At 38.8% G+C, this 72,089-nt stretch overlaps 1 protein-coding gene across 1 annotated transcript; it reads left to right on the top strand.

The window, feature by feature from the left end:
- Positions 1-29,284: 29,284 nt before the first annotated feature.
- Positions 29,285-71,550, top strand: LOC141904905 (protein madd-4-like). Its single transcript, XM_074793515.1, has 15 exons — positions 29,285-29,808; positions 46,294-46,449; positions 46,934-47,167; positions 47,711-47,855; positions 49,032-49,161; positions 49,391-49,592; positions 49,700-49,932; positions 51,822-51,952; positions 56,173-56,325; positions 56,526-56,655; positions 58,124-58,334; positions 59,362-60,234; positions 62,461-62,640; positions 64,047-64,194; positions 66,342-71,550. The coding sequence occupies exons 1-15, from the start codon at positions 29,767-29,769 to the stop codon at positions 66,437-66,439; spliced, it is 3,066 nt and encodes a 1,021-aa protein (XP_074649616.1). The 5' UTR covers positions 29,285-29,766; the 3' UTR covers positions 66,440-71,550.
- Positions 71,551-72,089: the final 539 nt, after the last annotated feature.

The raw sequence follows: 72,089 nt of genomic DNA, 5'->3' as shown, positions 1-72,089 counted from the left end.
TGCAATTTCACGTCTTTGGGATAAGGCGGCGAATAGATTTCTAGAATACAAGTCCCAATTAACTGACGCACCAAAATCAAACCCAGTGCCAACAATTTTAGCTTCAGTGGAAAACTCGATACCAGGCAAAATTGGTAGTATCTCGGTAACGATCCTAATATATAGTGGTAGCGACATCACTGCGATAAGTTAATCTTGATACAATAGGTGTCAATATTTGAAAAGCATGAAGCAACATTCGGCGATAAACAACAACGTGCATTCTGCCAATGGATCTACTTTCAATATACTGGGCACTGTTTCTTTTGACATTACAATTGGTCAGTGTCAATATCACATAACGTCACAAATAGCTGAACACCTGTCTTATGACATTATTTTGGGCATGGATTTCTTGGTACCAAATAGTTTGATCAAGGATTTAGGCAATGAAACTGTGGAACTAAACTGCTCAGAGCCACTGACGCTGCAGAAGCAATTTGATTTGACTGGTTATGCCCGTCGCTGTGTACATGAACAGACCGTTTTGCCACCATTTAGCGAAACGGTGATTCCAGCGAAGATCTGTCGACAAAATCCTGATGGGACCGAATGTCTCGTTGAACCCTCCACCAGGCTAATCAAGTCCAATATTATTGGTGTTAAACTAGTGGCCCTCATCAACAATAAACTACACTTCCGGCTCTGAAATCCAACCGCTAAACCTATTAAAATGCACAAAAACACGTTTCTCGGTTCGATCTCACTCAACGCGTTCGACGTGATGGAGGAAGGTCTCGATGAGGATCAATATGATGGCTGGAATTGTTCGAAATTGAATCCGGCACCCAATATTTGTAATTTGTCAGCGAGGAACGATTGTTCTCGTGAACCACCATATGTGGACTTATCAAATTCTAACTTAGAACCACACCGAAAAGCGCAACTAGCAGATATACTTTCAAAGTATAGGGACTGTTTCGCAAATGACGACAGTGAGTTAGGACACATGACACTAGTCAAACATATCATAGACGTTTAGGGCCATCCTCCGATTCGACAGCGACCATATCGACGTAACCCGGAGGTGCGACAGGTGGAAGAGCAAGAAGTTGATAAAATGGTTACATCCGGTATTATCAGGGACTCTGACTCCCCTTGGAGTAGCCGGTCGTTCTCGTTAAGAAGAATGATGGTAAAACCAGATTTTGCGTGGATTAACGCAAAGTAAATGCGGTTTCGCGCAAAGACTCATATCCTATGCCCCGATGTGACCGACATCATCGACATCTTAGGAGATTCGCAACCTAAGTACTTTTCATCCTTAGACCTTGGGTCTGCCTATTGGCAAGTAGAGGTTGAAGAGGCCTCCAAGCTGATCACAGCTTTTTCCTGTAGCCGTGGTCTTTTCGAATTCAACCGTCTTCCGTTTGGTCTCTGCAATAGTCCAAGCACTTTTGAACGAATCATTAAAAAATGTGTTAAGGGGTCTCTCGTGGGAAATTTGTCTCATCTATTTGGATGAGATAGTGGGTTTTTTTCAAGCACGTTCGAAGAACATCTACGACATCTCGAACAAATATTCATACGCTTGAGAGAGGCAGGTTTTACCCTGAAGCTACAAAAGTGTAAATTTTCTATGGAAAGTGTCATACATCTGGGTCACATACTTAGTACTGACGGTGTAAGACCGAATCCAGAGAAATGTTGGGCCGTACTTGAATACCCAGCGCCTGATAATATAAAGACCCTTCGTTCTTTTATCGGCCTGGCTACTTATTACCGCCGTTTTGTCCCAGGTTTTAGCGAGATATGTACCCCACTATATGCTCTTACAAAGAAAGACACCGAATGCGTTTGGACACCGGAGTGTCAAAACGCGTTTGAAATTCTGAAGAAGAGGCTGACAAGCCCACCAAATTTGGCATTCCCGAACTTCAACCTGCCTTTTGAGCTCCACACCGATGCGAGCGCAACGGCGATTGGGTTAGTCTTATGCCAGAAGATTGAGGGTAAAGAACGTGTCATTGCGTGCGGTGGTAGGAATCTTCTGCCGCGAGAACGCAACTGGAGAGCGACTGAACGCGAAATGGCCGCTGTCATGGAAGGTGTCAGACGGTATAAACCCTACCTCCACGGTTGAAAGTTCCGTGTTCACGGACCATAACGCCCTCCGCTGGCTGATGTCCCTGAAAGAGCCCCGATGTCGTTTATGCCGTTGGGACCTTACGTTGCAAGATATGGAGATTATCCATCGCGCCGGTCGGATCCACATTGAGGCCGATGCGCTCTCGCGCAGGCCGTATGTTAACGCAATAACCGACAGTCCAGGCACTTCGGTTCTGAGTTCTGAGACCCCCCAGTATAATCCTTTGCTGATCATATCCCTTTCCTACACCAGGCCCAGAGAAATTACCCATACTCCCTTGATCTGATCAGTTATCTCAGTCGTAGAACTTAACCCGATAAAAGGAAGTCGGCTAGAGAAATTATATCCCTCACTGAATTCTATAGCCTGCAACATAATGGCTTGCTCTGGCAGCAATCTAGTTAGTTACCTAATCGTTGGTGTTAAGCTTTTCATAATCGGATGGGCTTATACCAACGTTAGGGATGACAAGGACCAAAACACGGTTGAAAAAAGTAACACTTCAAAGATATACTTTCTATCCACTTCAGTCCACAATTAATGGCTTAATTCACAAACTAACACAGGTACCTTTCGAAATAATCAAATTTTATGCATGTTTTGAGTGATTAATCAACATTATTACTTATCGCTTATGACGTCTTGGCTGGTCATTTTGGGTTTGACAAAACCTACGACAAAATACGCGCTAAATATTACTGGCAAGGCATGTACGTGGATGTAGCACACTGGGTCAAATCTTGTGTAATGTGCAATGGAAAGAAATTCCCTAAACACAAAGTTACGGCCCCCCAGATTCCAATACCTGCAGTAGATGCCCCATTTGACAAAATTGCTATAGATTATGTTGGTCCTATACACCGTACGAGAAGGGGAACCAGTATAGTGTAGTTATTACCGATTATCTTACGCGAGGGCTGGAAAACGCTGGGAAACGAAAAATATCTCCGCGACCATGATAGCGCGGATTTTATCTGACGAGATATTATGTACCCACGGTGCGCCGCGCGCAATTTTGAGTGATAGGGGAGCTAACTTCTTATCATCCCCTTGTAAATGAACTTTGCACTTTATTTGACACTTCCCAAATCCGTACCTCGGCGTACCATCCATGCACAGATGGGCTTACCGAGAAATAGAATGGCACTTTGATATAGGGTTTGATCATGTTTTGTGACACCAAACAGACCAATTGGGATGAATTTATCAAACCACTCCTTCACGCCTATAGGACCACGACCGTCAAAAGCACAGGCTACACCATATTACCTGATGCACGGGCGTGAAGCCAGGAACCGAATTGATACCTCACTTTTACCCCCCCCCCCCACGGGCGTGAAGCCAGGAACCGAATTGATACCTCACTTTTACCCCCCCCCCCCCCCGAGCATGAATTTCACTCTGCTGACGAATACGTCCAGGAATTCAGCCGTAAGCTCGAGGAAGCGAGAGTTTGGGCAAAATCTAATTTGGAAAAGTCGCAAGATATAACAAAGTCAAAACACGATAAAAGACCCAAGGTCACAGATCCTGTGTACCAGGAAGGGGATTTAGTTTGGCTACGTAGTCAACGTACAATCAAGGGTTTATCAAAAAAGGTTCTTCACCCTCTTCACCATTCGTCATAGTGAAGTAAATATCACCCGTCAATTACCTACTGACGACGAACGCAGACCGAACTCTGAAATCCCCGGTTCATGCCAATCGCTTAAAAAGCTATACCGACCCAAATGCCCGCAAGATTGGTACTGGTAAATTAAATCGAAATGTACATAAGGATCTAGATCATCCAGATAAACCTACAAATTTGACACAAACACAGCCAAGGGTTACTGAGATTAAAACAACACCTGTCTCAAACGATCCATCACCACTATCCCAACAGCAAACTGACAGCGTGGTTCCAACAACAGCTTCCCCCGTGCCCAAGCCTAACGCTAAAATGCCGTCCACGGATACGTCTTATCCGGTAGAATGCCTGCTCGCCTCGCGAAAAAACAAGGGACGCCGTCAATATCTAGTTAAATGGGTTGGAGATTTTCCTCCATCGTGGGAACCATCTCGAAATGTATCAAAGGATTTAATCGATGCATTTAAAGAAATCAAAATGAATTTTGTTAATCAAGCTTGTCCCTTCTCACGGAATTGCTAAAACTTTGAGTTCGATTGAGGATCTCTTATCTACGGACTATCCAGGATTTACGTTATCGTATTCAACTCCTGGTCACTACTACCAGATCCGTAATGTTCTATAAACAAGGACGGATAAAGCGATATACATTAATGTCAAGTTCCCGATCACGAAGATAAGTAGCATTTTTGACGTGTTCTCTGTATCGGTCATGCTGCTACCTGTGACTGCTTCTTCTCATAACTGCACGCTAATCAAAGACCTCCCTGATTATATAGGCGTAACACAAACCGGTGACTATTATACGCAGTTCGAAGCGAAGCATTTTCTACAATGTGCGGGTAAAGGTGTAAAAGTTTGCCCCACTGCACGGTCCCTTCGATCTCGGTCCGTTCCACCATGCGCCAGCGCCGTTTTTTTCAATAATCATGAAAATATCATGAAGTTTTGCGATATCAGATATCAAGAATTTGGATCATTCGAGGGAGCTCTCGATCTTGGCTCAGGATCATACCTGGTGAGTGGCTGGGAGGTGTTTATGACTTGTCCAGGCAAACCTGCGCAGGCGATCAGCTCGTGCACTATATGCCAAATTAAACTACCGTGCGGATGTGGTATTACATCCTCTGCATTCAAAATCCCGCCCAAGATTAGTACCTCTCATCAATCCAGTACGACACCCATTCACACCCGGTGAACCTGCCGGTTATTTTATCTTTTTTCAAACACATGTCTATGAACGAGAAAAGGGATTTTCTCGACCCTTCATTTCACTCATCCAAAATCCATCAGGTGATACTGCCACACATAACAATTAAGACGGACAAATGGGACAAGGTGGCTGACGCTGAGCAGAAGTTCACTACCTGCTTCCGTAAAGTCAGCAGAGGGGCAATGCCATTGTGTCGCCTTGGCGGGCAACCTCATCTAACCTATTTCTGGGCGTGTCCCAATCCAACCTTATTAGCTATATATCACTGGCGTTTAGCCTAGTAGCTCTTGCGATCTCCTTTTACCTGTATCGCAGTAACCGCAGGGGACTCACCTAGTAGCGAGATCAATTGCCCCTACAGCCACAAACTGTGTGAATTCCTCCTTAGAACGGCTGCATATCAGCATTTGAATAACTCGAACAGCAAAACTTTTTACGTAACAGAATTTACAAAGTATTATATTGACAAAGAGTAATCGATCAGAACGGCGACGAGCATTCCATAGATGATCCAATCGGGTTTCGGAACTGTACTAATACACTCGTGACAACAGTGACAACAGTCGCGACACAAACGTTGTCCCGAACGCGAAAGGATTTAAGATTACTGTAAATGAATCCATGATCTTCGTGCCAACCACCTCAGTAAGAATATTGACCGACGGTCCTACCCATACTGGCAATGTCTTGGAGCGTATCCACGCAAATGCTCGCGCATTGCTACTGGTCGTTATTTTGTACTTCCTCGTCCGGGCTTGTCTATTTATCTCGAGGTATTTAACCAATTTTTGCAAACGTCAATGCAGAGGTTGCACAGTGGTGTTATCCCCTTCCTCTTTGGATGATGCCTTAAATATTGAAATCTGCGATTTACCCGACTGCCCACACTCATATTATATAAACAAAGCCCCCATATGGCATCCTCACAATGGTATAATCGGGATGGCTCCCTTACCTGCTAATTGAATGGCGAAATTATCACCTGCTGTCGACGAGGACAGGCAGTACCCCAAAAGTCATTGAATTGAGCCAGACTGTAACGATCGTGTGGGGTCTACGTAACCCGAGATATCATGCAGAGAACGTAACACGAGATATCATGCAGAGCACGTAACCATGATACCAGCATACCAGCTATCGTTCTTCAAGTTACGTATTCACGCATTACGTAGTATACGCTTCTTGGTAAATTTCCTGTTATGTTGTGTAAACTCAATTCATTTTGTATATTAATATCACTGTCTTGTAAACTTTGTCTTGGGGATCTCTAAATGGGAAGAGAGTCACTCGGACCCTCGTGACAATGGTCTCAGCGGTAGGATCTCCAAGCTCCAATTTACAGTGATTCTACAGTGATTATGTTCTTAATTCCATATGTTAAATAATAATTAATAGTTCTATTAAGTATAACGAACAAGTTATAAAACATTTTAAATGTGCTAATACTACAAGATATTTCTGTCTACGTAAGACTCAGTCAGCGGAGGCATATACAAAGCTATTTACTCATGAATTGTGGAGCACTGCAATGGTGGGTATGTCCAATTCTATCGTGTGGCTCCATCCTATTGAGTCCAATAAGTTGATTAAGTTTCATCCTCGTATAGTTTTGAGATGTGCTACTATAGCCCATTGTCGTGTCATATTGTTATTCGTGTTTGTAATGGCGTTTTTCGGGTTTCCTCTGTATCATACCCGTATTAGTGAAAGTAATTCGAATTATGGATACGTGTAGAAAAAATATATTATATTAAGGAAAGTAAGGAAGTATGCGTGACCACCATGTGTAGGTATCAATCGAGAGTTCTTTTGGCTGGCGTCAGATATGAATATATATATTATACTATAGTTGTGTGTTTAGTCTTCCCCTATGGACACCGTGTCAATTTTCATGTATTTACTTGGGCCCGATTATGATATTCGGGTGTGATATAATATGTAGATTTATTTGTTATTGTAATTGAAGGTTGTGATAACATTCAGGGGACACTGTATGGTGTGCCTATCATGTCACTTTCGTGTGGCTACTTCTATAATTCTGACAGACTGTATGTTTTATCCGCGTTTAGTTTCTATTTTAGCGCATTCGTCCCCTCTGGTCGCCCTGGATTGCTCGCAACCTATTTGACGTGTTGGCTGGGTTCAAGTAATATCGGCCATGTGGAATTTTTTCTTTTTGAATATTTTTGTATGCCTGTTACTGTATATATGATGACTAAGAGCGTTGAACTCTCTCTCTTCCTCAGTTGCTCTCTCATCTAAAACCTTGAATAAACCGGGCGTATTTTCAATTTGACTCGCTGCATTTATTCCAATCAATTTACATACATCTGAGCTGGAACCCGGTATCAGAAGAACGACCCATTTAACGATACCGTAATAGTTGGAAATCGGTTTAAAATTCTCCGACACGATGATCGGATGTCCGATCGGATAACTGCATTGTTTATTGACGAATGGTTACAACGAACAAATGTCTATATATCTTATACGCTCGTCGTTTATGAAGTTTAATAGCGTTCGTACGACCCCCGAAAAATGCATCTCGGTGGTCGATTCCGTCCACGATGTCGGTATTGCCGGCAGCAAACTCTCCGAACCCGACGTCGTTGACCAGCATATCGCTATACTCCTGCTCCCACAACGTTACGGCTGTGTAGCCTCGAAATCGAAGAAATTCAGCTTTTTGATTGGTAGCTTGATAAAGTTCTTCCATGGATCGTCCGCAAACCGGGTTGACGGTTTCCGAACGCATCCATGGTAAAAACAACCGTTGAATTCATAGACTGTCTTCGTCAGTCGGTCGAAACCGTCGCATTTGTACGGACCTATCCGTACTTCGCCGCCGTTCAAGGCGTGGTCCAATCGTACGTTCTCCGTTTCGGTGATGAAATTCAGCCAACGGGCGGCCATCTTCGACGTCTTATCCCCGCGCCGGTATCCACCGATGGGGATTAGACTTACTTTGTTCGGTTGAAGGAATGACCACCGTTACGCTTCGTTGCACACGGACGCGATCGTCGCGCAGTTTTCGTAGGGGCCGACGTTATATAAGTGCCATCGATATACGGATAAAATCACGAGGGTTCACGTCGAGTCGGTTACCGATATCGTCGAGAAGGTTTTCGAATGTGCGATGTATCATGCGCAGCGCGTCGACGGATTCGTTAGATTTATTTCGTTAGATGATCTAAAATCATAAACGAAAATGCTGTATGAAAAAATAGAGTCTTAAATACGTTATCCCCGTGTTTTTGCGTTAGAAAAAATAATGGTTGTTTTAGTACTAACTTCGCGAAAGCGTACGTTTTGTACGGTAAACTCCGACGATTGTCGCGGTTGCTCGCGGGACAAACGCGACGCGAACAACGGATCGCGAGAAGGTCCCGGTTGCAGCACATCCTCCCGCTCATTCTCCGCGTACGATGATCTTCGAGATTGGAGTTGTGACGAGTACCCTGGTTCGCGAGAAGGGCCTGGTTGCGGTGCTCCTCCAGCGCCGTCGTAAACGTCTCCATCTAGGGCTTTCAAAATCTCGTCAATCGCGTCGGGATCGATTTCGACGAGATCCGAGGGTTCTGCTGACGGCTGGGTCGGGAAGATATCGCGACCTCCCGCATACTACATTCGGGACATAAGAAACTTTTACCTAGAAGTAAACAAAAATATTCGACGATATTAAACGTAGTCAATAAAACGCGTAATGTAATACCGTTATAGAAGTTGATAGTATAACGAATCGACGCGTCAAGATACGAATCGGCTATGACTGAATACGACGGACTGTTACGGCCAGAAAAGCCAAACTACGTACAAACACAACTCGGAAGACTGCCATCTACAAATTCAACCAGCTGCTTTATCAAACAGAACTAACTGAACTGCCGTATAGCACAGTACGGAAATTTATATACTCAACAGCAATGAAAGAATACACAAGGGCTATAACAGAGATTAAAGCTTACTACAACATTGACAATGAAAGATCACCAACATACGACGATAAGGAATACGTAAATCAGTGATGCTTGACAAACATCGAATACGTAACAAGGACCGACAAAGTTTAAACATTCTTTAACAATAGCCGCGATCACACGGAGAAGATTTGGCCCGGGCCAAATCGGCACCGATCAGGGTCTGCCCAAATTTGGCCCGTGCCTAATTAGAGAGCGCGTTCACACGCAAACCATTCACTCGATACTCAACAATGCTCAAACAAAGCGAAGTGGATCATTTCCGATGCCAGTTGCAATTCAAACGCAATCATTTGTCCGGTGCTAAAATTAGGCTCGGGGCTGGTACGACGTTTTTGGCACGGGCCAAATTTCGCTCGGGCCCATTTGGCACCCGTGTGAACAGGTTGTTCCGGACCAAATTTGGACCGGGCCAAAAATGCTCGTGTGATCGCGGCTAATGTTAGTATCCGGACCTACAGGTTCGGGAAAGTCTCAGTTCGTAAAACGCGTTTTTCTAGAAAATATGATCGCTTAAAAACCCGACAAAATTTACTGGTTTTGCGGCGCCTATCACGCGCACGCGCAGAACTCGTGTGAATTCCTCTGGAGGAAATATCACGATGAAATTATATCAACAAAGCGCGATATATCGCGATTGATCGATAAAATTAAATCGATATAACGCGTTGATTATCGCGATATCGCGATAATTCATCACGATATATCGTGATACGGATCATTACTTTTTTTCAATTTTGATATCTACGGAAGCGATAAGGGGCCTCGAGATGTCGCGTTCCAACTCGACAAGTCGCCATATTTATGTCGACATATCGCGATATATCGCGTCACGTCGACATGAATATGTCGATATATCGTGACGTTTTCACGACAAATTTCGCTTTTTCGCCAATTTTCCACGGGACAAGCCGTCATTTGAAGACACGTCTAAATGTAAGACGAGGACGCCAGTAATATGACGACTTGTCGCGAAGAAAGTGGTCGAGAAAACGAAATATGTCGTCAAAACGTCACGATATGTCGACATATTCATGTCGACTTGATGCGATATATCGCGATATATCGACATAAATATGACGACTTGTCGAGCTGGAACGCGACATCTCGAGGCCCCTTATCTACGGAAGTACGGAAGCGATAAAGGGCCTCGAGATGTCGCGTTCCAACTCGACAAGTCGCCATATTTATGTCGATATATCGCGTCAAGTCGACATGAATATGTCGACATATTGTGACGTTTTCACGACAAATTGCTTTTTCGCCGATTTTCCACGGGACAAGCCGTCATCTGAAGACTAAATGTAAGATGAGGACGCCAGTGATATGACGACTGAGTTTCAAGACGTCATGAATATGTCGACTTGTGAGGAAAATGGTCGTGAAAACGAAAAATTTCGTCAAAACGTTATGATATGTCGACAGTACAGAAGCGATAAAGGGCCTCGAGTTGTCGCGTTCAAACTGGACAAGTCGCCATATTTATTTTGGTATATCGCAATATATCGCGTCAATTCGACATGAATATGTCGACATATCGTAACGTTTTGACGACATATTTCGTTTTCTCGACCATCTTCCTCGCGACAAGTCGACATATTCATGACGACTTGAAACTCAGCCGTCATATTACTGGCGTTCTTATCTTACATTTAGACGTGTCTTCAAATGACGGCTTGCCCCGTGGAAAATGGGCGAAAAGGCGAAATTTGTCGTGAAATCGTCACGATATGTCGACATATTCATGTCGACTTGACGCGATATGTCGACATAGATATGGCGACTTGTCGAGTTGGAACGCGACAACTCGAGGCCCTTTATCGCTTCCGTACTTATCGCTTCCGTAGATATCTGTATCGCGACATTACCGTACCGTCGACATACGTATTACGACTTTTCTTCTAATGTCGTGATACGTATGTCGATTTTTTGAGACGATATCGCGAGATGTCGACATCAATATCACAACATTTCAGATAGAGTCTAATTAGTTCCAAATACGTTTCCGTACCTTTATTACCGGTACCTTGAGAAGTTTTATCCAGAATTTGAATGCATAATATCATATCGATATATAAGAGGAATCGCCCGAGCTCACCATAGACCATTGCTGGTGACATAAACATCCTCGTGGATAAGCCAGCCGACCCATTCGTCATTACCTTTCAAAGACTTTTGGACTCTTTTGATTTGAAGCCATTTGTACGGGAGCCCACGCACATTAAAGGGAACATGATTGATCTCGTGCTCTCTCGATCCGCAAGGAATTGATTTATCAAAATTAGTGGGGTCAAAATTAGTGGTTCCTTCTGATCATTTTGCTATCTCTGCTACATGGAACATTAGTAAGCCGGAGGAAGCCAAACGGTGTGTCACATACAAAAAGATCAAGAACATCGATTGTGACGCCTTCTGTAGGGACATTGAAAAATTAGTTCTCAATCCTTGTGTAGAATTAGTTCTCAATCTTTGTGTAGAGTGGATGCCTTAGTTGAACAATACAACTCTGTTCTATCTACCATTCTTGACAATCATGCACCTGAAATCAGCAGGACTGTTACAGCTAGACCTACCTCTCCGTGGTTTTTCAAGGAGGTGAGAGTGGCTCGGTTGGCCCGTCGCAAGTTTGAACGTATAGATGAAAGAAAGTGCGTACCGATATCAGCCGTCAATTGTACCGTGCTCTAGTCAGATAGTTTGTAACCACATGAACACAGCAAAGCTGTCTTATCATCGGCAAAGAATAGAAGGTGGAAATAGCAAGGAGTTGTTCGCTATGGTCAATGAGCTTCTTGGCAAGCAGACTGGTTCACCACTTCCGGAACATGCCAATTCTATATGTAACCGGTAGTTACTGTGTTTATTATTATTTAAGGGGTCACGCAGTCAGGGTGTCTTAAGCTAAGCATACATCGACAAAGCGACTGGAGACAACTAGTTGCTGGTGAGCGAGTACCCCGCTCAGATCGAAAATTTAATGAAAACCAGCAACTGCGTGGCTCATGCCGGTCGCTAGGTCCATAGCGCACACATCGTGTCGTGCCTTGGCGACTGGCAACGATCTAGACTAACTACAGCGAACGTTTCAAACACATTATTTATTATGTATTCATGGTTTGTTACAAAGAATAAACAAACAAACATTACAGCAACAATAATTATGCTCATTTTACATCATGTACCACAAATTATAGCATTTGAAATAATTGATACATGTATAATCATATTTAAAGACCGGCTACTCACAATTTCATGTTCACTATGCGACATGTAGAGCTGACACTGAATACACAGATTTCTGATCAAACATTATATAAGCCAAAAGTTACTGAGCCGTTAAGGCATGATATAAGGCATTCGCCTACACAGAAATGCACAACTCATAAATCTATAATCCATATCAAAACTTGCAGAGTGTAAAAAACACAAAGAAAGTATGAAATTACAAATCATAACAAATACAAAAACCATAGCTCTAATGAATAATTTCTTATACGACAAAACGATTTACTAATCTAATTATAAATTAAAGCTAATTTCTAACATAGCACCTCCTTGGCAACAATACAAATGTTGGCAAAATTTAACAACGCTTAGTCACTCGTGTGACAGCACATGTACCCATGATACGGTTATTATCTAATAATAATTTTGATGATAATTCAATCAGCGATTTTCCTCTAATACACAAATTTTAGATACAGGTCGTATGTACTCAGAACCTCTTGTTTTGACCTTAAGGGCTCTTACTCGTCCATCCTTACCGGGCATAGTATTTGTTACCCTACCTAACGACCATTGTCCCCTTGGGATATTCTTATCAACGATAATTACTAAATCTCCAATTTTTACATTAGAGGTTTCATCAGTCCACTTACCTCTTACAGTGAGGGAAGGCAAGTATTCAATGATCCATCGTCTCCACACATGGTCCGCCAGAACCTGACACTGCCGCCACCTTTTACGGCTATTGATCTCTTTGTTTTCAAACTTACCAAATGAGACTATTGAAGATGCTCCATCATGGAGAAAATGATTAGGGGTTATTGTTGTTAGATCGTTCGGGTCTGAGCTGTTATATGTTTGGGGTCTACTGTTAATGGCACCTGTTGTCTACTGTTATGTACTAACTCATACTATGGTCAAGTTTCAGGTTCGCGCTTCATGCACAACGTATTCCTGGCTTCTTTTATTCCAGATTTCCGGTTTGTAACTGTTTCTGTGTATGGGTATTGTCCCTATTGTAGTTACCTCTCTATATAATCGCATAACATTTAGTTTTCTGGGCATTTGCCATTTGAGTTTAGACCATGTGAATTTAGCCGGATAAAGAGCTGTAAGTTGTATGCAATGTATTACTTCAAATTTTGCCTGAAATTCTGAAATTCTTATTTATTGAATATGTATTAAGCTGTTATTCTATTTTTTGTAGTTAACTCGTTATCGTTTTTCGCTACCGCTCTGCCGGTCATTAAACAGTTTGGCGTTAAAGCGTTGTCCGTTGTTAGTCCTTTTGTCGCTCAGTCTCCGACAAAAGTTAAAGCTCTTTCTTGACGTCACCTGAAAACAGTAACGCCGTCGAATGATGTCCACCGAAAACATGGAATACACAGACCAGAGTCGCGAGAAGCTATTCAATTCTCGGAAGTCATTAGCGGGTTGGTTGACCCGAAATATTGAAAAGGGTCAAAGCAAATTCGAAATTCTCAAGAGCCAGAGTGCTCTCAGTTTAGTGAAGGAAACCGTTTTAAAATCGTTTGAAAGTCTGAAAACGGTACACACTCAGATTATCTCTCTGCCCGACGAGGATGTTCTCGATGCTGAGTTGTGGTTCGAACCGTACTCCGAGAAGGTTCTGGACATCGTCGATAAAATAGACTGTAAAATCAGGTCTCTAAATCTCATGGATTCCGACGCAGGTTCAGTCAGGTCGCGTAAGTCTGATACGCGACGTAAACACGTGGGTATGGCTGAAACCACTGTCGAAGAATTACCAGCCGAGCAACCGGGCAGTCGCACTGACGACACGAAACGCTGGGTGTATCAGCAACCTATCGTACCGCCGCTGAACCGAGATGAAGCCATCGATGCTTGGATTGACCAGCTGATTCCTGGCCGTGAGACAGCACCCAGAGGTGAAACGGGCGGAGAAGCTAATTTCACACGTGCGTTGGAGCGTCTGAGCGTCGATCGAGATTTGCCACCAGTAGAGTTCCCGATGTTCGATGGGTCAGCATTTGCTTGGCCTAAATTCGTTGAACAGTTTCACGTTCAAGTCCATCAGCGCGTTGGTATAACTCAAACCGATTTGAGTAAATCGTCGACATAGAAATCGTTTAATATTGTAGTTGGAGCTTGAAGGAGCTGTTCTTGGCATGAAACTTGCTTACACTTTGAAGGACGAGCTACCAGAGTTGAAATTTCTTCGCGTTTTCTACTGGTCGGATGCTGTTACGGTCCTCAGGTACATCAACAACAGTTCAACCAGGTTCACGACGTTCGTCGCTAATAGATTAAGTAAGATATTACGTCATACTTCGACAGAGCAGTGGATGTATGTTCCATCTAATGTTAACCCGGCAGACATCTGTACACGTGGCTTGCCAGCTGCCGAAATTCACACCAGTTCACGATGGCTCCGTGGACCTGATTTCTTGTATTCAGCGAATGAGGTTGATGAGTGGCCTGATCAGTCAATAGTTCATGGACCCCTGACCGATCGCGAAAATATTAAAAGGTGTACATACGCTAGTTCCGTTGTAAATAAAAACTTTGATTCTGTATTTGATAATGTGTTTCAGTTGGTGAATATTGATAGGTTCTCATCATGGTATGAGTTACGTTGCCATGTAGCTAGGGTAATTAGGGCCGTGAAGAAATTTTCATCATTGGTCCCTCGGTTAAATGTTGATAGTGGCAAGGGTGGTCGAAACTTATTGCCGTCTGAGCTTAGCGAAGCGCAACACTTTCTCATTAGACACGCGCAGCGTGAGGGTTACGGAGATGAGATTAGATCTCTACAGTCTAAGGGCACTTTATCAAGGAAAAGTCCCATAGTACCTTTACGTCCAACCTTTGGTGACGGAGTATTGAAAGTAGGCGGCAGACTGGCGAAAGCTGACATACCATTAGAAGCCCGTCATCAAGTAATATTACCGTTTGGGCATCATGTTTCTCGTTTGATTATTGCCGAGACTCATGAAGCGTTACTACATGCCGGTCCCGAGCACGTCTTGGCCGAGGTTCGACAGAAATTTTGGCCTGTCAAAGGTCGTAGCTTAGTCAGAAGTGTCATACAAAACTGCGTGATTTGTCGACGTGATAGGGTTAAACCTTTGATACCGATCATGGGTAATGTACCTGCTGCGCGTATAACTGCTTAAACTCGCCCGTTTACATTTACGGGAGTTGATTACTTCGGCCCTATTTACGTCAAATTAGGCAGAAGTACTGTGAAACGGTGGGGTTGTTTGTTCACATGTCTAGTTACTCGGGCGATTCACCTAGAGGTTGCAGATTCTCTGGAAACCGATTCATTTATTCTAGTGTTGCGCAATTTTATAGGGCGCAGGGGTCCTCCGTCTGAGATATACTCTGATAATGGAACAAATTTCGTAGGTGCAGAAAAGGAACTCAGGGATGGTATTCAGCGATTTAACCAAGTTCAAATACATAGTTTTTTACTGCAGCGTGATGTTACTTGGAAATTCTCACCTCCTTTGGCTCCCCATTTTGGTGGTGCTTGGGAAAGGCTTGTCAAATCCACCAAAAAGGCGCTCAAACAAATACTTAAGTTACAGTTAGTTACAGACTCTGTTTTGCGTACGGCCCTCATTGAAACAGAGGCAGTTATCAATAGCCGCCCCTTAACGTACAATAGCTCCGATCCTTTGGATTTCAGCGCAATTACGCCTAATCATTTCTTACATGGAGGTTCAACTAGTTATAAACCTCCTGATGTATTTCACGATCAGGAAATAAGTAGTAGGAAGCGCTGGAGACAAAGTCAAGTCATTGCCGACCATCTTTGGAAAAGATGGTTAAAGGAATATCTTCCGATGCTAACAGTGCGAGGTAAATGGGCTGAGGATAATTGTCCTATAAATACCGGTGATCTGGTTCTATTAGTGAACACTGATGTGCCTAGGGGGCAGTGGAGTCTGGCTAGGGTCGCTGAGGTTTATCCCGGCGATGATGGGAAAATTCGAGGAGTTAAATTAAAAACTGGTACTGGTGCTGAGTTCATAAGACCGGTTGCCAAAATCGCTAGATTGGATGAAGCTATCCCATAACTTATAGAATTTATACAATGTCTTCAACTTTCAGGATTGACTTGCATGTTTTTTTTTGTTTGATTTGTTTTTTGGTTTTCTTTTTTAACTATCAGACGTTAAGGGCGGGGGATGTTGTCTAATGTTATGTACTAACTCATACTATGGTCAAGTTTCAGGTTCGCGCTTCATGCACAACGTATTCCTGGCTTCTTTTATTCCAGATTTCCGGTTTGTAACTGTTTCTGTGTATGGGTATTGTCCCTATTGTAGTTACCTCTCTATATAATCGCATAACATTTAGTTTTCTGGGCATTTGCCATTTGAGTTTAGACCATGTGAATTTTACCGGATAAAGAGCTGTAAGTTGTATGCAATGTATTACTTCAAATTTTGCCTGAAATTCTGAAATTCTTATTTATTGAATATGTATTTAGCTGTTATTCTATTTTTTGTAGTTAACTCGTTATCGTTTTTCGCTACCGCTCTGCCGGTCATTAAACTGTTTGACGTTAAAGCGTTGTCCGTTGTTAGTCCTTTTGTCGATCAGTCTCCGACAGCACCCTCCACCTCTATAAGGGTAGTACGTAATACAGTTTCACAGACACATTGCTCCCCACGTACTGACTTCAAAGCTCTCTTAACCGACCTTACTAAACGTTCCCATACGCCACCGAAGTGAGGCGCGTTGGGCGGCATGAAAATCCACTTCGTGCCTTTTTCTACTAAAAAATTTGATAGGAATGACTGATTCCATTCTGAAAGACAAGACTTTAATTCCCGTTCAGCACCAATGAAATTGGTTCCATTGTCACTATACAACTCCCTAGGCGTACCACGTCTACTAATAAAACTACGTAGAACCAACATGAAACTATCGGTTTCGAGGGAATCTGCTAATTCAAGGTGAACTGACCGAGTCACAAGGCAAGTGAATAGACAAACCCATCGTTTAATAACAGAACGACCTCTTTTTACCAACAGAGGTCCAAGGTAATCAACTCCTGTATATTCAAATGGGCGAGAATACGCAGTTAAACGAAAGTCCGGTAAATCAGACATAAAAGGTATCTTAGGCATTGCCGTTCGTCGCCAACAAGTAAAACATTTGCGAATGACTGATTTCGCCACAATTCGAGCCTTGATAGGCCAATACTTTTGTCGTACAGACGCTATGACATGTTCAGGCCCAGAATGCAATGACAATAAATGTTCACGTTTCACGATTAGATTCGTAATATGGTGACCAAATGGGAGTAACAATTGATGCTTTGCTTCATTTGGAATATAGGGTGCGTTACGTATCCTACCCCCGACTCTTATACAGGGACCATCTATGAATGGATCGAGACAACGTAACCTACTCTTATTAGCTACTATGCCTTGATGCAGCGAATTATACTCGCTCGGGTACGATTCCCGTTACGCATTTACAATTAAACACATCTCTGCATCATTTAATTCCTCTGGTAAAAGATATTTGGATTTTATAGCTGTCATACCCAGCCTGGGAATTTTAGCAGCAAAATTTCTTACTGCTCGCAAAATCCATGCAGTTTTGCGTTTTAGCAACATCAATGATGAAATATCTTGAGGTGTAATTAGACCCTCAAGGTCTAAACTAAGAAGTAATGAACTGTCGTAAACAGCAGTGTTGTTCACATATTTGAACCTTTGAACGTTATCATCGTTTTCACTAACGGAACCTAAGACCGGCTGATCCGGCCATTTTTCAGGCGTCTGAAAAAGAAACTCTGGCCCTCGTAACCATCTTTGTTCAATAGTTAAACTTCCAGCTGGAAGACCACGAGTACAGTCATCTGCTGGGTTTAAATTACTAGGGACATATTTCCATTAGGATTTGTAGATTCACGAATCTCCGTAACTCTATTAGCTACAAACATCTTGAATCGCTTCGATTCGTTGCTTATGTACCTCAATACAGTGGCTGAATCAGACCAAAGAAATAGTTTATCAAATGAAATTCCTAATTCAGCCTTTAACGTCTCTGATAAACGTGCGGACATAACTGCACCTTGTAGTTCCAATTTTGGCGCCGTTAATCTCTGTTTAATTGGAGCTAAATGAGTTTTCGATGCAGCTATTGAACAATGAATAGAATTATCAAAAGTATAACGCAGGTACGCAACAGAACCAAAGCCACGTTCTGAAGCATCCGAGAACAGATGTAACTCAATATGTTTTGCGTTAGAAGAGAAACCTAAGTGGTGGCGAGGGATACTAACATTTGCAAGAAAAGGTAACTCATCTTGCCACGCGCGCCATCTAACAAGCAAATTATCGGTCAATTCATCATCCCAGTCTAAATTGCACCTCCATAAATCCTGTATTAAACATTTCGCTTTAAACGTAAATGGAGCGAGATATCCACAGGGATCAAAAATTGAAAAACAGTACTAAGAACACTGCGTTTAGTAGGAGAAATTTCCTTAATGTCAGGCCTAAACAGAAAAACGTCATTTTCAGGATTCCACTTAATACCCAAGACCCTCTCGACTGGCAGTTCATTGAACTCTAAATCTAACGTGGGATCATTACGATCGATATCAGGTATATGCGCCAAAACGTTTTTACTTGAAGACATGAATTTGGTTAAATGAAACCCGCCTTTACCGACAATTTCACTAACTTCCCCTGACAAATTAATTGCGAATGCTTCAGTTTCAATGGATTTGATTAAATCATCTACATAACAGTCCCTGACAACTGTATCTACAGCGACTTTACTATATGACGCCGAATTGTCGGTTGCTGATCGCTTCAACGCATAATTGGCACAACTAGGGGAATCCTTGGCACCAAATATATGTACATTCATTTTATATACTTCAGGTAATCCGGGTTTATAGACATCCTCCTTCCAAATAAACCGTAAAAAATCAGAATCTGCCTCAGACACTCTCACTTGGTGGAACATCGCCTTTATGTCGGCAACTAATGCCACCTCATAAAGCCTAAAACGTTGAAGAATACCAAACAAGCTGTTTAACAAATCTGGCCCAGTCACAAGTTTGTCATTTAATGAAATTCCTTCATATTTTGAAGCCGCGTCGAATACGACTCTGAATTTACCAGGCTTGTTTGCATTCAACACGCAATGATGTGGTATGAACCATGTTCTGGGACTAACGACTGAAGCTTCCTCAGACGTTAACTTGCGTGCATAACCATCGGCGATGTAACCGTTCAATGTATCAGAATACCCTTTTTACATGTTTGGATCTTTTTACAAGCGACTAGCCAAAATTCCAAACCTCCTTTCAGCAACAGATTTATTAAAAGGAAGCGTACTACTCTTATCCCTCCAAAGCATCCCAACTTCATAGTGCCCCTCAACGATTTTTGTAGTATTTTCTAAGATAGACAAGGCCCTTTGATCCTCAATTGACCCTGTCTGACCTTGACAGGCTACACCAAAAGACTCAGTGGACCAAAAACGTTCAACCTGTTTATTTAAATCCTTATCCCCTGCGATTATACAATTAACCTGAGCTTGGACATCAGCTAAAGATTCTACATATGAAGGACCAAAGAGACACCAACCCAGGCAAGTCTTTATAGCAAAAGGCTCCCCTGCAGCGCCTTCTTTTTACGTCAATTTGGAGGTGAGCCTTTGGCACATCCGCTCCTATTAATACCCTAATCTGATCGGGAGATACGTCACAAATCTCCAAACCATTCAAATGTTGCATATCAGAAAAACGTGCTTCAAGAATTTGAGATGAACAATAAGCCTTTTTACAGTTTCCAGGCGCCATTTTTTTGGGTACCCGCCGGGTCCGCATTGTAGAATTTTTTGTCCCTATTTTTTCCCCGTTTAATATTTTTATTTCGTTCATATCTCTGGATTGGATAAAGATAGAAACAAAGTGAAAATATTGATTGACTCAGCTGATAACTAATTAGTTTTTTTACTATATTACTCAATCATAAAGTTAATGCAACAATGCGCGCTGGTGAGGTTATAAGCATTGATATCGTTTTCCCGATAATTCAACTTGAATTATTGCTCATCGCATTCAAAAGTTCGTAATTCTTACAAATTTTAATCTACATTTTTGAAATTTTCAGGATCAATAGCCATCTATATGTGGTATTACATACTTTTTACCGTTTTCAATTATCTTTATTTGTTTTTAAGTAATTGCGAGTCAAACTTCCAAAACACGTTCTCCCGGGTCCCCTGGGTGCATCTTTATATCAGGAAATTTCACAATTTCACCGGTTCCTACTTTGTTGAAAATCAATTGATTAAGTAACCATGGAAATAAGGGCACCTAGGTTTTTGAAAAATGGTTATTAAAGATATATATTCTCTAGGTTCACAACAGATCATTTTGTCCAACGTGTTTCATTCGATTCCAAAACTGCACGTTCGGGTATACGATTGCAAATGTGAAAGTCAGACATTATGTGGCACATGTATGAGGACCACAGTCTCAATGCTGCGTTGCATAATTGCCGTCGCAAATTTGCATGGCTACTTACGTGAAGTGGGCTAATACAGACCTTGTATGATCAAAACTGACTTAGAATTCGTGCCAAATCTCAAAACAACTATCAAACACACGAGATCAATTTTGACAGAAAGTAAACGAATGTTATGTTCCTCAATATATACTAATATATTCCAAAGTTCCAATCTTTCCAACACAATCGACTAAGCCTAATATATTCAAATTCAATTTGAAACACCTTCCAGCTCGTGTCACGATCAGTAATAAAAATCGAACATCGAACGTTCTCAAAAAAGCAAACCCGATCCAACGGTTTGCAAGCGTCAAGTTTGACACAGCCGTGGCTGCCTCCATTTGCGTGGAGCTGCTGCTGAAAATTCAAAAATGTAAATCGGGTACCGGTATTTAACTGAAGACCGAGCGCTCGCCATTACACCATGGTATTTCTGATGGTTAACTTTTGAGCAACTGGCTCCAGAATCACCTGCCAACGGCCATATTTCATTGATGCAATATACTGTGAAACGATATAATATAGACGGGAGATCAATGAAACTTAAATGCCTGACACTAAGACTTATTTCGACTTTTTTGACTATCTTAGAAGATTGGGAGAAAGGTCCAAAAATAAGGACATTTTCCGTAGATTAAGGCTGTGAGTAGGGTGTCCCTCGGGGTTGAAACAAATACATCCAAAACAATTTAATTTGCAAGAGGATGAATGTTAGATTTGTAAGTTTTATGCGATCACTGTCTTGACAAAGATGGTAATCTTAATGGGAAGGAGCAGGGGTCCGGACTACCGACCCTCCAAACCCGTAGTCTGTCCCTGTGATGTGTTACTAGAAATATATCTCTATTTACCATTTTTTTCAAATAACTAGGTGCCCTTGTTTCCATAGTTACTGAAAATTTTGATTTTAACAATGTAGGACCGGTTAAATTGGCAAATTTCTTGATATAAATATGCACACATGGTACTCTAGAAAACGTGTTTTGGAAGTTTGACTCGCAATTACTTAAAAACTAATATAGATAATTGAAAACGGTAAAAGGTATATAAGACCACATATAGATGGCTATTGATCCTGAAAATTTCAAAAATGTAGATTAATATTTGTAAGAATTACGAACTTTTGAATGAGATGAGCAATAATTCAAGTTGAATTATCGGGAAGACGATATCAATGTTTATAACTTCACCAGCGCACATTGTTGCATTAACTTTATAAATGAGTGATATCATAAAAAAGTTTATTATCAGCCGAGTTCATCGATATTTCTACTTTGTTTCTATCTTAATCAAATCCAGAGATATGAACGAAATAAAAAAATTAAACCGGAGAAAAATAGGGACAAAAAATTCAACAATGCGGACCCGGCGGGTACCCAAAAAATGGCGCCTGGAAACTGTAAAAAGGCTTATTGAAGTTGCCGTAATTTGTCCATGCATTTTTGACAGTAATAACATCACTATAGAGGTCCGACTGAGAACGCATTGAAAACGAAACGCACTGAGAATGATGCGAAGTACTAGTATGGAGGGTGTTAACCGTTAGCAAGCGTCTCTTACCATGCAAACCAAGATCATTCGCTAGTTCATTGTTAATTAAGGTGACATCACTGGCAGAATCCAGCAGAGCATATGTGGACACGCGGCGACCGTTGCTTCCCAGCACTGTAATCGGCACTATCTGAAAATAAACTTGCAGAGTATTACAACTTGAATTAACAACCGTACAGTTACTAGATGTTTAAACATTATTAACAGTACTTTTATCATTACGTGGCCGATGAATAGAAGTTTCTTTCCGCATCCCAATTCCTTACAGACGCCACTGGATGGACATGAATTAAGGAAATGACCAGGATATAAGCAATTAAGACATAAACGATTGTTTCTAATCAACTGATATCTATCATTAATTGATTTATCGATATAATATTTACACCTAGATAGATGATGGTTTTCTGAACAAATAACGCATTGTTTATCGTTACCGTTATTACATTGAGACGTACTAAGAGTTGTATGCCTTACACGAGGAACTAAAGTTCCAGAATTACTTATCTGACTATCACTACGTTTGTACTTGCTAGGAACGGAATATGGACCAAAGTCCGCATCAATGCAGTCTTTGAGCCAATGCTGCAAGTCGATTAACGTTGGTTCTCTAACTCGAGATATTCTACGGACATAGTCGTTCCACTTTGATCTTTTTTCTTGAGGGATGCGACGTGATGCTTTAAATAACAAGTCGCTACTACCTAACTCATATACATAGTTCATTTGCTTAAGAGTCATAACACAATCTCTAACGGAGATGTAAAAGTTAAGTAAACCAACAGAATCATATTCACTAACAGAAGGTCCTTTAGCAATAGAGTCAATGTAGGCACGTGCCACATGAACCCGATTGCCAAATGCAAACTTAAGCTCTTTTAAAGCCAAAACATAATTTGTAGCACTAAACCCGAGACCCTGAATGAGTTTTCTAGCCTCACCTGACACATGGGATTGAAGCAAGTCCATTCGACGAATGTCTCTCAGTGTTGATTTAGAGTGGACTTGTACGAAAAACTGCTCGATAAATCTTGGCCAATTCAACGAAGCTCCATCGAAGACCGGAAGTACGATTTTTGGCAGATCACGATCGGTTTCGAGTCTCGCAAAGACTTCCTCTAATGGTGGTGACTCAGTTGATGATAGTTGACTTGATGTTTCTACACCCTCGACAAGAGCGTCGATCCAAGCATCCACGGATTCAAACATTTGATCTGGAGAAATATCGTCGTTCTCGGTGTGCGGCTCAAATGGCGTTGCTTCAGGACTTAAAATGCTCGATGATGACGGACTCTTAGTTAATTCGTCTAATCTAAGGAGACATTGAGTGGCTTTCTGAAAGTAGGTATCAAGCCATTCCTCCGCCTTTATGATGTCAGATTCTTCTGCGAGTGACGAAACGTGACGATTATGTGCCGACTGTAAAGAATTCATACAGCCTGTTATTCGTTCCTTCAACGGCTGAATCTGCGAAGACTGTGCTGTTAAGGAATCCGCCTGATTCAGTGCTCGAGACAACCAACCCGCAAGACTGGAGGATGTTTTCTTGAGCGAACTCGACTTCGGATCCATTGCCGTCATAGCTAGCGATAGCAACACAGCAGATTTGTAGACATTCAAACTATGTCGTGCCTTAGCTGACAGGCGACTGGCAACGATCTAGACTAACTACAGCGAACGTTTCAAACACATTATTTATTATGTATTCATGGTTTGCTACAAAGAATAAACAAACAAACATTACAGCAACAATAATTATGCTCATTTTACATCATGTACCACAAATTATAGCATTTGAAATAATTGATACATGTATAATCATATTTAAAGACGTGCTACTCAATTTCATGTTCACTGTGCGACATGTAGAGCTGACACTGAATACACAGATTTCTGATCAAACATTATATAAGCCAAAAGTTACTGAGCCGTTAAGGCATGATATAAGGCATTCGCCTACACAGAAATGCACAACTCATAAATCTATAATCCATATCAAAACTTGCAGAGTGTAAAAAACACAAAGAAAGTATGAAATTACAAATCATAACAAATACAAAAACCATAGCTCTAATGAATAATTTCTTATACGACAAAACCATTTACTAATCTAATTATAAATTAAAGCTAATTTCTAACACATCGACAGCAACTGAGATGTGTTTTAGCAAATATTCTTGAGGGCATGACAAGTCACGTGACAAATAGCTTTGTTTTAGTCAGTTACAACATTGTGTTGTTGATTATGGAGCGCTCACATCGACGGATATGAGAGCAACTGAGTACAACTAGTTGCTCAAAAGTAGAACATGAGAAACTGGGTAGAACTGGAGATGGACGCTAACCAGTCGTAAGCTCGCTCACATCGACAAATTCGAGCAACTGATTTTATCCAGCCAGTTGCTCTCATGCGCCGAAGACTGCCCGGCAACTAGTTGTCTCCAATCGCAGTGTCGATGTAGGCTAGGCTTTAGAGCTGGTCTGCAACCGCAGTTTGCACTGAAGTTCCGGTGAACTATCCTTTCACCGAAAAGGAAATACTTGCAGGACTCAGTGATCCATCATTTTCATTTGACACATTCCTAGAAAAATTCAAAACTTTACGTTGGCTGTATGGGGGTAAACTTGAGTGATCAGCAGTGAATTGGAATTATTTAATCATTTAATTTAATTTTCGAGTTAAGTCTTTTGAGTTATTTCATGGGAATCTTTCTAAAATTCTAATTATAATTTATACCATAATTTTGAGCCATTTTTCACTGCTGAGACATCTCAAGTTAGGTTTTACTTTTTATTTTGTGGTTAGTCATAAGACATCCCGCAGGGAATCCCTGTAGGACGTCTAAGCTCCACGACTTGTGTTCCATTATTCAACCATGTTCTGGTGACATTCCTAAGCTCGACCGATTCGTTGCAACGTGCGAGGACAAAGTAAAAGAACTTTTTTCAGCTCTGCCACCCAAGGGATGCTCTCTTGATCCAATACCAACATCGCTTCTAAAAAGCTGTTTTGATGTGCTAGTTCCTTTCTTGGTTACGATTATCAATATGTTCTATTCAAAGTGAACAATTTCCCGCACTGTTCAAACACGCAGTCGTTAAACCACTTCTTAAAAAAAATCGTCTTTGGAGAAGGAAATGTTTAGCAACTATAGACCCGTTTCAAACTTATGCTTTCTGTCAAAGTTAGTAGAGCGGATCGTTGCTCGATTCAAAATGATCTGTATGACCCAAGTCAGTACGGATTTCGCTGAAGACTGCTTCTTAAGATAACTGATCACCTTGTTTATTGCGTTTGGCTAGATACAATGTTAATGGATACTCATGTAAGGAAATGTGTAAATCCGCTTAACCTGGTCTTTACAAAATTGGACGTTTTAGGAAATACTTGGATAAGACCGGTACAGATTAGTTCACGCGTTGGTCATGTCTCGTCTTGACTTAAGCAACCGTATTCTTTACGGACTACCAGCTTAATCTCTAGCGCCACTTCCGCGTGTCCAAAACGTGGCTGCTCGTTTAATTTGTAGACACCGTAAATATGACAGGATTACTCCAATTCTCAAGCAGCTTCACCGGCTACCCTATCAAAGCCAGGATTGATTTCAAGATCCCGTGTAATGTATACGGAGCATCAATGGATCGGGTCCTTTAAACTTACTGCATGTCACTGCGAACTTACTGCATGTCACTGAAGGACGTACCAGATCGTGTTCTTCAAATTTACTGCACCCCGTACAAAATATGGCGATCGTGCCTTCTTTTCGGCTGGACCACGACTGTAGAACAGTCTTCCCCAAAAATTCAAGTCGAAACCAGAAAGTTCTTTCTGAACTGGACCTAAAACATTTTGTTTAAAAAGCACTATCAATAGACCGCGCTTTGAGTATGGAATCACCATGGAAAGGGGCCCTCAATAAGAAAGCTTATCATTATCATTATCATTGTCATTGTCATTGTCATTGCCATTGCCATTGCCATTGCCATTGCCGAAATCGTGATCGTAATCGTTATCGCTATTGCTATAATTATCATTATCACTGCACACCCGGTATTTCAATTGTATTGATATTTTCGAGTTATATAATACGACGGATTTAACCAATCAATCGGATACATCAATTTTTACGCTAGGTGTTAAAAGACTTGCATTATACATTTATTTTTTCATTGCCAATATAGCTCGCCTACCCTTATCTGCTAGATTTTTAACCGTGCGTTTGAAGCCTCCATTGCTCTGAATGATCAAACCTAGATATAATAAAAACAGTCTGAAAGGGAGACCATAATATTCAAATTCTAAAGGTTGTGTGCGTTCAAAAGGATACTTCACTCTCATTGTTTTTTTTAAATCTCTATTTTCATGTAAACGCATCCTAGTACAGTATTCTTGAAGAACATTGAGTGCATGTTGAAGATTTTCTGGGGATTTGGCTAAAATAACCCGCGTATCGTCTACATATAGCAAAATAGAAAGCTTAGATAAATCAAACGTTACCTATAAGGTTAAGAGTTGTATACTGAAAGAAAAGTATCAACCAAGAATCTAACGTGTAATAATTAGGTATAAACTAATTAGCAACGAAACTCGCATGGTGGAAACGCTTGTCAGACAGTATTCGTTAAGTTTTTCACAACCCATTACTCGACCTTATTCCTAGTATTATGCCACGAAAACTTGAAAGTTTGTTGACGCCTTGAAGAAACGTAGTACAAATATTTCCTGATATTATCGAACATGAATAATATAAGATAAGGCGCTTTTTAATTACTTGGATTTCGGGATTTTGGGAGGAAATCTTTGGTCGGGTAAAGGGAAAATAAATAAAAAGAACTTGTTCTTTATTCAGAGGTGGTGTACACTTTTACAGGGTGTACGGGAAAAAAAATTTTAAAAAACTTCTTTTTTTACCTTTTTTCTGAAGGCAGAATTCAAAGGAATCCACAAAATAGGACATTTTTCAGTTAAGAATCTAAGATGTCAAAGTAATTGAGTTGATTTATGAATCGCTTGGATTTCAGATTGATCGTCGAGAATCCAGTCATTTAAGAATTCCAGTTTCATCTCAAGTATATTGGCTACATAACAGCTCTCTTTTAATCTACAGAGTCAAGTAAAACCCTTAAATTGAACGGAGATGTATCGCAACTGCTCTGTGTCGGACTATTTCGGACTGGAACTTTCACTAGACAGTTCATAAATCCACAAAGAATAGAATAAAATTGACACACTGATGAGATTTCTAGCTGCACATGTATTTTAGTTTCACTTCCCCCGCGTTACAAGTCCTTTAATACTGATACATAATTTACAAACAGTTCGCACGGTAAGAAATCTTGGTCTTTTTATCGTATATTCGCTTTTCGTTAGGACGGGTAGCGGACATAAAAAAAACTTTTCTTATTCAAGATCATTCAAGAAAACCGGGCAGCGGATCCGAAATCCATGCAATTAATAAAAGCGCCTAACATTAAGGACCAATAAAGCTATTTTGAATTCGAATTATATCGACTGAATATATTCAATTAAATAATGAAGGCCAAAATTCATGTTGTATAAGTCATTTTGAAACGCCAATGGTAATAACGTATTGCACATCGAATCACACAGAATCACACACACACACACACACTTATTCAGAATGATTTTTTTCAACTTACAGTTATTGTTGGTTGAAATGTGAAGAATAGGCGGTTGGAAATTGATTAGAAATTAAACGTCTGGTTGGAAATTGTCCGCGTGACACTCTTTTTTGTGATTGCGTTTAAGTTCACCGGTGAGGCGTCAATATACGTAGGTGCAAAACTTTATACCATTTGAATGTTTAATACGGTGCTATACTCTTTATAATGTCAGTCAAACATAATGATAGTTTAACATGGAGCTTTTAATGTATTTATTCGTCTACGTATACAGTGCCATGTTCTGCACTAAAGGGTCAATTATGACAAGTTGTAGAACAAACGTATCTTAAACATGCAACCCACCGTAAATATCAAATATATATTACTTAAAAGTCACATTATGAATCGTCATTGTGACCTCAGGACGGTGGTTAACTTAACTTCAATACGGCTTTCAATTTTACAATGTCAAGTCAATCACAAATATCTGCAGCGCACCATTGCAGGAGAACGTATGCTCTTGAAAAAAATATATCACTATTATTGTAATTATTGTAAATATCAATTCCTATAGATATTCACTGTATCTAAATTTAGCAACAATGTCCATGAACACATTGTCCATGAACTTAAGTACTCTTCTACACCTGTTTAAACTAGTTTAAGGATTCTCGTCGGTAAATTAACCATAACTATTTGGAGAAGTTCAGCACGCGGGACCGTATGACTTGCTAGTCCCGCGTGCTGAACTTTTCCATTATATATTGCCTGGGCTTTGTGTCCTCCAAGAATGGGTGAAATCTACCAGATAGCACGCGGTATGGAAATACAAATAACAAATTAGTTCCTCTTTGTTGGTAGATTAGGGTTTGTCCCTATTTGTTTTTTAGATAGAGATTCGATTTGTTTTGATTTGATTTGGCTTCCTGGGACTTAAGAAAGGTCAACGTTATACTCGCATAGACGGGCATTGAATATGGAGTGGCAATCACAGTGACCTTAGCTCGTAACATTACGTAATATGCACTTTCTCTATTAATTGGAACTGATTCATGTAGTTTTGTATCATTCAACACAAAGACGTAACTGAAATAGATTCAACTTGGTATTGTACTTGTGGTCGGGTCATCGGATGCGTAGGACGTGATGAGAATGTGCGGTGAGCAACTCAGTCGCCTAAATTATTAGACCTTCTAAATAGTTTCCGTTTGCATTGCGACTATTGAACATTTTTCCGGCTGAAATTCATCTTCTCATTTCCGTCAGTGTCTGGATTGGAGTTACCAGTCCAATCTTAGCGTGTGTGACCGATGTGTCGGTTCATGCTGCCGCGTCAGTGAGAGTTTGTTTCAGTCAGTAATTGTGCGTTGGATAAAATGCCGCAGCACACGCGTACGTCATTAGTATAGTTTTCGTTTTATTCACCCTCGATGAACGACCAGCGGCGGTTACGTCACATCGAGCTGTGTGTGTGTATATTCACTTACATCGAAGTGTTAAATATTTCATAGCTGTAACACAATAACTATGGATATACCAGTCTGAGCGTGATCGTCGATGTGGCTAATTTGATCGTTATTTACGTAGATCTCGAAATTGCGTGATGGGCATATGATGATAGGAAAAAAGAATCTTCTCGACTCAGCCGCCTGGCTCACTTGTGATTGTAAAAGCAAATCGAAAAATAACTAGTTCGGCTGTATTCTCACACACTACAAATTGATGGATAGGACATACTGGACAAATGCCTAAATACTTGTGAAACGAGCGGGAAGTATTTTGCTACGAGTTAAAACATATTCAAACCAGAATATTTGGTGAGCGCCAGGAATTTCAACTGTGATCCTTCAATGTCGTCCTAACGATTGTTTAGTTTAAGTATGAAGATGTCTCGAATTTTTCGGTGTTTCCTTTTGTTTGAGGTAAGCCAAATCCATTAGAAAGTACATTTAATTAAAAAAAATATATATATATATATATATATATATATATATATATATATATATATATATATATATATATATATACATATATATATTTACATACGCATTGCTGGGTATGTTTTCTATGGTTTGTTCCAGCAAACAGCCGAAGAATTTCAGTCGGCTGATAAAATATAAATATTTGGAAAACTTAGTTGATGGTAAAGAGGTACGAGCTTATTAAGTTTAAGTTGACATGAGATGAACCGACACCTTGATATGTATTTGTATTCGGATGGGTAACTTTTTTACAATGAAGGGGCAGACCTCTTACTTTTAAAAAAGGAGGTTAAATCAGTAAATTCAGAATGAAAACATAAACCTTCACCGTTTAAAAACATATCACGATCATTCGCAGAATACGCACTATTTTTAACAGACATCGGGGATATAAATGATTCAAACTGAGGTTTTAGAAAATTGTTAACACGCTTAGTCATTTCCTTGTTACATGAAATAAAACATGGTAGTGCGCTTGTTCGGATGTCGGAAAAACGTACGTCTTTTCATTTACAATTCAGAGAAAAAACGGATTCGGGTAGTATAGACGATAAGAATTTTTTCCGTCCTTAAACACTTTTCATTTGCATGAACGTACACCCATTTTCTGTTTTGATTTTTTTTAAAGAATATATTGTCTCTGTGCTGTGAAATCTAGGTACATATTGTATAGTTATTATAACCAATGGCTCGTCGGTTCTGTTTAGAGAAAAAACTAGCTCCAATTTGCCAGGAATTTTACCCGTGTTCATTCTAAAGTTATTGCTCCATAAAAATGTTGATGTATGTATGATTGCCGTTATATCACTGAATTAATGTAGGGTAGTTTATAATTGAATGACTACAACATGTGTGTTCCTGTCTAAAACTCATTCAGCAATCTTAAACAACATTTAGATCATTCTTAGAATAAGTTTGACCATATGTATTGACCCTTGCTGGACGGCACTTTGTTTGGATATGTTTGAGTGATGGACATGGTAGCCGGGTGATTCCAACGGAAAAAAGTGTGTTACTTAAGTTTCACTACAGCGTTGGCCTAAACTCCGTGGGCCCGGTTCCAAAGTTCGTTGATTTTGTACATTTACATTTATTCTTTATTGCTCCAAATTGTACATAATTTTTCGAGCACAAAAACAGCATTTATATACGTAGAAATAAAAGTTTACATACTTCTTCATAATATTTTAACATAAACTGCAAGTTTTCTTATCACATTTCTATCATTTGTATTGAATAATTTCCTAAATTTGTAGGTAGTTGGGTTTACTGTGAAAAATTTGGGTATATACGCATTTCGCAAGTTCAAAAAATAATTACATTCCAAAACATAATGGAATTCGTCACCAATTTTGTTTAGGTTACATTTGGTACATAAGCGATCGCCCCTTGGTATGTTTTGGTATCTACCAGTTTCAATAGGTAGCGGGTGATTAGAGCATCTAAATCGGATAAGAGCCGAACGTAAATCCATTGGTAGGTTAAGTAAAAATTGCTCTGTTCCCCATTCTAATTTAATGCTACGATAAGTGTCTAGTTTTAAATAATATTCGAGAGATTGATGCCAATTTTGTTTAAAACCATCCTGTAGTCGTTGTTTGACTAACTCCGTTAGATATCGAATGTTTGGGAAGGACTGCTCGTACCAAATGTAACCTAGGCCACAATTTTCTAACGTTGATTTTACGCATGATATCCATTTACTATTATTGCCATTAACATGATTGTAACAGTGGTAGTTTCGATTTACGCCAGTTCTGGAGCTACGTTGAACCAGGTATGGGTCTAGTGAAATGTTGAAGACAACTGCAAAGCCACTTAGCAAAAACGCCGTGATAATTAAATATATCAAGTGCTATTTGGATAACTATGAAAACATTCATTCTATTATGTGTTCGACCGATTCACTATGGTTGTATTCGATTTTTGAACCACGGCCGTTAAAGCGCACTCAAAATCTTTCAGGACATTAGACATATTTTAGAATATAAAAATGCCTGTAGATAAAAATGTCACTGAGAAATTTTTGTCGTCTTGCAAATTGCAATGGCCTTATCGACTCATTTCTATTCACGAGAATGTTCATAAATCTGTTGTTTGAGTATTAACGACAACGAAGTACATGTATTTACATTTATCTGATTTATCGTGACTGGAAGACATTGTAAGTAAAACTAGAATATTGTAACCTCGGCAAAAATGCTATATTCCGAGCGCTGTCACGAATCAGACAAAAAGCGATCATTGAGGGTTCCGAATTTTTATATATTATGTCTTTTGTTCTAAACGAACTCGTGAATATTTCATTCAGAATTTCCGGGAAAGTTAGGTGGCAATAAATATGCGAAATAGCATTTTCTAAAAAACGATCCATGTTCCCATAGCATTTCTACCAATTTTTAGATTAGATACCCTGCTTAATGACCAATCTTGGTTGTTTATGTGACGTTCTACATAAGCAGGTACACGATGTAGAAATATTTGAAGTTGATTATTATCATCTGAGTCGCGTTCACGAAAGGAAAACCTTTCGATGCACACACGTGCGCCGACGAGTGTTATCAGGTTTTAAATGTCTCGTGGGTAAGAAGAATATCTCTCATAGTCGACAGTTTGTTTGCTTAAAACAAATTTTATATCTACAAAATGATTTATTTCCCTTTGACAAAGCAATTTTGTCTTTTTGCGTTTTGTTATATGTACTGCTCAACACACACGCACACGCGCATGCGCACGCACAGCGCACCCACACGCACTCATATAGTAGGTGAATGAAAAATGATTATTTGGTAGACTTCAGTCAACTCCCGATTATCCGCCCTCCGTATATCGTCAACTTCCGGCTTCCGCCAAGTATAAGCTTAAGACCGAATTAATTAATAAAGTAAATTAATACCTTCAGCTTCTTTTTTTGCCAAATTATCGCCATCCGCCATACGATGTTCTGAACAAACGTTATAATAAGAGTTCAATTTTGTTTGATTACTTGCCATAAAGAATATTTAATATTTAGTTAAGTACGAATTTACTTATTGGCAACAATAGGTCTACGTTTTGATATTCAGGGGCCAGTTGTTTAAAGTAAGTTAGAGTTAACCATTGGAAAGTTGATAAAGTTATAATTAAAAGTTCATTGTTACTATCGTATTTATCGTATTTTTGAGCAAATGTACTTTTGTGAGCAATATAATTATATTCGATCCTATCCATGTTAACATCTATGGTAGACTACAGGGATTACCAGTTTTAAACTCTCGTCAGAGTACAATTGATGAATATCTTAAATGATAGAAAAAACTTCTCGCTACTTCTTATTAAAGGCAGAGTCCAATGAAACAGTTCAACACGTGTTTATAGAAAACGGCTTAAATAAATATGGTTTTAGGTAATTTCGGGGGTCTTGAAGATAATGTAAATTTAAGCCGCGATTACACGGAGACGAGTTGGCCTGGACCATATTGGCACGGATCAGACTCGAGTCAAATTTCGAATTGTGTGACTTATATCGGGGTGACACTGGTGCCAACAGTTGGTCCGGCCAAAAACGCTCGTGTGATCGCGGCTTTATTCTTCACTGGCTAATTAGAAACTCGGCCCTCACAGTGACTGACACTAGGAAGGTGGCCTCCCTGGTGACACCAAACCTAATTATCTTTCGCCATCTTCTGTTCAGCTGTCGACCCGGATGTTTTCTGAATAACTGATGAATTAATTATTCATAAGATATCTGCCGGAACCAACATAACGTGGGACATCCTAGATTTGGTACATGTAGTAGTATTCTGAGATCATATAATATCTATTCCCATTACTGTGATCCTAGGTCAACTCAGGGTCACAGGAATAGGAAAACGCATGATAATAATTCCACGGTTGAACAGTTTTATTGACAGGTATACATATATATGTTGAAAGTAACGGTATAAGGTATAAATTTTGAGTGAATCCATTTTTAAAACTTTTACTTTTAGCCTCAAAACTTATAGCCTCAGAATTGTAACTCGTGACTCGAACTATGATTTTGAGTTTCAACCAGGGTCCTGAATATTGAAATGTCAGATTGTCAAGCATTTCACCAATTGGGCATGGTTTCCCTGGAACCCTTGTTTCCGCATATAATGATTATTCTGTATTAAAAAAGAGGTTTTGTTCATTCATCACAAACTGTGAATATCTGTGAATTTAAATATGTGATTGGTACACACGGAGAAAGGCCATATCCTTACTATACATTTTAGCCAATTTCTACATGACAGGCCATTTTTGAAAAAAATATTTATAATTTTCAAAAATATTTAAACAACCATAAGGCCCTGGGGCGTTACATGCTGAATAAAAAGACAATTTACGGTTATCTTCTACTATACATTTCTCCACTGAATAACTTTATTCCATTCAGACTTATTTTTTACGGAAGAAGTCGGAATATTTAACCTTTTTTCAGATAAAATGTGGATGATATGGTTATTTCCATAGTACAATCGATATACCAGAATCTATATACATTTATGTTATATTTACGTGGTAAAAGAAAAGAATTCCGCGGATTCCGCCTCTGATCTATTTTTTTATCTACAGATTATATCCACATAGTCATTTATCCCTATCTTTCTTCGTCAAGAAAATCTTGAATATATAATATATACTATAATATATACACGGATAAGTGGTTATTTTCGGAACAAGATCAACATACATTGCCATCATTTCTCGACGTCTTTGTTCACTTATTTAAAGCATGATAGATATTTTTACCATTGTTCCCCGGTGGACAAAATGAGCAATGTACGTACATATAGCCATCGAGTCTACACAGTGCCTGGATGCAACCAATATATCCTGTTTCAGGATTGATTGTTCGTTGTGAATATCGAAGTATTGATTTACCATGATGACTTTATCCCCCCTTGAAGATCTCGCGGAATGAAATTAGATGAGTAAATTGGCATCCCTTTGGAAAGTCGATCGATCGTGAATGCACGCAGTTATGGCAATACCCGTTCTGTCCCGGTTCAGGGCAAATAGTTGAGTTTGTTTTCTATGCGAAGAAGCATTGTTGAACATGCAACGAAATGTCCCCGATTTTGGGTTAATGTAAATAGCAAAAAAGATATGTATATCTATGTCTAGATTTACGAATTCCAAGTGAGCTGATTTTTCCAGGAATAAAGTACAATTGCAAATCCTTCTACTTAAATTTTCGGACAATCGGCTGTTTGGAATTAGAATTCGCAATGCGATGGAATTCGTAGTGCAATAACTTTCAACGAGTCCATGGTACGGTATTTGGAGATTATTGCAAGTTTACCTTAATTACCTTTATCACCGCACAGTTTTGTATGTGGATCGTACGTTGGCCCAGAAGCGTTAGCATTCTAGTCGTTATTACCATTATCATCGCCTCAATCTGTTCAATGCAAACGATGATCGTCGATGATCTTAAACATGTGTTCGGGAGAGCGCGGTTTATTTTGATACAAGTGGGCTTATGAAAAAAAACGAACAAAAACGAACCGAAGCCGCGTTGATTAGGCCATCGGGTGGTGGAAAGGTTCAGATAATTTTACCATTCAACTCAGTACCTATGATATTAAGGTGGTCGCGCTGCCCATGGGTTTTAACGACCGTGTCGTAACTCATATGAAATAAACTCTTGAAACGAAGTCTAACAAACGTAATACATATCGTTTATCATATACGTTACTGTTATAAAGAGAGCAAAGACGAGGTGTAACCACAGATGGTGACGGTGCAAGGAACTATTGATATAAAGAAGTGAGGGTACCGCAATGAAAGGATCAAATATTCTGTTCACGCGCAACAAACATGTACAAATCTTATCAATCAAAATTCAATGGATAAAACGACGATAAAACGCCATGATTGACGTTGTTCGCTTATCAGTAACCAAAACGTGATGTTTCACCATTCAACGAATTTCTCTAAAATTGTGTACATTTTTAATTCCGAATTCAAAAGAAGTCGTTATAAGACTATTATAAGACATTAGCGTCGCTTTTAGCACGGACTGGTACAACAATGATATCATCAGTCTACCGCATAAGCACGTTTGATTCTACACATCGATGCGAATTTTGAGAAACCAAGAAATTCTGCGCTAAAGGTTATATGTATTATTTATCGTCTGCGGACGGATGGTTTTTAGCCCACTGAGACTTTATTCCCAGCGAGCGATTGCGGCGACTTTTCGTCCGTCGTCCGTCCGTTCGTTTGACGGAATCCAGTTATTTTGGTTATGAGTTTTGAAGAAGCTTCAAGGGATATTTGGTTTAATACGTGTATCTACCCAAGAAACACACGCTGCCCTATAAAACTAGCCCCTATCAGATTCAAAATGGCTGACTGGTGGTCATTAGTGTTTTGCTGATATCAGCATTTTTTACACAATCTTAAGTTTTCAAAGGAAAATTTTTAAGACGCTATAATCTTTCTATGGCCCATCAGCCATCAGTGTTGACCGGACACAAAATGGTCATTTTGAGCACAAAAAGGAAATTTTTTCCCTGAATTCCGAGACATGTTGATTCCTAATGATTTGTAATTTTTCATTGAAATTCATGATGGTAATAAGCTTAGTTTGGGAAAGGATCTTTGACATTTCAGACGGCTTTTTGATCAGTCAATAATTGCCAAATATTGTCAAGCAATCTGTGGCCGGGTGTCATCAGTCCTCATTTGTAGATGCGAAAAGGGTTTTTTAATGAAAATATTGATAGGTTTGAACTTATATATAGTCTTGATATTTGATAATTGTGAGCACTGCCGTGGGATACATCTTTTCGCATGGAATTGGGATGGCCCAGTTTGTTTCTTTTTTGCCACCAGGGAGGGTTGAATATTGAATTATATACAATTTGTCTATTTATATTTGTATCCAGGTCTATGCTTATATTTGTAACCGCAATCAACTGCAAATTTGTAGCTCACGATATGTTCTATGATTGTGGTGAGTTTTAAGGTCATTGGTTTCTTAATATGTTCACCAGGGGGCATTGAAACTTTATATCGTCAGATTTTTAAGCATTTCAAACCACTGCCCAAGTGGGCATGGTGTCCCTGGACCCTTAGTTTGAAGATATGATTTAAGTAGAAAATAGAATCTTAATCAGATTGAATTAACTGAATTACTGTGACTTGCACCCTTTGTTTAAAAATTCCAACGATCAGCCACAAATTGCTTATCATCTTAGACTAAAGTAAACCCCCGATAAAGCGCCCTTCCATTCACCGACACCCCTACCGCAAGGCTTTTTTCTCAATGTACATCTCAATAAAAATACACAGTAAAACACCCGCGATACACCGCCATACTCTCTATACCGCCAAAATCGTTCTGCACCAATGTTGGCGGTATATGGGGGATTACTGTATTTCAAAAGTGATATGAACCGGCTTCAAAAATGAAAAAAATTCGGATATTTAGTACCAGTGACGAAGTCTTTATCCTTATCGTGAATGGAAAATATGAATAATATTGAACATTCCTGGCGTAGGGTGAGGGCTTGGTCTCAAGAGATACAAGTACCTTTTATGATCTTAAAATAGGGATTGTCCCCGTTATTTATTAATTTGGTTGGTAAATTTCGTTTGATTTTTCGATTGAGTGTCCCTTACAGACCCACCACACCTGCCGGGAGCGAAACAGGGGGTTTGATTTTGAAATCGGAAATCGAAGTACAGCCTAGTTGTGTGATCGGCGGTCGAGTTAACAGAATGTTTTTTTTAAATCGGAGTACATAATTGGAAATTCGGTTCCGGTTCATCCAAACAATCTTCCATTCAGTCTGAACCGGCAAGCGACTGATTGGGATGAATTTTTCTGGCTGGCTTATTTAATACATTGAGATTCTGGAAGATAGCTTTATCACAAGGTTTAAGATCATTTTGTCCATTTTTATATTTTTTTGGTCGTTTTCTACGTGTAAATAGTCCGGTAGTTTATTGTCGTTTTTTCTCGGGTAGATGTTGATGTAGAAGTCCTCTAAGTTGATGATCCCGCGTGTTGACTATATAGGAAGAAAGCACATTTCGAAACGCAAATTTTCCAGATGAGAGTATAGCCCTGGGGTATCCGAAGTGTAGTTGTTTTACACTGGGAGCAATTATGTGTTTCTAATATACAGTGCATAGTTAGGTCCGTGAATGTATCGCAATCAAACGGACAGTGCTATGCGCATTGATAGACCGTCAGTAAGAAAGCGGCACAGACACGTGAATATTGAATACATGTTTGTACACTACATATATACAGTCTTGATCGGGTTTTATTTACATTGTCACGATTAGGTTTTTGGTAGTTTTTAATGGGACTGATGTCAAGAGGCAACTTTCCAGTCACCATTGCGCGTAGATACAAGTACCTTTTAGTCTAGCACAGTGGCATTTGTCTTGTTAACATTTACGCTTGGTTACGCTGAGTCAGAAGAACGCCGGCTTATAGAAGACACACATATAGCTGTCAATAGGTAGAATCGTTATCATAGTTGTTGGTACATCCAAGTTTTAAAAATTAGTGACTGTTGTGAATATGCGCAAGGCTGCATCGTAACATTTGCGGTTAGTCGACTTAAAACAACACAAGTTGGAAAAAATCTAAATCACGTGGATCAAGTGGAAACAGATTTTATGAACGGAAAAGTTTTTGCTTTAATGCACTTATGATTGAACTTAAATGTTGAAAAAGGATCTGTTGAAAAAACTATATAAATGGGGCATTTTCTTATATATTTGAAATGATAACTCTTCGAGTATTTGCTACTACCCCTTCATAAAAAAACTTTTTTTTCAATATTGCTTCGCCATCAAAACATCGGATGCTTTCAAACTGCTTAGTAATTGGCCCCTAATTTCACGCAAACGAGTGTATAAATCAAGTAATTAGTCCCAGGCTTTGTAATTACTGAGCAGATTAATATGATGTCTGCAATATCTGCCCATCTAATTTAAGTTTCATAGAAACCATAAATAACTCTGAGTATAGCTTTAATTGGTACGGTCGTGAAAATATGAATGGATTCCCTGAACATTTATCGTTGGGACAAACATGATGGCACATTACATTGCCATGAACTAGTCATGCGCTTTGTCCTCAAATTAATGACATGTAATGTCAAAACACATGTACAACTATAGTTTATGATCAGTAGATGTTTCGTGAATTGGTGAACAAATTGTTATGCTCCCGTGTGTCCAATTCTTTAGAATCCTCAAATCGTCGAAGGAAAATGTAGCATTAAAGATTCTGTTACAATAAAGGATCTATTACAGGGCGAAATTCCTTTTCGAATATAACATTTGCTGGCACAAATTACTTTCCCTTGGCTTTGTGTCAGCTGTCAATAGGACGCCACAAGAGGATGAGAGATTTTCTCAATACGTGTATCAAGAAAAGGCGGTCTCATCAGGATCGAAACGAAAATTGATCTTGTTGAATGTTTGTTGAGTGAGTTATCACTGCCTAAGATAGTGAAGTCTTATGACTTCTGGATATAAGCTACCCATTTCTAGTAGATTGACGCGACACTACAATGATTCAAACTCTATCTTACTCAAAAACGTTATGATATGCATATACGTTGCATTATCCAATCACAAGTTGGGTAAAGATGTCAAGTCCTATGTTTTCTAAGCCCTCGAATTCCGATGACGATTCGGGGAGGATTCATCAAATGTGTTAATCAAGTACTGTGTTTTAGAAATGACGAAATATTGTCAATGAATAACCTTGATGGAAAGATCAGTAATGCCCAGAAAAATTACTTAACGACGAGGAATTCTGACCAACGTAATGTTTAAGAGATGGCAAAGTGAACTTTTCATTAGTGCTACTACACACAATGCAACGATGTATGGCTGAGGATGAACTACACGATCTCTATCGCTACGACAGTTATATCAATAGCATTCAATGTGACTGTTTAACAACGAACATGGACTGTTGAATGTTTAAACGGCCACTATGATATCGATCATAATTTTACAGCCATAGCGTAGAGATGATACTGATCTATATATGAGCTTAGTTTTATAGCTAATCAAACAGCCTACGACCGGTCTTAAGATTTTAGACCTCTTTAGACGTAAGTCATGATTAGGCACCTAGGTACAGGAGCGCCTTGGGGTAGAAAAAATAAGTTTATAACTAGAGGATGTGGGCCTAGTCGGGTTTTTGATTATTTGAACGGAAGATCATTTTGACCCTCGGGACATTAAGATGATCAGACCAAACATTCAGATTTTGAATTAAAGATTAAAGATAATTAATCTGTTTTATCATTACACCAGTCGTCCATCCCCGGGTATAAAAATACACGGGCAAAATTTGTCAGATGAAATGCTTCAGTCTGCAAAACGTCCATCGTGGCAACGAAAAAGGGAACAAGATTCTAGGAAATGTTCCATATTTTTGTTCGTCGATCAAAATGTGCGTTAGGTTTAAGCGAAGTTGAATGCCTCAGAAATTTTAGATAACGAGAAGCATTATTCGTGTATTATAACAGACTTAGAAATTGTGCACAGATAATTTGTGTCTAGGTTTAACTTAATGAACTGTCATTATGTCATTACTAGTGCGGTTAGTTCGTAACGTATTAATATTACACAGATTACCCATTGATTTCTGCGAGATGTCAGCATTGTGATTGACCTTCTAATGTCTTTATTACTCTTGGCTCGATGACTTGACTTTGTACAACGATTCTCTAAAATCTAAGATGGAATTCCGTCTGAAATGTAAGCGTGTCTAGACAAGCACTAACAAGAGACAAAGTTCCTATTGCGAGTTGTGTAATGCGTACAAATTGGAAATTATTTAAGCAGATGAGTTCGATCACTCTTTCGTCTATCAAAATACTGACAGTGCCGACCAACAAAGCTCAAGTGAAACATCGAGGCAGCTAAAGCAAAAGCCAGATTTGGCCTTCATTAACAGCGCGAACTTGCTATGATATATGATACGACGTAAGATACAGATTGCAGCGAAAAAGTTTGATGTCAACGCAACAAGTTCACAAATCTTCAAGTTGGATAGTTGATGCGACTTGGCGATTTATATTTCACTGTGGTATTTCATTTCTAGGTGTACTTGTGTTGCATTTTTCTTATCGAGCGGTGTAAAGGGAACGAATGTTAGTAAAATTGTCATAACAATGTCATCCAATGTTTTATTTTGCAGCCAGCGTTCGATATGGTTTCATATTCATTGTATATTGTTCTTTAGATTCTGATACCAAAGGCCACGACCTACTTACGTGAGAATGGCTATAGTCATGTCATTATATGTAGGGGTGTGATAATACCCGTAATTACATCACGAATTTATTCAACGCTTTCCGTGACGTGATACAATGGAAAACTCAGTTAAAAATGTCCATAGTCAATTAATTATCATCATTATTATTAACACACGTATTTAGTGAGTGTGAGAACATAAAAAAGGCATCCCTATATCAAACGGAATAAATAACATAGTTCGTAATTAGGAAGACATTTATATCAATTAGTAGATTCTATCGCTCGGTGATAAACCTTACTATTCTCGCTCGATCCATCGAATATATGATGTTTGCCCTACAATAGCTGTGTTTTTATGGGTTTATATGTATATTTATTTTGTTGTTGTTGTGAACTGACTGTTGATATGTTACATACCCTCTGGTGAAGAAATTTCTTGGGACTTATTTAAACTAATTTCGATGCGACCTTTATTGTGAGACTGAGGGCTACTATTCGATCCAAAAATTCACATAGCGGTACAGGATGTCCTCCCACACTAACCGTTATCATGGGCTTGCTTACAAGGGCTATCGCTATCGCTATGAAACGTAACGGCGCTTTTACAATTAAGTGTCTAAAACTTCTTAATGAATGTATATGAATAAAATTGACAACACTTCAATCCCTAGTCGCTGTTATGTGATACCGGTATTTGGATCCACATTGCTACTGACGTTCCTGATATAGACTAGAAGTTGGGAGAATTGCAGAGACTTGGTTAATACCAATGTATAATATTCTCCTCCCCACGTTGACCTGACATCTGACATCACATGGATGTGCTGACTTGTTAGAAATGGGTTAAAATTTATCAAAACAAACTCTTTTCACTATATCCATTCCCCTTCTGTGCTGACTAACTGATACCCTATAGTGCTGGAGATAATTTGAGAATTTTGGTAAATTCCACCTTAGTGTGTTGAAGAACGGGAATACCGCTATAGTGCGTCTACACCGTGGTGCGGCGTATCAGTATCGGTGTATCGTTACTAATATTTCACTTTGACAGGTGATTCCATTTTTCAATAGAGATAAGGACTAACTACTAATTACAGCAGTGCGGTGTATACTAGCAAAATCCATCGTCGATTTATACACCGCAATGCGGTGAAGACGCACTGAAAGGGTTTTAAACGATGTTATAAATGTATTCTATTATATACAAAACACGATTTATATTTCTATCAGCACTTGTCGGAATGAAAAAAATATTTTCTCTTAAAATTATTAATTCACATATAGCGTGATAAAAAATCCTACTCAAACGATCTCTTTTAGCGTCACGCGCGAAGCTGCAAGCTATGTCAAACCAAAGTGTACTACAATCAACTCATCTGTATCGGACGGTCAAAGAGGATGTTCGACACCAGTTATTTTGTCCTCAGCGCTCAAAGCATATTGAATTTGAATTGTATGTCCGGTATGCAAACGACTACGTACATTATGCAATGCCATTGACTCCATTTTTTTAGTCCATGGTACTCGAGCTGATCGCTTGGCAATAACTTGGTATAAATTGGTATAAAGTAACTTCTCTGTTCTATGTTTTACCGTTCTATGTTTCAATGATTAACGAAGATGCGTCGAAAAGGCACGTATTCAGTTAAAACGGAAAGATCTTGAAATGTTTGATCCGAGTTACGAAAATGTACTACAATTTCTTAATTTCCTAAAGGTCTTAAAAATTCTACGTATGGGTTTGCAACTCACAAAATCATAGTAGACCATCTGAGCCGTTGCAGTTGCCAGTAATCGTAACCGACATAAGCAGTGAAGCAACTGGTCCGATATCGTATCCCGCAAGTCGACCGCAGTTGCTGGGAATCGGAGCGCAGTCGACATAAGCTGGGCTGCGATCGCGGTTGCTCTCAGTTGCGTCGGTAGGAGTCGGTAGGCGTCGCGTTGCTTGTCGACATAAGCCAGCCTTAAGTAGAGAGACTGATTGCCACTCAAAATCAATTCAATATTCTTTATTTTCGTCAACGTGTTGCCGCAAGTTGTTTGACAAGTTACACGGAAGTTAGTTCCTGGAATCTGGAGGCTTACATTCCTTCAGAGTGGCGCCCGATTGCAGAGGAGCGGTTTTCAATTGTGTTCACGGAGAGATTTCCGCGCATTACCTATCTTTTAGTTAAACCAACTCGAAGACATTGAAATCGGTAGTCATTTGATATAATACATGTACGTAATGTTTTATTACTGAAATTGGATGGAAACTTAGTTGATAAAGAACATTTTAACGTTACTACGCAAAAACCGTGTTCCGTCTCTAACGCATGCGCATTAATAAGCGCTGGAAAGACGAGATATCGGCTGAGTGCGCAGGCGTCATCGCATGTATATTATGGATGACTTTGGTGTCGGGCTATAAGTTTTGTATCCCGAACAAATTAAATATACTGATCTTTTTCGAATCCACGATTTTCATGTGGTATTTCGATAAATATATTTTGATCAATATTTTTTTGTTAATGAAATAACATAAAATGACTGGAACCCAAAAGTGTCGATTCAACGATTTTCTACCGCTTATCATTGTGCATGCGTAAGAGACATTGGAAACATAACGGTTTTTGCTGTTACTATATCATAACCACACAGTTGAGTCGCTTTCATTATATCATCTTGTTCGAATCCCACGATAAAAGCCGGATCGAATCAATTCACGTTTATTTCTTTCAAAAATTGATATTAAATTTATTGATGTCGGAATTTATTTGACACAATTAAACTTTTTATTCCTACTTGTATTAATGATATTGCATAACGAGTTTCATTGTATTTCTGTCTCTTTAGTTTTATTCGACCACGGTGTCCCAGAATTTCCTTCATTCTAAATGCGCACGGTGCAGCTGCGCAGAAAACCCGTTATCGCCGCATCGCAGCTCTATCTCATGTTTATTGTTCCTCGTAGTTAATCAATCCCTGCGAAACGTTAAATATAAGGCTCTTTTTATAAGCAACCTACGTATGTCAGCTGCTGCGTCTGTCTCCCATCTCGTGAAAGACATCGCATGATATGCACTTTTGACGTATACGACGTATACGTTGACTTATTCATGATTCAAATGAAAAAGAAATTGCCAAACAACGGGTGCCGGCACTAATAAAGATAACTGTATTGATATCCGCATAAAATTTCGCAGTCCAGAATTGTTTCGCAAATGTTGAATGGACATGTTACATGGTTTCGGTGAATATTTTTGGCACGTGATAAAGGGCCATAGGTAATTTGATAATCGCCGAGCAGGCAGCATTGAAGTTGGGCTTTGTTCAGATTGTGACTGATATCTGCGATTGTCTCCGGAACGGAGACTGCATAGTATGCATAGTATGCATATATATATATATATATATATATATATATATATATATATATATATATATATATATATATATATATATATATATATATATATATATATATATATATATATATATATATATATATATATATATGATGTGTTGGTGTTGCGTTGCCTTGCACTTTATTTTTGAACGGATAAGTGCGTTACGGTTCAGGGAAAGATATACATTTGCGGCTATGCTTTCACGCATGAGTCTTATCGCAGTACATATATAAGTTGTCATTGGGTAGAAAGATTTATATTTTATTACCTTTCACAGGATTTTGGTCATCAATAATACGCATAAGCTACATCGTAATATTCTGTTCCATCAGTGTTTTTTACGGGTTCACGCTAGTAACTTTATCAGACGACGAAGTCTCCGCTGGAATCCTATAATTACCTTATCGAATTCAAAAATATCTCCTTAGAATTTTTTGACCGAAATTATTACTCGTCACAGTAATGAAATATCTAATAGGATATAAACAACATATTTATATAATTATGGTATGTTAATAGCATTTTTAATTGTAAGCACGACGTTAATCGCTGCGTAATTGTGGACTACATGACGACCGAGTTCTGTCCAACCGCTTGCAATTAATAGACAAAACGAAACAAAAAAACGTATACCTTCCATCGCGTTCTGGATGCGATATATTGCTGTCTGCCACGGATAATTACGTGTGCGCATTTTTCCATCTACTTTGATATACGATACGCAGTGACGTTAATCGTAACTCACCGCTGAAAAAGACCATGCAATGATATCAGTATTTGAATAAAAATAAAAGTACATTTACTGTTAAGTAATGGAGATTATAACGCTTGTTTTCAGATCTAGGACTAATTGAGATTTAGGATACTTAAGAAACTCACGAACACCCAATGATTATTCGTTAAGTAAACGATTAGAAAATTATAACGTTTCGATCAAACCTTCTTCACTGTGAAGTCAAAACGTAAATCTCCTTAGTGATCTGTCAACGAGGGCGCTAAAATGCAACGCCGAGAAAAGTGATAAGTAGGATTCAGTTTTGACGCGCGAACAAAAAATAACTTCATGCTGGTACCCACACTAAAACAAGAGACAAAACTAGGGGTGCTAAAAAGGTTGTTTCTTAGTACGCAAAAACGGATTTAAGAGAAAACTTGTTTATGTCATGTAATAACCTTCTTCTATTTGAGCGCCCTGATTTATATTTCATAAGCCTTCATAAATATAGAAGGTTCTTTCAACTCTAAACCGCTCCCATTGAATACATTCCATTAGATTTTTGAATTTTTAAGTCTCGTAAGTTGATCCATAACCTCAATAAAAAACGAATAAAAAACCACTCTTTTAATTCAGCGAATGGAATTTCTTCGGTATTCTACGTACTTCCAGGAGATTAATTTGATTGCATTTCAGAATAAAGCCCTCGAATTGATTTCAGTAGTCGCATGTTTCGCATTTTGCCAGCCTCAGTAAATCATGCATTTACAGTTGAACCTATTGACGAACTGAAAAACTATGAGAGAATTGACTGATAGAGAAATTTTCGCATTTGGGCATTAAATCATTTCGAATGATACTTTGAAGTTGATACTTAACAATAGGTTCTGTTTATGCAAGATCAATTGATCACGGCAAAGATAACTATTTAATCAGAAATTATGATGGTCGAGAATACCACAAGCGTTTTTATGATTCATTACTTATGAAACTTCTTGTGCGCAGATGATGTTTTTATCCTATTTATACATCGCATAAACAGTAATCGATGTTATCTATGTTTAGGTGGTAATTCTAGTCGGTTGTGATAATTGGACCCCGTGGAGCGAGTGGTCTGAGTGTACGGCGGAATGCGGCGGGGGCGTAAAAAAACAAATCAGATCCTGTCTTGCATCGTCGTGTAATGGTGATACCGTTCAGTATTCTGTTTGTAATATTCAGGTAATTTTCTCGAACTATTTCCCGATGCAATGTGCGTATAAATATTCATAAATAATCACCATGTGAAATAGATGATGCATGTTCAGCGTGACATATCTTTCAATAAGTGTAGGATATTTGGATAAAACTATCAAATTTACACCAAGCGTAAGCAATTTCAATATAAATCGTTAATGTGAGAGTTGGAGAATTTAAATATTTGAAGTCAACCCTCAACAATTGATTGATTCTGTGAAGCTGATGATCTTGCAGTCTTTGCTACTTAACATTTCTGACGGTAATCACGTACATTGCCTAATAAAAAAAAGAAACTATTTTTCGAGCTACAAAACAACGAACGTCTGTGCCAGGAATTTCACGAACTCTTGGATATGTCGCTCAAACCAGTGACGTAAACTTTCTTGCGTTATCTAAAGTCTACTCTATACAGTATTATCAATTTGTACCCAGTGATTTTATGTAGGCTAATTTTTCATATTTTCAGCCTTGTTCCAGTGGGACAATAAACCAACGCGATTATCTCTGTGGTCGCCTCAATGCGGCCTCTCATCGGGGAAAATTTGAATGGCTATCAACGGGTCTTGCGGGAGGCAACCCGTGCAGTCTTTATTGCCGCGCTTTGGGACACAATATTATAGCGAAAATGGCACTGAAAGTCCCTGATGGATACTGGTGTCTTGGAGAATTGAGTGGCATGTGCATCAACGGAACCTGTCGTGTAAGTTCATTCTCTTCATTAAATTCGCGAATAAATAGACCAAAACTCAAATTCAAAATAGTTTTACTGCACCTTGAAACTCTATCGACGCGAATTTTTTAATTCTCAAACAACAAGGATATCATCGATTTTGATATGCAGGACTAACAAACATTTATATATTTGGCACGAGAGCCGTGTACGCACCCGGTATTAGTATATAATACACATCGAACGACCCCTGTCTGTATTAAGCAAAAATCGCCGTCAATCCAAGTTTAATAGTGAGAGTATTAATGATAATCATATGTACAGAATTAGGTTTCATAAATGAATAGGCACATGAATGAAAAGGACAACGCCAAGCCATAAGAGCTGTGCCCATTAGGGGTATTGCCCTGTAATTAATCCAGGTAGCAATACCAAAGGAAGTCATCCCTGTGCTATAAAAAGGATAATTTCACTATAGTATTTATAAAAGTGCCCGGTAAGAATCTATGCCTCAAAATATGTTTAATTTACCGATATAACATGATTCAAATACATTAGACTTTTGCCTTTTAGAATATAGGCTGTGATGGTATATTAGGCTCCGATAAATTGGAAGATGAATGTGGAATATGCGGAGGTCAAGGTGAAACATGTGAGAAACCCAGATACGTATGGCAAGAGACCGTATTGACGCCCTGCACGGTCTCCTGTGGTGTAGGTAACAACACATTTTTTAATGATCTCCACAGCCACAAAATCCACCGCCGATCAGTTCCATATCCCTCACATAGGGAATATATTCAAGCATACAGCATAATGGAATGAATTGTTTTCAAATATGCTTAACGAAACTTTTCGAAACTACGTATTTTCGAAGTTACGTTCACTTGGTCTCTAGTTTTACATGATAGATGAATGGAATCCCACGCTATTTCTATCCGCTGCGATCGACTCTTAAAGAGATGTATAATAGTTCTGTATGATATTCAAAAAGAAATGTCTAGACAGAAGATTATACACTTACAAATAAAACAATAACAAATCGCAGAATAAAACTGAGGGAAAGTAAACAACGTATATATTTCTCTTGAAGTGATTTTAGTGGATAATGTTTGTGTCGTGTACACGTTGAGTTGATTGAATATTCAATTCAAATGATATGTATATAGCCTTTACGTAACACCGTAACTGCCTTTTTCAAATGCGATGAATGAGAAAAATGGTAAGTAAAAATCCGAATATTACACAACAGCTGAGATGTAAGACCAGACATTGTATCAACATTGATGAATTATTTGTTTGGGGAATTGAATAAACCATATTCGAGGAAATATATATTCTGGTGTCGCTTTTTAGCATCCTTCAGCGCTGATGTTTTAATTTGACTGCTTATTTGCCATGATAACACGTATATCACGGTGCATGTAACATAAACAGAGTAGGTATGATTTTTAATGTGTTATATTTCTTGCTTACTGAAGGAACAAATAACACGGAAGGTAAAAGGAACATCTTTTTGTGTTTGTTGATGTAACAAAGCTCTTTTGAAGTAGACATGATATGAATTTACCGTTAGTTCTTAGTTTTATATTTGTTGGTTTGTTTTTAAACGCTTGGAAAAAGTTTGGCTAGACTAATTACGTAGAATGTGTTATATTCGGTAATAGCTAGTGCGTTAGTACCGTTTTCGTTTCCAATTAGCTGTATTATGCTGAATTTCCGTTCGATATATAGGAAGCTTTTTGCTGGACAATTTTCTTTTTAGAAGAAATCCAGATACATACGATAATGTGACGACGAATTACGCTAGTTATAAAAGCGTCACGTTCTCGAGCTAAAGAAAGTTCACCAATCAATAATCAATGACAATACAGTCCAAATATTTCATAATCAGGTCGACAAACGACGTCTTTCTATTGCAAAGACATCAGAAAGGATAAGCGAGTGAAGACAATGCATTGTGACCAAGGAAAAAAACCAGAACGAAAAATAATCAAGTGTGAACGAAGAGCTTGCGAAGCCAGGTGTGTGACTCAAACTTAAAAACAATTGTTCAATTGTTGCATCTAATATATCTTTCCCAAATTGAATTATTTAGCGTAATTTTTCTGATCAATCTTGCACGATTTTCATAACGTGTCGAAAACAATGATGCGTTTTTTTATGATACCGCGCCTGTTTTAAATACGGTTTTAGTTAGTAATACATGATATGCGTTTCAATGTTTATAGATATCTATATTTCTATTATCAGTTGGCTTTTAGGGACCTGGAGACCGTGTTCGGCAAACTGTGGAACGGGACTTACGACACGCACGCGAACGTGTGTATACTTGTTACCCGACGGTAATCATACGAAAGTTAACGAAACTACCTGCAATAAAACCCCTCCTATTGCAAGTCGACCGTGCCGGCGTCAAGCATGTCCGAAGTGGAAAGTGGCGAAATGGTCTCCGGTATTGAGAATTTTATATTTTGTTTATTTGGGAATTGTTCATGAATTAAGTATCATAAAAGCAAACATCCGATTTGTATTATTTATCATGTGAATATCCATTTTCAGTGTTCCGTGCCCTGTGGTGCAGGGATTCGATACAGAAAAGTGCGATGTGGATCCAAGTACAAGGATCACTGCCCAATATCGACAAAACCTTTAACGAGCATACCGTGTCACACAAACGTCAAGTGCCCCTCAGATCTTTCAATTTCACCTGTTTCACATGACGAAGAAGCTAAGAAACCAATGCGCGTCGATGGAATGGTAGGTGACCAACCCGCTGCCACACATGAAACTGGGTAAGATTTACAATATATAGCGCAGATATAGATCCATTTGTTAGTATATTTCAATTGTTAGCAGTTATTTTCTAATGTGGCAACCTGGTGTTTGGGTAAATATCCCGCAGGACCAAAATGTGAGTTGTTGTAAGTGTTTAGGCAGTGTTGATAGTTCAGGTTTTTTTCTGGAGTTAATTTCTTGAGTATGCTATCCACATGTAAACAATTGTCAGCGATGTCTAAGTGTAGGCATTCTGTAAAAAATCCTTTTACACTTCTGAAATATTTCTGTATGGACCATTTGATTCAAATCTAGAATTCCACTTGATCTAAGTTATTCATAACGAAATATTATGGGTCATAGAACTTAAGGTCATACTGATAAAGATTGTGACTGGATGGTTTTGATGGTTCAAGTCCAGTATAGCGTGGAATAGTTCCCGCTCAAGGATACATTTTTAGAAAAGGAGTAATTCGGCTGCGTATTTTTCAAGACAAACCGACATACCGACAAACCGACATACCGACAAACCGACGAACCGACATACCGACAAACCGACGAACCGACAAACCGACATACCGTTAAACCGACAAACTCGTATGCCCTCGATCCAGCCACGGGTAATCCACGGAAAAACCCTGTCCGTCGATCCTAGCCACATTATATAAGGGTAATCCACTCAACCACACAGCCCCTCGATCCCAGCCACATTATATAAGGGTAATCCACGCACCACCCAGCCCCTCGATCCCAGCCACTTTATATAAGGGTAATCCACGCACGGATTTGTCTTTTTGTCGGTTCGTCGGTATGTCGGTTTGTCGGTTCGTCGGTTTGTCGGTTCGTCGGTTTGTCGGTTTGTCGGTTCGTCGGTTTGTCGGTTCGTCGGTTTGTCGGTATATCGGTATGTTCGCACGTCCCTATGGCGTAATGTCGTAAGATTCAATCAGTCCAATATTGGCGGATTAATTCCAAATACCGTTCCAATGTGATAAGTCTCTGCTGGAACTATTTAATGCTATAATGGACTTGAGCCGTTTTGATTAGGAAATTTTGTTATAGCAAAAATGAAAAAATAATCAGCGATAGAATCTTACTTTATGTTACGAGTACCATAAGTAAGAGTTGTTTTCATGGCGTGATTTCAATCCATTTATTCCGATATTTTTACACTGATTATACCCTATATGATAGATATAGAATGAATGACGTCTAAATATGGTTGGTTAGTAAATAGTAAGTCAAGAATTGAAATCACCGACGATCTATAAACTATATTACTGATAATCATTCGTTACATCCACCCATCAAGGGATTCGAACTCACTAAGCTAAAGCCGTTCCCGAACCCTTGGCCTCGTGACTCGTTGGAGTCATTATCAGCCGACCACAACCCAGTCGGGCCAATCACAGCAATTGTAACAAACGACATCAGGCTTCTTTTGAATTTTCGGTGAAATGGACAAATGAGCAAATCAGCGAATATTTAGCGAAAAAGGAAGTAATTTCACAACTTGACAAATTTTGTATTCATCTGTGTTGTATGACGTCACACACGAAAGCACTGGTAATGAAATCACGCGTCGTGAAGCCGGGACAGGTGGAGTTCGGAAGCGATACTGACCCCTGGCTAGCGAGGATGCATTCGCTAGTTCAGAGAGGTGCAGTGGCAAAGTGGTTAAGGCTGCCGGGCGCTGGTCTCACCAATCCGGGGTTGGCGGCAGCTTCTTGGTCGAAAGTCCTTCTCTGGTCTGTCCCTAATTAGTTGGGAAAAAGAAACATCGAACCCGCTATCGTAATAAGGTCTCGTGTGGCACTCAGGGGGTTGAAGTAGAAAACATGAAAGTGATGAACGCCGTTTAGCCGTGTCTACTATTTGGTTTTCTCTGAGGTCACTGTACTTCCAGGTGGAAAGTCGGCTTACTTGGTCCGTGTAGTGAAACTTGTGGACCTGGCATACAGATTCGAACATGGGAATGCCGACTGACCGATCTTCGAACAAACCACTACAAAGTGCTACCGAATCACAATTGTATTAGTAAGTATTAAGCTTGTCCTAGAATTTCGAAATAACCAAAATCTAATATTTCCTAGACTGAACACATCGTTTGCATTTTGATGCTTAGATATGAATTATCAAAATAATGAAATTATCAAAACAATTATTTGCGGCCCTGTTTAGTGGGAGTGTGATAATGATATTCGCCTTTGGCCTTGGCTACGGATAAGATTACGTCAGTTGAACACGCACAATACGGGATAGGTACACATTAGAAATACAGCCATGTGCTCTCTTACTATTATTCTTTTTGAAGTTGGCTTTGGGAGGAATGTTTCTTCCCAAGGTCAAACGATACAAACCGTTAACTATCTTATTAAGTCCCGAGTGTCTAGATACGGAAGAGCAATGCAGCTGGCTGTTCGCGTCTAAAAAAGTCAACTTTTCAAGTTGTAAAAGGATTTTCGAGTTACTAAGCCTTTTCGAATTTGTAAGTAAACTCTAAAAACTGGAAATAAAATGTAGTTATCCGCAGCGAAAAGCCTAAAAAACGCCCCCAATCAATCATATTTTTCCAAATTATCAAATATCCTCATTGTGTATTCAATGTTCCTCGTATGACGAAAGAGGAATTATGATTGAAATAGGGAAGTTTCCAGTTTCCAGGCGCCATTTGAATGCTTATATCGTAATCATCACTGAGGCATATACGAAAGTTTTTCGTCACTGTTCTGGCTGGAGACTACTTAAATCGTATTAATGGTTAATCGTGTTTAGGGTTAATCGTTTAGTTCGTTTTCCGTAATATCGTGCTGGAATGCACTTCGTGTGGCATACATTTTAAAACTGGAAAACTCTAACCTTTTTAAGGTGTAACACACTTTGGATACTGTCACTTTTTGCGCGCAATTGCTTAGCTATTACATTATAATCATTTAGTGAATTCACCTTTATGCTCGGCATGGAAACCCCATGGATTCTAATTATCGTAACACTAAAGCGGATTAATAAACGAAATAAACATAAGATGTTTCTATCCAATAACTTGAATTGATTTGCTATATAATTAGATTTTGTGCCAGTATTGTCACTTTTAGGACTCGCTTTGATGGGTATTTTAGATACTAGGTTGATATGTATTTACCCAAGACATCTACGTCCCAAAATGGGCCGATCAGTACGGAAGCGATAAGGGGCCTCGAGATGTCGCGTTCCAACTCGACAAGTCGCCATATTTATGTCGATATATCGCGATATATCGCGTCAAGTCGACATGAATATGTCGACATATCGAGGAAAATGGTCGTGAAAACGAAATATGTCGTCAAAACGTCACGATATATCGACATATTCATGTCGACTTGACGCGATATATCGCGGTATGTCGACATAAATATGACGACTTGTCGAGTTGGAACGCGACATCTCGAGGCCCCTTATCGCTTCCGTAGTTTCCTCTCGTGTGGCCCATCATCACAAGAACAATCGATCTGGTCAGAGGTACGATGACAGTTTTGCTGCATTTTCGTGTCTTAAGTTTATTTAAATAGCAATTGTATTGCTCAATATTCGACAGTGAATAATTCAACGACAAGTACAATACCGGGGAAAATTCCACAAGATATTTGTTACTAGAACTGAAATCCATCGTGGTGCTTGGCGTTTTACCTTCAATACTGGCCGCATACCTCGTTCATATCCCACTGGCTACGTTTTGGTGGCAAGCATACGGAAGCGATAAGGGGCCTCGAGATGTCGCGTTCCAACTCGACAAGTCGTCATATTTATGTCGACATACCGCGATATATCGCGTCAAGTCGACATGAATATGTCGATATATCGTGACGTTTTGACGACATATTTCGTTTTCACGACCATTTTCCTCGCGACAAGTCGACATATTCATGACGACTTGAAACTCAGTCGTCATATCACTGGCGTCCTCGTCTTACATTTAGACGTGTCTTCAGATGACTTCTTGTCCCGTGGAAAATGGGCGAAAAAGCGAAATTTGTCGTGAAAACGTCCCGATATGTCGACATATTCATGTCGACTTGACGCGATATATCGCGATATATCGACATAAATATGGCGACTTGTCGAGTTGGAACGCGACATCTCGAGGCCCCTTATCGCTTCCGTACAAGCATATATCGATATTTGAGTCTAGTTTCATTTAATTCAATTATCGACATGCCCCAATAAAAAGACATTTAATTTTAGTAATAAGAAAATAAGAGTTATGATATTTCATTAAATACAATATAAACACAATATGTGTTATTGTATAGATGCCCCAATATTGTTGACGTAGTGCACATCCACTCCTACGCCATCCTAACGCATAAACGTATTCAAGTGAGCAATGTATAAAACGATTTTTGCGACGGTTTTAACGGCGTCAAAAATAGTATGTTCGTGTCGTTATTCATTCAATTATTATTGTCGTATATCAATTTATTGAACCTTGGTGTAATAGGACTGAATTACTCCAAAATCCAGTCTAAGTACTCACAGATTGAACCGACGTAGCGAATGTACATTCATCAGATGCCAACGTCCAGATGGTAATTAGCTGCTATGTTTGCTGTCTGGTGTGTCGACTCATTCGAACTGAGCACACAACACGCAGAATGCAATTCGGTATCAAGCTTCACATCGAGATAATATCTGTATCTTTGTGAAAAGTATCGTGGAAATCAATATTTTCATTACGAGCTGGGGTTTCTCCGGAAAACAACTTTCCGCGAGCTCATCCAAAAAGAAAATAAAGTTGGAATAAGATTGTTTCGTGAGACTCCATGGTGGATGTGTTTAAGCAAATGATTCTTTCAATATTACTTTGATGCTATTGTTGAATGATTATTCATTAATCGTGGAAATGGATAATATCACATTATCTTTCTTTTAGTCGAGTATCTTTAGATATCTTTAAGATCCATTGGAATCATAGAATTTGTTGTTGGGATATATTTACTTTACATCGTATAACCTGCAAGAACGCTTGGATACCTTCGTGCTTTTGATGAAAATATTTTTTTTTCAATTTCATGGAAAATATATGGACCACCCAAAAGACACAAGAAAAGAGTGTATTGAATTCATTTTCTGATTTCCGCGGTTCTCTTCGGATGCATTAAGCTAGAACTTGAAATACACTTTATCCCATTTGTATTTTGATGTTGATCCTTGGGATAATCGATAAAAATACGACTGAAATCATTTGAACATTTCAACAGAATATACCCTTGACCGGGTTTTTGGCCTATTGAGTGTTTAGCATCTGGGCGTTGCAAACTATTTTCTAGACATTCCTCGAATAAAGAAAAACTATACTTGATCAAACTTCCGAGAAATTTAGCGATAGCATAGGTCAAGGAGTATCATTAGGATTTATGGGTGAGAGGAAAAAATGATGCTCCACGAAAATGCGCCCTTGGTTCTCCACGTGAGAGTATGCCTAGACGTATTTCATGAAATAACAGACGCGTACGTGTATACTTATAATTACACCCCAGTACAAAGTATTGTTTGCTATTTTGATAAGAAATAATGATATTATTCTAGGCGTATGTAAAATGTTTATGATAAAAATCTCAGACGTCCCCTTAGGGATAGGATGATACAAGTGGTAATGTTACGTTTGGTAGATGTACCACGTGAACCATCAAATATGAAAAGCCACATGAATGGCAACTTTTTCCTCCAGAAACGGCAAAAATCAATGTTCTGTATTATTTCAGAATTATTCTACATAAGAATTCGCTTGCTTTGACTGCCTCAGATTATCTCATGTCCGGACATTTTTAGAATTTGCCAACTCCTATTCACGTGTTGATGATCCATCGCCACTACGTCTGCCCCAGGAATTCGCTACTCCCAGAGAAAATTGATTGATTCGAGATCCGAGACAAGCAGAGCCTGCTGTATCTAGTTTGATAGTGTTACTGTAGCAATTGATGATAAGTGATTTGCTGTGTCCGTTTTGGGAAACGAATGAATATGTGTTTCATGGGAATGATGTTGATAGTTGACAAAAATCATATCAATTATGTCCAGTTATTCGGATTAAGTCGATTCCCGATTGGAATTGCATAATTGCAAAGGAATTTTTTCTTCAGATGTGCTGATTTATTTTGTTTATTTGATATTATTTATTACACATTTTGAGATGCGGTAAAATAAATCAACATTAGATTTAGACGAAACAAGTGATTGTGTGTTCTTAATGTTTCGTTAAATAATCATTATCTTCCTAGTAAAACCACGACCCCCGGATCTTCAGTCGTGTAACCTGGCCAAGTGCTCCGTCGAAACCTATGAACAGGAAGCTGCCAATATGATTCCGGGAGATATACAATACCTGTGGAGATACGCGAGGTTCAAACCGTGCAGCGCTTCCTGCCTTGGAGGTAAAACTTGAATTTCTTCCACTTAAGATAAAAATGCTTCCTTCATTCCACGAACAAAATGTATAGACAATTTTAGTCATTTCTCCGAATCCACTTTGCCTTCGTAGAATCGATTTAAAGTAATAAAAAGATTGAATACAATTTTTTGGTATTTAAAAAAAGATTAAATGCAATGCTAATCTATGCTTATAATTCGAAAGGTTTACGCACAGCAGTAGTGGAATGTGTTCGTGATGTCGATAGAAAACGTGTCCGAGACCACCACTGCGACCTTAAGCGAAAGCCGCCGGTTGTAAGTCGACCTTGTAACGAGATTCCCTGCCCTCCAAGGCAAGTACACTCTGCAGGATATCATGAAAAAGTAATGATAATTTTGCTTTCATGTTTGTTGTAAATATAAATAATTTTCTTCTCACACACTGTGTTGAACCACCTACTGCGCAATTGAAAAAGTAACACGCTGAATAAATAAGCATAATAGTACGTTCATGATAACATCGGGGCTATAAATGAAAATTCCGCCGCTTTTTAGGTAACGCCGTTATAATAACTATCGCATGTATATATATCAAGGGTGCCCATATAAAACATAAACAAGGCAGACGTAATGTGTGATACGATGTAATACGCCCGTGTAATACCATTAATATTAGATCTACCCCAATTAGACTACCAATGTTTTATTTAAAGATATTCGATTCAAACAGATTAAGAATGGCAGTGAGCTGTTCTTAGGTAGATAAATGCGGTAAAGTTCAATCCCGTGTACTGTGGTGAAATTAATTTTCAAAATCATTGATGAGATTCAGCCTAGAATTTTATTCACGCTTTGACGTACTTGATTAGAAAACATAGCATAACAGAATGCCGTAATTTTGAAAATAACTACCAATTATCTATCACGGCTATATTGTGTACGACTGTGTCATTATAAGTGTAAATAGGTGCAATACAATACTCTACGCGGAATGAATTCCTATTGTGAACGATAACGGGGGCTTTTTACGATCAGTTGTTTTTCATTTACTTTGATATCGATCACCAACGACCAACGATTGGACTGCTTCGATTCTGAAATATCAGCAAATTTCAATTCAAAAAGTTTGTGATCTGATTTCAAAACGAATATGAAACACGAAAGAGCAGCATAATATCACACGACATCAAACCAGCACGATCCTTAAATCATAATACAGTGTGATATATGATGATACAGTAATTTAAGGATGAACAATTCCCTTTTTCGATGGTCTATTTATTTGTTAAGTGGGTATGATTATGCTCGTTTACAACATCTGATGTAGCATTAATTTCCATATTTTCTATCAGTTTTCTTTTCTTGTAAACTGCTGAATCAGTCGACCGTTTATCGTTCATGTGAACGTTGTTTATTATATATCGATGAGTGCCATCAAATTACTGTTTTGAATAGCTTCAAACTGTAAATCCTATAGTGATTTATACTATTGTTAGATACGAATAAATATGAAATTTTTTCTTTCTTTCATTTAAATATCTGGAGTTCACCATTGTATATACACCCCTTGTTTTAATTTTGGGTTCCGTGCCTTCACAAAGGCGTGGACGATGAATGACTGTTGAGAGTCGATGTACAATCGAGATCGAGATTACAATGGCGAGAGACTTACTGCAGTTCGATCAATACATATTAACCCATGAAAATATGTCATATATCTAATGAAAGCATTTTTGAGTAAACTTGAATTATCGCTGAACTGTTTAAGATATGACATGACGTATATATGAATATTTCTGATATATTCGTGTTTGATTGTAGTTGGCATATGGAACCTTGGGGTGAATGCGGGGTTACGTGCGGTAGTGGTACACAGAAACGACTGGCTGAATGTATCGAAGAAGTCAGCAGAGAACCTTACACCACTGTAAAACACCCACCTCATAAATGTAGTAAACCGTATCCCGAAACGTTCCGTCGATGTAATACTAAAGATTGTACTGCAGTATGGATCGCCGGTCGTTGGTCAAAGGTAATGCCATGGTTTTGCTGTAGGCCTTATAACAGTTTACCTCGAGTAGAAATGAGGAACATTAAGTTGTCTAGTTGTCTTATTGCTCAATAAATGTATGTAAACAGTGCATTCGCATTCGCTGACTATAGTACGGAAGAGCAATGCGGCCAACAACATTTTATTTTCAGTTTAAAAAGTCGACATTTCGTCTTTAAAAAGTCGACTTTTTGGGACTCGTACAAAACCGTCGCGAGCCTTTATCACGACGAAATTATGTCGAAAAAACGAGATATATATATAGCGATTTATCGACATAATTAAGTTGATACATCGCGTTAAGTCGATACATCGCGTTAATGTCGTGGTATCGCGAAAACTTATCACGGTAAATCGTGATACGGATACGTGATACGTGATACGACTTAAACTTATGTCGATATACTGTATCTCGACATTACCGTACCTTCGACATAATTACCGCGAGTTAACCTAAAAATGTATGTCAATTTATTGAGACAATATCGCAAAAAGTCGACATAAATATCACGACATTGTTTCATTGATAAAGTATACTTATTTATATCGATATATTGAATTCAGAGACCTTACAAAGGGTTAGCCATTTTCTGTTGAAATTCGTGATGGGTAAACTTTGGGTGGGTCTAAACACAGGGTTTTCGACCAGCCAATATTTACTCAATTGGTGGCAATCTTAGTCTTATCAGTCTATCCATATGCGTTAATGTGTAGCTCACGATTAGGTGTATCATTTTGGTGAGTTTCAAGGTCATTGGTATCTGTATATGTCCGCCAGGGGCGACGTCAAGCGGAAAGCTATGCATATTTTCGAACCACAATCAATCGCAGAATGCAATTTGCTCATGGATTCTATGTTCTAGATTATGGTAAGACATTCGAGCCTACTGTATAAATTCACCAGGGGGTGTTGAATATTGATTGTCAAGCATTTCACCTAGTGGGCATGTACCTTGAGTCCTTGCAAGTTTGTTTCATCAACCTAAAAATAGGCTACATTACATTTTAGTGCGCGCCAGCTTGCGGGAAAGGTATGAAAATGCGAGACGTAAAATGCGAACAGACCCTTGCAAACGGTACAACTGTTACCCACAGAGGACCAGATGAACTGAAATGTCCAAACGAAAGACCGGATGCATGGAAGGCTTGTAAGAATACTATCTGCTCTGGTAAAGTTACCAAACCAGATGTTCCGCCAAAGATATTTTCGGACGGCTCGGATTATGTGCAAACGAAAAATAAAGCATCTTTGAAATTAGTGGTTGGAGGTAAGATGACTGTAATTCCGGGCACCTCGCTAGTAATCCGCTGCCCAGTGAAGTATTACCGGCGAAAAAAGGTGTACTGGTTGAAGAATGGAAAGAGATTGGCGCTAAAAGGCCGCGTAAGACAGACACGAAAAGGAGTATTGAAAATCTTACGATCCCGACCTCGTGATACTGGCAAATATACATGCGTAGCTGGCAAAACGACAGCTAACACGACACTTACATTTCACAGTCGGTACAGAGGAAAGAAACTCTTCAGCTACAGAAAGGCTTATATCAAACAAAGAGCTAATATGCTTGACAGGCTAAGTTCAACTGCAGCCCAATCTGCCCGCAAGGGAAAATTTTTATTATCGGATGCTTGGGATTCGAGTTACAATTACTCGTTGACGCCATACGACTATGTAACGTCAGAATGGCAACAGTGCTCACGTTCCTGTAATGGGACAGGGGTACAACTTCGGAAGGTGACGTGTGAGGTTATTATGGAAGAATATTTTCGTCAGGTTGAAGAAAGAATGTGCGAACAGGCTGGTATAAAAAAGCCACCCTCAACAAGGCCATGTGGCTATGGAGAATGCCCTCACTGGGAAGCTGGTCCGTGGCAAATACAGGTAATTCTAATTCCATAGTATTCCTTAATCCTGGATACAAAAATCACCATTCTTCTTTTATGAATGACTCTTATACCAATCTTCACGTTTTTACCCCTCGATCGTAGAACGTAAGAAATGTCGTTGCCCGTATCTGTCCGCCTGCCGGTTAGTTCTGAATATTCGTTCCCATCATGCAAGATTCCATTTTTCAAAGTAGAGTGTTTTTAGCCCAGTTGGGACTTTAGTCCCGGCGGGCTATTGCGTTCACTTTTCGTCCGTCGTCCATCCGTAGACGGAATCCAGTTATTTTGGGAAGTTTTGAAGACGCTTCAAAGTAATGTCTTGATATTTGGTTTATGCATGTATCTACCCTAGACACATCTTCAGCCCAAAAACTGGCCCTGTCAGAATCATGATGGCCGACTGGCAGCCATTGTTGTTCGCCAAAATCAGCACTTTTTACACGTTTTTTGAACTTTTTGAGGGAAATTTTGAAGACGCCTTGTCCAATTACCTTGATCTTTTGTATATATTTGAACCCCCAGGGCCCATCAGCATAACAAAAATTGGGTTGATCGGACTCAAGATGGTCGTCCTATGATCTTGCTAAGTGCCCAAAAATGTCAATACTGGCACGAATTCTGAGTCCTGTAGCTTCCTATTGGTTTGCCATCTCTCATTGCAATTGCTGATGGGTATTCTTTGGAAAGGGATATTTTATACCTGAGACAGGTATTTTCGATCAGCCAATTATGGCGCAATTGGCGGCCATCTTGGTGTCATCATTACTCATTCGTAGGTGGGAAAACGTTTTTCGACATTATATTGATACCTAAGCATGTTTTGTTACCACAATGAATTAGGAAGTTGTAGCTTATTACATTTTCTATGATTGTGGTGAGTTTCAAGTTCATTGTATTTTGTATATGGCCATCAGGGGGCGTTGAGTAATACAATATCTGAGTATTTTTATATTACATTTGTACCAACACATATTTTGTTACAACAATCGATTGCAAAGTTGTAGCTCATGACATCGTCTATGATTGTGGTGAGTTTTAAGGAAATCAGCTATTCTATCTGGTCACCAGGGGGCGATGAATAGTAGAATAACCTAGTATTTCTTTATTATATTGGTACCTAGGCATATTTTGTTACCATGATCAATTGCAAAGTTATAGTTCATGACATGTTCTATGATTGTGGTGGGTTACAAGGTATTTGGGTTTTGAATATGGTCACCAGGGAGCGTTGAATAGTAGAATAACTTAGTATTTCCATATTAAATTGGTAACGAGGCATATTTTGTTATCACAATCAATTACAAAATCCTAGCTGCTGACATGTTCTATGATTGTGGTGAGTTTCAAGGTAATTGGATTTTGAATATGGTCATCAGGGGGCGTTGAATATTGAAATCGTTAGATTGTTGAGCATTTGAAACCACTTCCCAAGTGGGCATGGTGTCCCTGGGCCCCAAGTTTAACATATGGTGTATGTCATTGCTCAAGAACCCTCAACCTACCCTATTTTTTATGTTAACCGCATTCAGGATTGCTGATTGGTGGCCATATGTATCCGGCAAATACGCCGTTCCTTGTACGGGGTGCAGTTTTTGAAGTAGAGCCTTCTTTTTGAAAGTATATGGTTATGGCTTAAAACCCCTTCGATTTTTGTAATTCGTATTCGAGTTGCCTGACTGGCAGCGATATTGGATCCTCAAAATACCTTTCATCACGTAGGCCTTTATACTGAATGGCCTAAAAGGTATATATGCATATCCTGCAATACTGTTTTGAAATTGTTCTTGTATCTTTATAAGTAAAATTGCTAAGATATTTGTGTAAACACGGCATTCGCCGCTATGTTATTCTCTATATTGTTCCATCTCTCACCCATATTGTCTAAATTGTTGACCTTGAGTTTGTCAAATAAACTGTAAACTGTATCTTGTCGTACGTCATTAGTCAACATTGTTGAATAGCTGACTCACTAGTTTAACTATTTATGGATGCTAGACACTCCTCGGGTATCCATGATTTACACAGTACATCCCCTCTCCTCATTCAGCAACCGAGGGGTTTTAGCAGCAGCACTCCAGTTAAATTAAACCACAAGGCGAGGTAGATTTGAACTGGCAGATTATACGTAAATGTTGCATGGTGTACAGGTGTATCTATAGGATAACATGAAATTTAAGATGAGAATTACTATGTTATAATTATACACTATGGTTTATTCTAGTGTCCGAATACATGTGTAAGGTATCACATGGCGATGCAGCATCGTCCGTTAATGTGTCGCTATAAAAATGGCACCCACGTCAAACCTGACATGTGCGCCGAGGCTACGAGACCAAGTAATGAGCGGATGTGTGTAAACATCGGTTGTACGCCCGTTTGGTTGCTATCAACCTGGTCGCAAGTACGTACACGCTTAACAAGTATATTAATATCCCATTACATGTATTTACAATACGAAGAATCCATACTTTTCTAAATTTTTTTAGCCCATTCATGGTGACGCTTCGACGGGTTATTACGTTGAATTTTTATACAATGTTTTTATCAGTGGTATTGGGAAATTTTCAAATATCATACTTTTGGTGTTTTGTCTTGAAATTTGGTTTGTATATATCAGCCTTAAAAGAACGGGTCCGATCAGAATCAGGATGGCGAGCTGGAGGGAGGTCATTGTTATTTTCCAAAATTAACACTTTTTGCTCATTTTCAATGTTTTAGAGAATATTTTGAATTCGAATAATTATCCAGATTTTTCATGTCTCCACATAAGGCCCATAACAAATAGTCGGTTGATTGGACTCAAGATGGCCGTTCTATGACTATTTTGTGGCCTAAAACGTCAGATTTTTTTATCAGTCAATTTTTACGCAATTGGTGCCCATCCTAGTCTCATTAGTTATCATTCGTAGATGGTAAAAATGCTTTTTTGAGTAAAATATCATCAGGTTTTGACTTAAAATCTTGATTTTTAGATAAATCACACGTCTCCTAATATGGAATTGGGATTACCCAAATTTTTGTTTTCATCCTCGTTTTGAATATTCAATTAGCTAAAATTTCCCCATGTATAGTGAAATTTCCGGAAGTAACTTCTATCAATGGTATTAAGATTTGGTGTAAATAGGTTTCTCCGACTACTTTATTAGTTTTATTGTTGCATTGAAATTTTAGATATGTATGTGTTGGGAGGGAATACCTATCACACAGGCGTCACGTACATTAAGCCACCATCCTTGTTGCCTGGCAAGTTCACTTTCATGTATGGAAAAGTATCAACGCGTATTAACTTATCATATACTATCATGGGTTACTCCTCACGACGAATAGGGATTATCCGTTATGAATGAAATAATTGAAAAACCGATTACTGAATATACATATTTTTCATGAACAACTCTTATTATTTAAGTAATCATTTAAATTATTGTGAGGTTGTTGCTGATGACACTTTCCATCATGGTGACCTTCTAAATTATTGGTCTTTGTCCACCAGAGAACGATATTAAGGGACATTTCTCTATTAGTACTTAATGCTGGTACCAGTATATCTTGAAATCAAATGGCATGTCAACTATGATTGTCATAAAGTTCAAGGTCAATTGCTTCTTTTTACGAAAAAACCCCACCCATTGATTATTGAAATTGTGTTTACCAAGTAAACGTTGTGTTCCTTCACCTCTGGACACTTCTCTTTCAAATATCAATGATGATTTAAATCAGCGCAAATTAATGACATTTGGCTAGCACACAGTAAAGCATCGAATATCGCGATGTGTTCATTAAAAGTTTTTATTCATTCGTGTACAGTGTTCAAGAACGTGTGGAGGAAGAGGTATACAGAGTAGGTCATTACATTGCGTCTGGCGAAATAGCGAAAAAACTGCAGGGACTGCGTGCAAAGATATGAAAAGACCAGCAGTTGTGAAACCATGCTACACAACCGCATGTGAACCCAGTATGTATGTTACTTGATAACATGTTATCAACATGGTATCAAGATCATCATGATCAGAAATTCCTAGGGAAAAGATGAAATTAGATGCATGGTTAAGTTGTCATATTTATTCCAATCAAGGACTTATTAGTGCAAATGAAAATGATAGATGTTCGTAGAAAATTACTCTGACCTTGACATCTTTATATTGATAGTCTATTCGGATATGTCTGGTCGGTATAATTACCGCATCTCATCTTCATTATCCGTTGCCAACAGTACTTATCGTATGCACAATTATAGTGAAATTCAAAATGATACAAAGCATTTATAGCCCTGGACGTCGTGTCGTTGGGGACTTTTTCTAGTCTGCTCTGACAACCTTGCCCTACAAAAACTAGGACCGAGTAAAAACCAATCCTTTTTTTCTATTTGTCTGTACTTATGAAATATCAATTTCCGTCGTCAAAACATCCGATTAAAGGTCAATTATCTCTAACAACTGCTAAAAACACCAGATGGCTCACCATACGGATATACAAAATATTTGAGGTATTTTCCAGCTTCGCGATGTTTTCATGGTCTCCTCAATACGAAGTAAACTATGTTGGAAAAAAACAAATATATATACGTTCGACTGGAAGTAGATGAATATTAGACATGCGCGCGGTTTATCCATCGGTACCGTAGATGTTTTGTTAGAATTAATGCTCGTTTGCTCGAGTGTGCGAACATGCGAACCCCATTAATAGTGCAACGGTGTGTATTCTTTTAATCGGATTGAATGTGGCCGCTCTGCGAATCTAATTTAGTATGAAAAAATGACGAAAAACCTATTTACTGAAAAGGCATATGGCCTTCTGTGATGGTTAAATAATGATATTTATTTTATCTATTCATTTATTTCATTTAACACTCAAACCCATTACAGGTATTAGAGGGACAACACAAAATTTACGGATGTTATTACACTGTAGAAAATTTACAAATTCGATAACATAATCTGTTTGTTTAAATGAACAAACAGGAATAACATAGTTAACTAATTTTGACTATCTATGCATAGAGATATCCATTCAAATAAAAAGATGTTTTTGTATGATGTCGCCATCTGGTGTTATTTAGGCCCTTGTTGTAGCTTGTTCCTCACCCAAACCGCTTAATTTTTAGAAATAATGAAGGTGGGCGACTCTTTTCTTTTTTTTATGATAAAAAAGAGTAAATAAACTCGTATTTTCATATCTTTCCAAGGGGATGAGGGCGGGAGGTTTTTTCTTTTTGAATCCAAAAATTATTCACTGTATAATACTCATATGAAACGAGGGCGGGAGTTTTTCAGAGACTCGATCCATAGAAGGTTAAGGCAGAACCAAGAAATGGTCACTTTGCTTATTTTCTTTATTTCAAACATCTAAACTACAAAATTTCAAACGAATGAAGTATAAAGTGGTATATTCTGTAATCCCAAGGGACACATGCCCAATCATTTTGTGAATGGCTGGGAATGTCATCCTTATTACCATACCTAAACTATGAATAGACCGAAGAATTCTGTGCTATTCTTTTTCCACTTGATTCATTGGTTTATTAGGGCACAACTTACCGATGGTCTCATCTACTCGATAGTTTTGACTTTCATAGTTCATTATAGGAAAATGAAAAATAATGTTCAATAAGTGCATTACTAATACACACTATTGATTATCGAAGCGAACTGCATAAAAAAGTCACTGTACAACGCGCCATCACGCCATATTTTAAAAAGAAAGAGCCGACCGTAAGCACTCTATTGCGGGTTTCGGACTTTATTTTTTATAAGTAATTCATTTTTATTTAAATACGTTACAAGATTAGGTAATGTTTACAGTCCGAAATGCATACGAGATGTTAATGATGTATTCATCAACCGATTCAATACGTTTGAATCAATTAAAATCACATAATAAGGAAAATTAGACTTTGACTTAGTATACGTCTAGTGTTCGTAGACAAGGTAGAAATGATTATAGGTATTGAAATAACGAATAATCTTTTAAACAAGCATCAAAATTGAACCATGAAAGGGTGCCTGGATACTAAGGATGTCCGGCTATTACGCTACGAAAAAGCTGCTTGCATCTTCCGATGAAATTCATCAGAGAAAATAAGTGAAGTCTTTTTATTTACAGGCTGTACGGACCGAACGACTTATTGTGGACTGATAAAGATGTTGAAGCTATGTCGATACACACAATATAAGAATCTCTGTTGTAAGACGTGCACATAAGTAATCAGCGAATATTCACGTATATGTACATATATATTTCTTTGAAAACGAAGGCGTCAAGATTTAGGAGTAATCTCGTGATGGCTCATCATCAAGTGGCGGCCGATGCGCAACTTGGTTTTTATTGTATATATTTCCGTATATTGAATAAGTGTGGAAAAAACTGCTTATACGAGTCAGATTTCTACAAAGAAATCTATGAAAGTTCCGCAGATTATATGATTGTAATTATTATCGTATTTTCATAACTATTCGGCGTTTGATAGTAGCGACGATGCGATCCGATTACGAAATGCATTGATCTTAAAAGATTTTGTATGTTTAGCTGTAGTTAATTAAAGGTGACGGAAAATACATATGATATGATATACATAGCAGCTTCGTGGGGCGAAAACTGTCGCCTTACTCTAAGCCATGGTCACACCTTCGCAATAAACTACCTACCTTGAGCGATATTTCGCTGCATAATTGCGGCGAAACCAGTTACACCAAAAATCTACTTAACGATATATGTTGGCAGGGCGATTTATAATTTTTTACTTATCTAATTACACGTCAATGTACCGATTATGCATGAGAAACCAAATACATTTTACCCGGTTATTGCAAAGAATTGTTTGTGTTAAAGCAATTTGTTGAATTCGATTGCATTAACGCAGCATTTTGTCAACTGCTCAGGGCATAACGATAAATCAAATGCTTGCGGAGGTGTGACTGCCACCTAACGATATTCGTGTCGGATATTTGTACTCGGGTGGAGGTGGGCGAGAACCCTCTGATTGTAAACTCAAACAGCTTGGCTACGTTCTGTTGGGGCATTGGAGCCAAAACACACATCGTTCTTTTACCGAACGCATTATAGACGGTTACGAAAGCATCGTCAGAAATATTGCTCAACCCTTAAAAAAAACGTAATACGTGACTTTTTAAGCGCTGAGAAATATTTTTGAATTTCGTTGCCGCCCTTTATGCTTTCCACGAACGAAAGAAATCTGTTTTGGTTTCTTCCAATCCATACGTTAAAACTGCATAATTTTGATGTAAAACATTACTACATTATTCGTTAGATTTATACCAATATCAATTATGTTAATTTCTATCATGTGTAAACATAGGTCTCATTGAATTGAATTTATACTGATGTATGCAACATAGTTTTTCACCATTGGTGGGGGGGGGGGACTATTCAATTAGTACGCACAAAATAACCTGATTATTACCCGCAAAACCTTTGTCCGCACCCGTACGTTTCACTTGCATTCCTCTGTATAAGCTACCAACATTCGATAGTATTAGTGTTAAGTAGGTTTTCATTTCAATGGATAGTGTGCTACCGAGGACAAAATATGTTGAATCATATTATAATGTACGCTTTAAAGAACTTCAAAAATTTAGTACATCGCCCGTATTATTTCATGGAGGATCGTTTGAACGAAAATTTGATCCCCTGATTGCTTATATCATCTAAATTTTAAAAAGCCTTAGACACCGCAAATACTGAACCGATATTCAAGCGTTACATTTACTGATCGAAAAATCGCCAATCAATAGACAATAACTTCTCCACCTCATTTCGTCCTACCCAGTCAAATGAAGGGTCCTTAAATTCCAGGATTCGAATCGAAGAATTGGCAGATATCTATCCGATGTGACGGCAGAATGATGTCGGTGGCGCGAGAAAGGGATGGCCTCCTAGAAAAACCAGATCGCTAATACAATTGTTTTGTTCACCTTGATATAAATGCTCAAGGGGAATTGCAGTGAATTTGTCTAAAATCTAAATGTGTTTGAAGCCTCTTGAGTACATTTTTTTGAGAAAGCAAAACAGCATATTATTTTCTAATTTTTGTAGACCCCTGGACCCAGTTTGGGGGTCATGAGCTAAGATTTGACCGGGAGAGGCTACTCATTGGAAATGAATTGATTTTTACTCGGGCACAACACTGTGGAACTGGATCCTGGCCGTCACATTTCTCCACTTCGCACTTCTCTATGCGAGATTATGACGAGATTGCGCGGGCCCTAGGCGGTATGTGTTTCTGGTGTTATTCTGTGTTTTCCTTCATCACTTGAAGTCTGACAACAGATCGAATGCGGCACAGTGCCGCACCATCAAGTATTTGGATGCCTTTCACATAATTGTTTAAGAAATAAAAATGGAGACCACACTGGCAGTCAAGTAGGTTAATGTTGCCGGGACTTAACGTGAAGATATTTGTGTACGACCCTCAAAGTCATCGATGTTTACACGGCCCACTTCAGAGTCTGCAATATGGCGGCTCCAATCCACGGTAGATTCACTTTACCGATTGCCGTATAAGAATTATTGTGTAGGCCCCTATTACATTGGTTAGTTGGGACAAATGATAAATTTTAACGAACAATTTTAACTATTGATGAATCGCAATCGCAAATTTCAGTTATGGCTCTGCAGTAAGTTCCATTAGAGGTCTGGTGCATATTATCAATTTCTCCTGCTGTAATTACCGATTTTAAACTCATGACGAAGGTGATAATGTTGACAACTAGGTGAAGTTTGAGACAAAATTGTGTCTCTTTCTTTTCAGGTTCACGCTAGCAGAGAAGTTTTTAGTAAGGTCACACAAAAAATTGCTTATTTCTCATAAGTTTTAATATCCGTGCGTGTCAAAAAAGTTCGTCAGTAAAATTTAAAAATAAAAATGCGCATCCCACATGCGGAAAATCTGTTTTTGTTTCTTTGTTTTAAAGAAGTAAAGCACTCCCGCGTTTTTGTGTTTATCTTCGCGGTCGCTACCCAATTTTTACTGTGGCAGGTGAGTATTTCGGTAAAGTGCTTTCCATCCCGATTCAAGGTCATTAACGCCTAAATTTCCCAATTTAAAAAAATGAACAATATTCTACCTCGCCACTTTTGGAATTTCGAATAAAGCTTTTTATTTCTATCTTTATTTAAAAAAGAGAGGGGTAAAGATAAGAACCTGCCGTCCTCGTTACCTTTCCAAAAAGGGCTGATGAGAAACGGGTATTTCTTTGCGTGGCCTAACAACACAACGTTGATATGATTGTATGCGCTCTCTACGATGCATTGATTAGGCCAATGGGTGTCAAAAATGAGTAACCCGATTTTTGAAAAGACGTCATTGTTTCTGGCTGTTTCAACTTAAAAGAAAAGATGGAATAGTGATTGCAGTTGCGTTGACTAGCTGTTGACTAGGCATTGCTGCTGATATATACTAAGTGGGTTTATTAACGTCACCTCCAAACGTGAAAAAATGATTTATTACTAAGTGGAGGAAAGGATTCCGATGACACACTTTAACACCTAACATTAGAAGATCACCAACAACTTGCACAATTGATAGTCGAGGGTATTGAAGTGAAATCATGAAGCTTGCTACATCATAGGCTCATATAAATAACGTTTAAATGCCGTTTGGAATTAACTAGTTTATGCAACTGCGTAGTGCAAGAGCACTATTTCAGGAAAAACCCTTTGCTGCATTGCATCCACATATTTTCCTTTTCTTTTGTTTATGCCTCGAATGAAACAATTTTATACAGCTGTAAAGAATAAAGATCGGCTGCTCTCTGCTCCCTACCCCTCCGCATATGTCACTTAAGGGTTTTTTGACGTAGTTCTCCCATCCCGAGCGTACGTACGTACTAATTGAATGGTCCCGTCATTTGCAGGAATTGCGTATATCTTTTGACAACTTTACTTTTTCTATGTAAGACATTTGCTGTGTTCATGTTGATTTAAGGTGAGATAAATGAAATGATTGAAAGCCGTGATAGATAATCATTATGCACGGTCATGCATTTTGATATGTGATATAATCGTTAAGAATATTGTGGAGTACCTTTAACTCATAAAAAGACCCAACATTATGCGATTCAAAATGTACATACTCAATAATAGTAAGCCTAGTTATGGTAGTTTAGATACTGCGTTCAATAATTCTCCGTTTGCATTTACCTTTAACCCAACATCTACAGCGGACGGATGAACATTTGTAGATGGTTTCAAACCTTCCCTTGTTTCACATATAATAATATAATCATAAATGTATTGGAAAACAAAAATATCTATAATCGTTTGAAAAGATATCCATTAGGTTCACGTTCGACCAGAACCCGGAAATATAAAGTCGATCGTCGCAGAATGTTGTTAAAGACAGTGTCACAAAGAATCATAAAAATCTATTTTCATTCATAGGTTTTGCTTGCAAGGCCATCATTGCTATCGCCAGCTTTGACGCATTTTACGAGCAATCGATGTCTGCGATCGCTTTCGTGGGCAATTGACTTCGATTTTACGATCGAATAGAACGTTCGAAAAATTCTGGGATGGGTTAGGTTAATCACATGACATAAACACGACGACGTAGAAATATTGAATCTTTATCAACTAGCAGGTGCCGCCATCTTGGAAATCAGAACGTCGACTCGCTCCCGGATTGTGTCTGGCCGATCGCTAAAGTCGATCGAAAAATCGCGTGACATGTAAAAACGTTGATCGTGAAATAACAAATCGCAAAAATCAGTGCTCGTAAAAATGCGTCTTGACTTTTTACGTACGTTACTCGAGTAACAGACTTCGAGGGTAACTCAAAAAATTTCACAGATTTTATGCAGGTGCAGAAGCCAGACACCCTGTCATTTTAATATGAAAATGTATTTTTTTCGAGAAATTACAATTCTTACTGTCCTCTCTACTCGATTGTCTTATATTAGTACGTGAAGTGTATTATTGCGCCCAAACGTCATTTGCACGGGATCCTGTGCTATGCTATTTAGCCATTTATTTGGATTGTCGCAAACAACATAATGTTCCCCTCTGGTCTGGACATTGATGTTACGGTCAGGGATACTACTTAGCCCATTAACGAGTCAACCAATTTTGCGGCCGATATTCAAATCCCTCACAAGTATTATTGATAAAGAATGATTGAAAATGCGTGCCGGTATTCATTTCATCTTCTAAATACATTTATCATAAAATATGAAGAATCGAACTTTATTTTGATGTATTAGTTTTAAACTAGTTTGAGGATATGGACTTAGTTTTTCTAGTTGCTGTCAAATATGTCCTGTAATCTATAATGGCAGTGATTTGAATAAAATCAATTGTGTATACAAATTTTGAATTTTTCGTTCATTTCTCGATATCATATATTGTGTGGAAAGTATTTTCTCAAATGGTCTGATCTTTAGATGATATATCATCGTTTTATCGATGTATAATTGGCGAGGATAATTCGCCAAGAGCGCAAGACTTTTCGGGTCCTCTAGTTCTTTATTTCTTTCTAGCACCATCGAAATAATCCTTCAGGCAGTATAGCCCATTATACATGTATATCATTAGTCCTATGTGCCTGGATGCTGAACAAAGTTGAGATGTAACGAACACGTATTTTCGCCAGAACTTTCATCAAGCAACTTTCAAGAGAAGGAGCTGTATCAAAGATTATTATATGATGTTGAAGTAAAGTCTGATAGATGGCGCATTCAATGAGTGAGACAATTACTTGTCGGAATGTGTTAGTTATTCTTCAAAACAATCATGTATATATGGGAAATATGACAATATAGTTGTGCTTTAATTATCAGCGTGTAATTCGTCGTCATTCTGGCTTAATCGTAATTTTTCTTCCAGGACTGATAAAAG

This window comes from Tubulanus polymorphus, chromosome 5, assembly GCF_964204645.1.
Source record: "Tubulanus polymorphus chromosome 5, tnTubPoly1.2, whole genome shotgun sequence".
Classification (NCBI taxonomy): Eukaryota; Metazoa; Nemertea; class Palaeonemertea; order Tubulaniformes; family Tubulanidae; genus Tubulanus; species Tubulanus polymorphus.
This window is presented reverse-complemented; position numbering and strand designations above follow the sequence as displayed.

What these genes read in the sequence shown, in the direction of transcription:
- LOC141904905 (XM_074793515.1), top strand. Translation starts at nt 29,767, where the DNA reads ATGAAGATGTCTCGAATTTTTCGGTGTTTCCTTTTGTTTGAG. An exon ending in GGTGTTTCCTTTTGTTTGAG is followed by an intron (nt 29,809 to 46,293) that starts GTAAGCCAAATC and finishes ATCTATGTTTAG; the next exon opens with GTGGTAATTCTAGTCGGTTG. An exon ending in CGAAGAGCTTGCGAAGCCAG is followed by an intron (nt 49,162 to 49,390) that starts GTGTGTGACTCA and finishes TTCTATTATCAG; the next exon opens with TTGGCTTTTAGGGACCTGGA.